This window comes from Harpegnathos saltator, unplaced genomic scaffold (genome assembly GCF_003227715.2).
Source record: "Harpegnathos saltator strain DR-91 unplaced genomic scaffold, Hsal_v8.6 scaffold237, whole genome shotgun sequence".
NCBI lineage: Eukaryota > Metazoa > Arthropoda > Insecta > Hymenoptera > Formicidae > Harpegnathos > Harpegnathos saltator.
This window is the reverse complement of record NW_020230025.1, coordinates 1-55,000: the sequence shown is the minus strand read 5'-3', so window position 1 is coordinate 55,000 and position 55,000 is coordinate 1. Positions and strand designations below refer to the sequence as shown.

Sequence of the window (55,000 nt, the reverse complement as noted above, 5' to 3'; positions counted from 1 at the left end):
GCGAAGCTCTCGAAAAGCACATCACATCTTGATCGCAATCGATTCAAATTATCCGTTCTTTTAATATCGCAAAACTCTCGTCTCGAACGTGTGAGATTCTGAATCGACACATGCGTTTGTCGCGCATGTGTAGTGTAATAATTTTTCCAATTATCTGCAGCGCTTTTGCACATTGTAATGAGTAATTAATTTTAATATCATTATAATGCATTGTAATATTCGCACGTTTGTCGTCAACGTTTAAGTTAATTCATAAATTTTGCGAATTTTATTGCACAAGTTTCTCTCCACCCCTCTTCCTCGTCCTCTTTATCTTTTACTCTTTCCCTCTCTCACATCCTCCCCCCTCTTCCCTCCTTCTCTCTCTCTCTCTCTCTCTCTCTCTTTGCGCGAGTAACCGCCCTGGATTTTAATTTACACTTTCCTGGTGGCTGTTCCGTATCTACCGGCGAGTGCGACTGCGCGAACGGTGCATTCACGTCGTCGCTCGCCAGGATCGGAGGAAAGTATTCATGAGAAAACAAATTGAAGGCATCGTGGACCTACACCCTGTATATGGGGTGTTTCCTGAAGTTTACGTCAAACTTGAGGAACGTACTCCCGGCGAATCCGCGCGATCAAGTTTTCCCTCGTGAAAACTCAAGGTAAGGCGATGTTACGGGGATTGCTTAACCTTGGCAGATTCAAACACGAGTTTTGTGTTATAGCGACGGATAATAATATATTATTCCATGAATTTCGTGCGAGTCTTTTTTTCTATTTCAACGGAAATAAAATTTCCAATGATATTTAACGTCACGAGCGCTCCCTAAATTGTGTGTGACGTATAATTAGATTTTTGTCGACGTTAGAAATTATTCGGGAGAAACGTTTCCAAATTGATTACAGAAAATTATTAAATGACATCACCAGAATCCTAAATCGCTAAAATGTTGAAATTTCGCGATTTATCACAGAATATGCGATTTCGATTTGCGATCTTCGATGTGTTCTTCAGATCAGATCTTCGATGAATATTTCTCTTGACGCGAATTTCTCTCGGATATGTGTCGAAGAGAGATGCGCGTTTACCGCTCATTTTCCGGCGTTACGTACTCTACTATTGATAAGACACACCCTAACGTGTGATTCGCGTAAAATGACCCGGTCGTCTATCTTACGTAGTATTACAAAGCGTCAGCCAGGATGAAGCAGGGGGGGAACGGACGAGAGCAGAGGAGCGGAGGGGAACACAAAAAGATAACGCGGCGGAAGCGTCTCCGGCTGGAAAAAATGACTGGCACGATCATCTAATGTGCCGGAAGCTAAAGTTCCTTTTTTCCCCGTATCCAATCCAACCTTGCGTAGTAGTAATAGTCTCCCCTTTGCTGAGCGAAGTCACGATGCGTTACAGGGGTAGGTGAGTGATAAACGCAGCAGGAGCGTACAATACCGATACCTGTTTGCGCCATTAGATGCTCGCGAATGAGAAAAATTGTGGAATAAATTTGGTTCACGATTTTCAAGGCGACCTGTATCCAATCGCGCATCGCGTATCGTCTTGAAAACCGGCGGCGCCAATTTTTTGCGCCATTACGCGATGCTCGTAAACGCGAAAATTCGCTTCTGCTTTTTCGAAGACGATGTAAATTGCGACTGGCAATGAGAACGACATTATCGCGTGGCAAATTGCGAGCCCGAAGTGCGACGCCCGATTGATCGATTTTAACGTGGTAATAATAGTAGCCGGCAATACGCTAGCGATAGAGACCGAGTAGTTTTCTACAAAATCAATTGGGTTAAAATGTTTCAAACCGTTTATCGTCGACGATCCGTCCGTTATCGAGTTACTCTCTATCGTGCATTATTCGACGACCGTTTGGAATTATAACGAGTAAACACTTTGTGTTAACTTCTCTCGACGCGTGTGAATAAGTTGAAAAAAGTAGTCGATTACGCGTCTTTTCTCATCCTCTCTCTCTCTCTCTTTCTCTCTCTTTCTGTTATTTTATTGCAAATAAATAAAATAACGAATTAATTTTCGTCATTAAGCATAAAACATAAATTCATCGAGAAAAGTTTTGTAATTTATTTATATCGTGTCAAACAATAATTATTTAGTTGCTATATTCGGTTGTCAAAAAAAAAAACATAATTGATTGCCTCATAATGTAACGAAATGATATTAACATGCAAACTTCTCTCTTTCTTTCTCTCCATATGCGACCTAAATTTCGCTTTAACCTCGAGATAAAATTCCTAACATGATACGGTTATGAAGGAAAGTCTTCTCACGGACCAAAATATGATTTACATATAGAAAAAAAGAATGCGCTCTATATGCAATTAATATTCCTACGCGTAAATAAAAATTAATGGATGTTGTAATAATCCTTGCATTCCTCTGGCGTCTCTGGCGAATCGATTTACATTATTGTGATCTGACGCGCATGTTGCAATTTGATATCAATAAAACATCGCAATTTAATATTAATAAACAATAGAAATCGTCCCTCTTTATTGTACCTAAATGATCTCAGATAGAAATTAATATGGCATGAATGGACGAACAAATGCGTTCCGGTTATTCTCAACGGGTTAAAGTCTGCGCGCTAATTGCACGAACGAATCGAAAAGTATTGAAGAGAGAAAGACGGAAGAAAAGGAGAAGAGAGAGAGGGGGGAGGGGTTGGGAATCATTTACGACATTTTAGAGGTAAGAAAGCGTGACGAGGGGTTGCGAGTTTCTTTGTGGAGCTACGTCGTGAGCAGACGACGATAAGGATGGCGAAGCAGGGATGGCTCAATATTCAGGCCGGCTCGTTCCGGGCCCTTCGAACTGTCAAATATAACGCTTATCCTATATCAATAATAACCTTATCTTATATAACATCGAAAGTGCTTCGAAAGTTATTTGAATACCGAGCTATATCCGACCATAGATGCAGAAAGGGACATGCCCTGTTTTTATCATACATTATAATGCTTTAGCGTGAGATTTTCTGATCGCATGATTATGCAGAAATTACACGCGAGGCTCTGCCCTTTTTTCGAGTTCGTTAAAATAATTATTACATGGGAAAAACGACTGTGCGAATTTCGAGATTTTTTCTTTTAAAAATTAAATATGCATAAATTGCGATAGTGCCTCGAATTGCGAAATGAAGTGAATCAATTACGAATATTTAATTACTATATATCTGTATTCAGAAACATTTCAACTTGTACGCAATTATTAATTCAATATGTCTAAACTTTAAGATAGGTCGGCAAAAGGAATTGCGTCTCTCTCTCTCTCTCTCTCTCTCTCTCTCTCTCTATCTATCTATCTCTCTCTCTCTCTCTCTCTCACATAATTGCATAAATTTACTGCATTGAATGCTGAATAAGCGAAAGTGCGTAGCGACGACACAATTATCGATATTCATAAATTTCGCTTATATATATATTTGTTTCCTATAAAACGTGTGCTACTGACAATATTAACTCGGTGACGTCCTGTGCGAACGTCGACAGTGGAGTTTACCGCAATGACAGTTGTCGACATCACACATCGAGCAATTCTATTATCATCATTATCATCATCGTCATCGTCGTGGTCGTCGCCGTCATCGTCGTCATCATCGTCATTATCATCATCATTATTATAATCATCATCGTCATTGTCATCTTTTTTATTTTTTTTTTCAGAAAGAAAAGGACTGTACGGGTGACAAAGTCGCTGGCGAATTGACTCGTTATCGGCACATTTCGACGAGCGTCCGAACGCATTCGCTGTGTACATACGCACATGTACGCACATCAATGCATGTGTCACCGAAAAGCAGCTACCGTGTCCGTGCGTGCGTGCGTGAATGCGCGCGCGACAGATTCGAAATGCGGCTCTCCCTCTCTCTCTCTCTCTCTCTCCCTTTCTCTTTCACTCTCTCTCTCTCTCTCTCTCTCTCTCTCTCTCTCTCTCTCTCTCTCTGCTTGCCTTTGGGCGTTTCCGCAGGGCGATCGTTAACGCCGCCGCCGCCACCGCTGCCACCCGCATTCTGAAGTGTCGAATGCAAGATCTGATCTTTTTTTCGGGAGATGTAAACTGACGAGATGAAAAGAAGGAGGAAAAGGGGGAGAAGAAAGAGGAAATCGGATTCGTCGCTATAAGAATAATTATCGCGGCGCGGACGAATTATGCAATTGACGTGGGAGTGCCGCGCTCGCACTTGTGTTCTCGCGCGCGTTTGTACAAATTAACGTTGTTAAGTGACGAGAAAGCTCCGTCGATCTATGTCGCGGGAAAAAGAGAGAGAGAAAGAGAGAGAGAGAGGGGGTGGGGAGAGAGAGAGAGAGAGAGAGAGAGAGAGAGAGAGAGAGAGAGAGAGAGAGAGAGAAACCGACGGCAGACCGACGTGCGGTTGCAAAAATATAACTAATTAAATCATCGTAATAATCGATGCTCTTCCACGCGCGTACGATATATAATAATGAGAATACACACAGTAGATCCAATGAGGCGGACCGGGTAGAGAGAGAAAGAGAAGGGGAGGGGGAGAAAGGGAGAGAAAGATAGAGAGAATAAAACACTTGGAGCTCAAACAAGATCCAATCGAAACGCACTGAACAAAACAAAGCTGAAATAACATTCGGGTGAAATAAAACGGCAACGGGAAGGGGGGAAGTGAAATCAAGCGGAATGAAACGGAATTGGAATGAAACAATACGGGGGAAAATGAGGGCCGGATTAAATAAATTCGTGTCAAATGACACGGAATGACGTGCGGTGCGGTGAATTAAAAGATAAAAATCGAATTCCGCGGAGAAAAAGGGAGGAGGAGCGATGATCGCGAGCGGTCGGCGCCGCAGCGGTCGATATTTCAACGGTCGCGCGATCGGTTCGCGAACGGCGTGCACATTCGCGCCGGTCGCGACGCGACTCTCTTCGTTGGCGAACGGGAACGCGCGCGGCCCTTGGCACGCTTCTTTTCGCAAAATTACGACCGATCGATCGACTACCTCTGCTACGTATAATGATGCGCATTGTGCTGATCTCTTTTTCATGCGGTAGCTTGCACGTCACTCGCGAACGAACGAACGAACGCGCACGCCCGGCGTTCCGACGGACGTAGTTGTGTAAATGTTTCACGAGGATATCCCGCTCGAAACGGTGAACGGACGATGTAATTGCAACCCGGGTCGCAATTTTGCGCCGCGGATATTCGCTCGATGGTAATCGAAGCGCCGCGCGCGCGACTCGGTCAACGTCATCGATCGAATTCATCGTATGTGCGCCGTCGCTGTCAAGATGAGCGCTACCGTAACGACGATGTCGTCGCGAAAATATTCATGCGCGACTTCGTGCACACCGGATATTTACGTGTAATTGAATACGAACATATAAGCTTGGTTCTCTCTCTCTCTCTCTCTCTCTCTCTCTCTCTCTCTCTCTCTCTGTCCCCCCCCTCTCTCTCTCTCTCTCTCTCAGTCGCTTACTCTCTATGCGGCAATTTAAACCGCAATTTCAGTCGCTGAAAACGCAAAGAGAAGGCGAGGCATGCTTAAAACGATGCTTCGAGCTGTTCACGCAAACACGCTGCACGGCGCATATTTGGAAACAATAATTGGATTATATATATACGCCTAATTATGGTGCAATTCTTCCGTCGCTGGTTTCCATTATTAATATCGACAGGACATTTCTTCGATACGCTGTTCATGTGCATTTCAAATGCCATAAAAGAAGGGGTTTAATTAAAATCGCGCACACACCGCCTCTCGTATCGGTGTAACACGAGTCTTGAATATAAATCAATCGAATATATCTAATTGGATCAATGTTCCATATCGATTTAACGAATACGGCAAACGTATGGTATTAAAACAAGTGTCGGTAACGCTAAACAATTAATCTTTAAGCAACTTCTCCGAAGCGCGAACACGAATGCGAACAGTTGCAACATTTAAACAACGAAGACAAATAGCTTGTCTCTTTCTTCGATTTTTTCTAAACAAGTACTATTATATATATTAATATCTTATAGCGAATGCGGAGACTAAAGATAATCTTTTCCGATATTTTAGTTGTTCACAGACATTTGGACTTACATCTCCAATGACTTCTATTAAATGTTGAGTACAATACTTTTTTCAAGATCCTTTACAAAAACTGGCAGAAAAGTAGTACATTGAAAAAGGAACTACGAGTGAGAGCCTGACCGCGGTTATCAGTGTGCGATAATTATACATTGCGTTAAACAACAGTTTTATAATAAGCAGACATCGACTTTTTCTTTAATCTCGTTCAACTCGACGATGCACCGCGTGCTAACAATATTACGAGAGAACGGTTGTTGGTAACTATCACAGGTTTGCCGTGACAGCCTGAGTTTCGGGACGTTACGCTTCGCGGATGACGGCGTGCGGAATTATGCAGAAGGATTTGAAGCCTGGATACTCGCCCGCTCTGCTTGTAATCGACCTTTGCGTGCTTCGAGTGCGCGGCCTTTACACTCGCCCCGTTATTTTTAGTGTTACCCTTCCCCATTCACCCTTTCCCCTCTCCGCCAGGTTGGAAACAGCATCGGTAGATATGGGTCGAGAATTTTTCAGTCGCGCACGTCGGCACCTCGGTCACCTCGTTACGCGTTTAAGCGTAATTAAAAATGCCCGTATCCTTCGCAGTGCGCTCGTTCACCTGTCGTTACGAATCTCGCACGCGATCGCAGAATTCATAAGGAAAAAAAAGAAAAGGAGAGGGAGGGAGGGAGGAGGAGAGAGAGAGAGAGAGAGAGAGAGAGAGAGAGAGAGAGAGAGAGAGAGAGAGAGAGAGAGAGAGAGAGAGGAGAAGAAATGTGCTCGCGTAATCCCGGCACTCATAAATTCAGTGACAGTGCGTTATGTGTCGTGTAATTATTTTTAATTGCGTACGAATTCTCGAGCAAATTTGGGGATGAATTTTCCTTTCCCCCTTTCTCTTTCGGGCGAAGAGAGTACCTCTGCAAATAGATCGGTTCAGAATCGAGCAAGATGTTCGTAAATAAAAAAAAAGAAATCTCAGAATATTCTGTGTTTATTATTAGTGCTTTTCTGCCCAACATGTCTTTCCCTCTGTCGCTTTTTCTGATGCACAGAGATATTTAAAAATGTTCTATAGTCAACGATGATCAACGGCACCAACGAGGGTTTATTATTTGAATAACGCTCGTATTTATTGGGTCAATATTTTTATAATTCCCTCAACGCGCGCGCGTGAGTTTTTACTAAATGGTCAATACTCGTATGTATTTCCGTTCAAAACTGACGTTTTATTATTTAAACTGGCCATATTACTGAGAAGAAAAAAATATCGGGTACAAAAATGAATACATTTTTTTGGATAGATTTTCTATGCCAAATATCGATTATTTATTTAATTTGCAGAGTGCATTTTAAAACGTGACATACTTATCTTTCGTTTATGTTTTACCTTCTGGTCGTTATTCGCGTGCCAGTAATGCAGAATTATATGTTCCCAGAATAGAGATATATCTCAAGTGTCGTGCATTGTCTGACGCAGGAATGGCGTAAATCCTTATTACACGATAGTGTAAAATTAGCGTACACATATTTATATGCGTGACAGACGCATGAAGCACGCATTTCTAAGCAAAGAATAAAATCTACCGTCCTCACGTTAATTTACCTTTTATGATCCCGCAGCCCATCTATATTTTCTTTCCTTCGGTCAATGGATTTAATTACGTTGACATTTACTTTTCGCGTTTTCATCAATTTGTGACGCGCTTATTGGGATTTTTATTTTCGTAACAAGAGTAACAAGCTACAATGTCCGTCTCTATGGAAATGTTAAAAGTATCTAAAAATGATAAAAAAGAGTTTTTTTCGCAATGTCCTAGTTCGAGAAAATGAAAGATTTGAAATTTAATTTACTAGGTGTGCAACTAAGTTTTCGGGTTTCACACATGGATGGCGCTAACGACACATGTAGTCGACATACATGTCTGAAGTTGTGTTTTTTTATAGTTTGGACATCTGTTAACAATAACTAGTCGTAATACCAACACATATCGCAACGCAAAAATATTTTTTCTAACAACGAAGATGTCGAGTTTTGTGCCAAATAAACAGCATTTGCGGGAAGCTTTGCTTTTCTGCTTTAACTTGAAAAAAAGAGCAGCTGAAGCACGTCGTTTGTTTGAAGAGACGAACATGCACCATCGAAAACTACCTGTGAAAATTGGTTTAAATGCTTCAAAAGTCGCGATTTCGACAGTGAGGACAAGGAGTGCTCCGGAAGACCAAAAACAATTGAGGACACCGATCTGCAAGCGTTATTGGATGAAGATGATACGCAAACACAAGATCAACTTGCGGAGGCATTAAACATGACTCGCCAAGCTATTTCCAAACGTTTACATGCCATGGGAAAAATTGAAAAGGAAGGAAAATGGGTGCCGCATGAGTTGACTGAGAGACAGATGGAAAATCGAAGAGCCACTTCCGAAATTTTGCTTTTGCGGCATGAAAGAAAGAGTTTTCTGCATCGAATTGTTACTGGCGATGAGAAGTGGATATATTTCGAGATTCCCAAACGCAAAATATCGTGGCTTTCACCTGGCGAAGCATCAACATCGACGGCACGGCCAAATCGCTTCGGAAAGAAGACAATGCTCTGCGTTTGGTGGGACCAGAAAGGAATCGTACTATGAGCTGTTGAAAAGAAGCCGGGCGAAACTGTCAATGGGCATCGCTACCGACAACAACTGATCAATTTGAACTATGCATTGCTCGAAAAACGGCCAGAATAGGATACGAGACACGAACGAGTGATATTGCAGCTCTGTGCCATCGCTCCGTGCCATCGCACTTCCATCGTCCAGGACACCATCGAAACACTGAAATGGGATCTGCTACCGCACTCGCCGTATTCGCCAGACCTGGCCTCTTCCGATTATCACTTGTTCCGGTCGATGGTGCATGGCTTGGCTGGGCAATGCTTGGCCAATTTCGAAGAAGTGCAAAATTGGTTGGATGAATGGTTTCGGTCCAAAGACGCGTGGTTTTATCGTCGCGGTATTCATGTATTGCCCGAGAGATGGCAAAAATGTGTAGCTAACGAAGGACGATACTTTGAATAAACCATTTTTTATATTCCTCTTGAAATTTTCCATTTTTCATTGATCAATAAAACCCGGAAACTTAGTTGCGCATCTAGTATTTTCTATCTAAGACTATCTAAAGAAACTTAATCGGGAAGAATAAAATATCTTGATACTTTTGTAGATAAGGTTATGATAGTCTGAAAGGAACTTTCCTACATTAATCCTGCAAACATCGTTGAATTTTAAGAATTAATGGACAGTCTGGAGACGTAACATTATATATTGTTCTACTTTAATAAACATCGGTTTTAAAGTACATTCTAAATTCCGGTCGGAGATATCTCTTTATTTTCGACATATTCGTGAGACATCCGTTAAAATTTGAAATATTCTTCGTAACGAATGATATGACACACCTGAAAATACATGATGTATCGTTGTACCCGTGCCGCAGCGTGCTGGCGTTCTCCAGTGTCCTTCTCGGCTTTTCGGTGTCTTGTTCTTCTGAGTACTTCTGGATACTCGATAGCATTGACACGCACTCACATAGGTACGATTATATCGGAGAAATGCGTATTAACTATTGCGATCTAACCTACGACAGCCCGATCGGATATTTGAAAATCACACCCCCGTGGCGGAAATCGTAACTAAAGCATCGGTACTCCGCAGGAGGGCGCATCGTCTGCCGATTCGTATCGTCGCTGATGTATCATGTTCACGAAAGAGTGCGCCACATACGAGGGCCTCAAAATAATGAATGCCTTCGAAAAAGGTGAAGTCACTTTACGCAATCGTGAATCTTTAATTGTTTCCTGCTCATCAATAACGCACACATTCATTGGGATTCGAGAGATCATGTTAATCAAGAAAATATTCCAGACTCTTGAAGCGTATCAAAGATAGAATATTGTAGCTTTCGACGATTGATTAACATGCAATTATTATAGTTAATTAGCGCTGCACTTCTAACTGATTTGTACTTTTAGTTTGTCGGGATAACTGAACATTAAATAATTCTTGAGCATATCCTCTTCTAAGTCTCATACGAAACGACGATCAGTAATCACTTTTAGCGTTAAGAGACTCTAAGCTCTAAAGCATTATACTTCGCGATTCTCCTATCAAGTTCGATAGAATTTTCAGTGTTAATATGTACTACCGACATTTCGAGTAGACGGAGGTTTATCGCAACTGTTAAATATTCATTTTTTAAATATTCGCTTGGGGTTGAACGAAATTCGAAGTTTCGTTATCTTCCCACATCTGCATTCGCGTGGTTTACATCAGATGAAATTATATCTTCGGTCGCACTAACAAGCTCCAAAAAATATTCACCTTGCGCATTTATTCGAGAAAGGATCATCCGTTGGAAGAAAAATAGACTGTAGCCGGGCTCTGTATATATCTATCTGTCTGGCTTATATTTTCTCAGAATAACAGAAGTCTGAGAATATTCAGAGCATACTGCAAAAACTAGGAAATAGGGATAGACAAGACGGCAAAAAAGAAGAAAAGAAAAAAAGAGATAAAAAAGACGCCGTTTCTGCTCGTCTCGACTTTGCAGTTAAGTCTTAAAATGAACACGGCTGCCGGAAAATAGACGTTGTGCGATTTGCGAAAACGTCCGGGGAATCTGATCGCGACACCTCGTTTTACGAGCATCGGCGAGTTCGACATTTTTTTCTTTTTATTTTTTTTTTATGTAACGTAACCAATGCGGATTTTGAATAAGCATTGAACGGTACAAAACGAAAAAAACAACACGATGCGTTGCACAGCGTCGCGTCGCGCACCGCTCGATCAAGCCGACTGTACTCCGTAATATTTCTGTTAATAATAGCATTATATTTGAAATAGTAATGTTTACAACATACAATTGCGACGTTACTACAGTTCCAAGTGTTCAATAATGTCTCGCAAAAACGTCACGCATCATCGGAATCGTTTCATCCTTAACTACGTATTCCATATTTCATTCGTCTCTCTCCCTCTCTCTCTCTCTCTCTCTTTCTCCCTCTCTCTCACTCTCTTCCTTTCTTTTTTTTTCTTATTCTCTTTTCTTTTTTCTTTTTCATCGAGTCTACTACCACTGTGCTTAGGGTTGTTCGCGAGTCGAGGGATGGAGCGGCAAATCTAATCGTAGACTAACAGCGTCGAAAAATAAACACTAGCGAATGTACAGTAACGGAAGTGTATGTGTTGTGTGTGTGTGTGTGTGTGTATTAGGTGTGACAGTAACTGAGGCGACTGGCGGCACGAAAATCAATCGACCTATCTCTCACGTGTATGTTGTGTGTATATATATATATATATATACATACACACATACACATATATACATCATTATCACGCATCTTCTTTTTTTGTGTATTTTGTAGATTGTAGAAAACTTCTATTCGGTTCCTCGCGCTATCCGTATCGAGTCACGTGTATAGTCAATGGAGAAAAGATTGCGACTATTTCTTTTTCGATGAATTTCGTAACGCATATGTATTCGATAAGAGAGAGTTTCTTCTCTTCAATAATTCTCAGAAGCTAAATATTTTTCTTAAATACCTCGAATGCGTCCTGTATTTTATCGAGATGAAAACAAGAACTTTGGGAAGTTATTTGTAACACCGTCACCGTTACAAGTTATTTTTGCCAGTCAGAACCTGATAACGGCGTTATTTCTTTTTTTTTCTTATTAATAACGTTAACGGTAACGCGATTATTCTTTTGGGTAAACGGTAACGAGGATAATCATTACTTGTATCATTACTTTGCACATGTAGAGCACTTGTACATGGAATGGGCGGCAGCGAATCACAAAGAGGCGAGTCTTGAAACCTTGGTGAAGGAAGCAAAAAAAATTACGTAACGAGACTCGCGCGTTACTCCTCGAGTAACGGATAACAGTAACAAGTTATTATTCAAAACGAATAACGGTAACGGCAACGAGTCACTCTTTAAAAGTAACTTTCCAAACCCCAAATAGAATCGTTGTCTGTAACCTTCCTGCCATTAACTGTATAATAATCCACGTAACTTCGTCTTACTGTGTCGTCCCGTCTCCTCCTCCTTTCTCTCGCTTCGATCGCTCGCATATTTTCTCTTCCTCTCTCACTCACTCCATGTGCAATCGTAATAATCGTAAAATTGGCCATATAATTAATCTTTCGCTCTCTCAGTCGTTTATTCACTCGTTCATTCGCGTTCTCACGCTCACGCTCACTTTCTCTCTCTCTCTCTCTCTCTCTCTCTTTCTCTCTCTCTCTTTCTCCCTCTCTTTTTCTCACAATCAGCCGCTGACACTATTTACCGATCTCTAATTATAATCGTGACCTATGGACTATGGCACTTGGTGCAGCTAAACTTGAGACTTACGGGTTTGGAATACGGCGTTAAACGGTGTCATCTTAGTCGTCTTAGGTACTTATCTCTTAGCGTTATCGATGCTGATCTTTTAGTAATTATAGAATGCGACACATGGGTAATTCGTGCGTGTTCTCATTATAATACAGGCGCGGCCGTGCCGCGCGATGGAGCCGGCGACGGCTCCGCTCGCTCGTAGATCAATAGATATATCGCTTTGTCGAGGATCGAGCCGTTAAGCTCTCAAGAGCTTTTCCACGGACCGGATAAGGCCGGCTGTTTGGACTCGAGCCCTTTTCTTTCCGTACACGCGTCACTAGACGCTCTCGAACAGACGCTGATTTAGCGATATCGGAATGAGGCTCTCCTCGCCGTAAGCCTCGTTTGTAATGCTCGGGACGTAACAAGAGGTACGAAAGAGGTACGAGAGAGGTGCGAAAGGGTCAAGGTTCTTTCGTAAACCTTAAAATCCCCTTTTTCCTCTTAACCCACATATACATATATATGCACACACATACTTAGTTCGCGACTTTCCGCCGCCTTGTAGATCGTAGTCTTACTAGAAGTATAACACAGGAGGGGAGATAGGTGATTCTATTAGCGGAGCTTAAAGCGACGTTGATGCAGCCGGCCGTTATGTCGGGCTACGGTTCATTAACTCCGGTTTAATGGTTCGCGTTGCGCCGAGGATCGTAATTTCGCCAATTTTTCGGGTAAAAAATTTTCCTTTTTTATCTTTTTTTTTCTCCACCCTTTCTCTCTCTCTCTCTCTCTGTCACACACACACACACACACACACATGCGCGCACACGCGATGCAACGGCGATCGAGAGTAATTATTCGCGGTTTTTTGGTAGCGCGGTTTTTCGGTAGCGCGATGAATGTACGGTAACGTGTAACAATCTCGGTGTAACGCGATACAATTGTACGAACACCGCGTCGAATACTTTATCGATTACAGAACGTGCGCGCGTGTCATCCGTGTCTAGAATTTTAAAATTATATAGAATCGTGTGTGAAAAATGCCGTCCTCTGTGCGAGACGTGAAACTTATTAATTTTCTCGTCATTCGTCAGTTGTTTATGAGACATTTCGTGCGCGCGCATTCGCGACAAAATCGATCGCCTATCTCTCAAATATTTACTCTTCGTGACAAATACACCGGATATATACTCGAGGTTCGGCTACTTTTAACAATAATTGTGCAAGATTCGATATATGACGCGAGGAAATATTGACATCCCGGCGCGGAGTTCGCTCGGAATTATCTACACCCACATATATCCATCCACACGTATATATGCACACATGCATACACACACATACACATGCGCACGCGTATATACACTCACACGTACACTGCAGTAGTCGCATCGTCGTCCCTTTAAAACGCTCGGCCCTTCAAACGCTCGAAAGGACGCGAAAGCGCGTCGTCTGTGTTGCGCGCTGCGACTCCTGCACTTTGTGCAGCGAATGAGAGGGAGAGAAAGAGAGAAGAAAGCGAGAGAGGGAGCGGGCGGTTGCATCGGGCCGGGTGAAACATTAATCGCGTTACTCCTTGCCTAGCCTTACAGGTACGCATTTGTATTGTACACTTCAACAGTACACGCCGGTTCCTCTCTCGTCGTGTGAATCGGCACGAGCGCGTACAGAGTCGCTCGCAATGCACTCGCTGTACTTCTGTCGCGAAGAGCTTCCATGACGACGACGACGACGATTACGACGCAGATTACGTATCGTCCTTGTCACCGTCGCCGCGGAAAGACCCGATTATCCTGCGTAATGTCGAGTTAGATGCGCTCTCGAGGGAGGGCGATCCTCGAAAACTCGAAAGCGGAATCCACTGCATCTTCGCCGGGAAGAAAGTCGCATCGCGGGAAAAAAAATGAAGGAAATAAGTGTCGTTATTAAATAGACTCGCTCGTGAGAGGCGAAGAAATCAATTGTCAATCTGTTCGTAGAAAAATACTCATTTCTGTAGATATTATCTCGGTTATTGCAGCGGACTGTTTCACATTCCGAGCTGATTCAAGTTCGCGAGGCAACTTCGTTAAGTTTAGCGGAAATGTCGCTCTGCGCTTATTCAACGGACGATGGAGAAATATTCTTGTTCGTTTTACAGAGAAGTAATTCAATGTAGCTGTAGTTTCAGTTGTGTGTGTGTGTGTGTGTGTGTGTCGGCGTTGTCCATTAGTGTATCTTCCCGTCATGATTGTTTTTATTACTGTAAACGCTGTTCTTCAGCCAACCCCTATCTCTGGAGCAACTGATTATTAACTGTAACGAAATCCGTTGATGTGTACCAAAGTTCCTCTGACACAGCAGCAAACGGATTAGTTATCTCGATGAATACGTTTGACGTCGAGTGTTCGAGAGTAAATTTTCCATTGGATCTAAATGGAGAATGGTCTTTTTCACATCGGCAAATCTCTACCGAGTACTGCAACATCAAACTTTATCAGGTACACTCGCTAATTCTACGCAACTCCGAGACTTAGTTACTGTAAAACGTGAAGAACTGGCTGTCCGTGTATTACGGTTATAGACCCGCTAAGCCCCGGGCCGAGGTTTCCCAGTTGCAACCGCAAGTCTTTTTTCCCCGTGGTATTTGTTCGCATCGTCGAGAGCCTTGCCTCTCCGCCGATCAGAGATCGAACCGAGCTGGCAAGTCCGATTATCGATGTTGCAAGCACGTGCGAGAGCGCGCCCCGCGATATTGCAACCTGAAGGACGTAAAATGGAAGGTTACGCTGTTCCGCGCATTCGTGCGGCATCGATCTCGAGATCGAAACTCTCCAGACGAAGTTCTCGTTTCGCTTTTTCGAGCCTCGACGTTGATTTTCGCGGGGCGTTTTCGTGCCACTGGAGCGTTGCAGCTTCCGGTCTGCCTAGCCTTCAGTCCTTCCTATCCGACGATCGCGAAGTTAGTCCCTTGCTCCTGGCGCTTTTCCCCCTTTGTAAGTCCGCGAATCGAGGGCGCATCGCACAGAGACCTTAGCATTTTCGTGCTACGCAGAAATTCGAGCGAATACTTTCTCGCGCCAGCCGATTTATTTATGGACGCGCGACGAATTGGCGTGTTGCGATCAATTTGCTACGCTCTCTGAATAATCGCGTTGGCTTGCTCCAAATCGAAATCATGTAGCCCTTCCGCGTTATGTCTCTCTCTCTCTCTTTTTCTCTCTCTCTCTCTCTCTTTCTCTCTCTCTCTCTCTCTCTCTCTCGCTTTCCAGAAAAGCCGCTTAGGATCGATCGTACCGGCGAATGGTTTCGGTTAATTAATTCATTAGATCGTGTTTACGGAGTTGATAGACAAAATACGGTATTTCCAAGCAAACGCGAATATCCTGTCAATGCCAACAACAGTAAGCCGCTCGAGAAAGATATCAATACAATGCTATGAAACATTTTAGGAATTTTACGTATTCCTGTAGAATGTATCGATAGCTTTCCTATTTTTGTTCCAGCAACGGATTTCTGGTTTTAAATTTTACTTGTTTAATAGTTGATCAATTCGCCTCGATACAACGGCTGCAGTGCAGAATCTCGATTTTCAATGAATTTCTAGGACATATGCGACGAGATGGACGTCGGATTTTTCAGTCCGTCGTCTTTCGCAGTTATTTTTTCCACATCCTGCCGTCCCTTCAGAAACTCGAAGAAAATTCATGAGAGTCGATTTGAAACTTCGCGCCCCTGTCTGTCGCAGACAATTAAGAATCGTGCGAGGTGAGGAAACTATGGAGTTAGTAGACCATGTTTCAATAATTGACCAACGTTGCGAGTAATCGTAAGGCCTTGTTCGTAGCCCTGATGAAGTTGTTTCGTGTCAAGCTGTCCCGGTTTACAGGTACATCACAGATCCATTCATAACATGAATTAATAAGAAAAACTTTGTTAATCACGTCTGACCGACTGACCGACTCAATGCGCGTTAGCGATTCACGTTCCGTCTCTAGACTTGGATTATAGTCGGTTGGCGATGACCAGCAACAAGAATAAAAAAGTGCGAGAAGATAACTTGCTGTTAACTATTTCAGTGTTTCCTCAGCGAGAGCTGAGTTGGTACAGTCAGCCGTAACGACTCGAACCGATAGGTGCACCGATCGTCATGATTCACCGATGTTAGTTGCAGATTTCTCGGAAAGAAGACAGTATAACCGCGTGTTGCTGTAACTCGGGGATTTATTTCTCATCTATAAACTCTCGCGCGACACACGACTCGCAAGGGAGATAATCGGTCCATCGATTGCGAGATAGGAAAATATCTAGCGAAACGAAAGAAAACGGCTGGGTAAATCCGAGGCAGCGCATAAAAGTGGAGCGAGTATTATTAATTGACGCGCACAGCGCGAAAAATAATTGATTTCAAGGGAGATAATTCGATTTTGCGATACCCGTATCATCAACCCGTATCGACGTAAGAATATCTGAACGAAGCATGAAAATGCGTACTAATTTAGGCAAGAAGAGTGCGTTAATTTACGACGAGGGAAAAGTACGATATTTCGAGTTATTCGGCTCTCAAGTATTTGTTTTGTTTGTGTGTGCATGCTAAATATTTGCTCATGAGAGCTACACCTCTTATTCTTTTCCGCGATCTTCATTTCGTTCCGTATAACTTTCCCTTATCGCTAATTAGATCTTCCTCTCGTAGAATACTTCGTCCAATTATTCTGATGTCGATGGTGCGACCTGAGCTGATTTTTCACTTAGCGATCTCGCCATCGTAGATCGCAGTTCTGGCCGTGTCTGTGCGAGTTATAAAAAATAAAAGGGAGAAGGACACTCAAGATTGGTCAATTAATCAAACTGGTCGGTGCGATTGTTTCTCGATTGGACGTTTCGTTCTGCATCTTGCACAGCGGTCGCGGATGAAAAGTCTGGATCAGGACGGGAAACAAAGGGAAGATTAGCGCGTGTATATGGATTACGTCGAACGTGGATTCGCAGGAAACTCGTATTACGGTAGATTACACCTCGTCTTAACTCCCTGATGCGCGCCAGTAAGTCAAAGTTCCGTCTAATGTAATTTGCATTAATAGAGAGCTTCCGCGCGATACCATCCCCAACTCGATCCCGGTAAACGCCAAAGTCCCGCATTGTCCGTGCGATTTCAGCGTCACCGCACTTCTGGAGCGCATTGTTGCAAAACATGTGCTCTTATAATTCAATATCTCCCGAAAGAGAAAAGGAATAAAAATCAAAGAAGACACACTGGATACACACGCACACACAGGATACATCCGAGACTTTTTCGCGCGGACTCTCTCCTTCGGTCTACTCGTCTCGGAGACGAGCTCGGAATCGATATTCTTTCCCTCGATGAAACTCGACCGGATACTTTCGCCGTGACGAGATGTCCAATTGAATTTTTACATTAAAAATCCGAACGGGCACGTGATAAATAATGAACGAACATTTATAATACAAAGAGATCGTGGGCGATGTAATACGGAGTCACATCCAACGTTGAAGGTGCATCGGAGAATCAAACGGATTGGCACACGGTGCTGAGCTCGATTAAATTGACGTCGATTTGTATCCGATTCCGACATTTCGCTCGCTCGCTCACTCGCATACAACGACGCGTTCCTTATAAATGTAACAAGTGCGAGAAAGGTGGTGACGGTAGTTCTCCTCTACTCTACTCTCTCTCTCTCTCTCTCTCTCTCTCTCTCTCTCTCTCTCTCCTTCTCTGTCTCCTTCTGTCTCTACTCCGGTTCGCTCGTACAAATCTCACCGAGATAAACGAGTCCTCAACTCTTAACCGAAAGCGTAAGTGCCGTGAGGCGCACGCGAAACACATGGAAAATCGGCTGTCCGTGCATTACATCCATAGATTCGTTAAGCCAACGAGACTTTTAGTTGTAACATTTTACTTTGTCCTTCTCCGTCAAGTGATTAGTTTTCATCTCGCGCTCACTCGGAGGTACACGCAAGTGAATGTACTTTCGATCAAGGCGAGTTGACGGTCTCGTCCACCTGAAGAATTATCCTTCAAGGAAGATAGAAAGGCACGCTGTACTGCCCGCGCGGTTCATCAGTCCCACATAAAGTCTACCTCCGCTCAATTATACGCTCGTATACGGTATTTACAGGTTCTCCGACTATTTTACATGATTCAGGGACCGAGCGCGGTCGATCTCGCGCGATCTCGACGCGAGCTCGGCTCTCTCCGTGCTATAAAAAAATAGAGCTCGATCGCGCGCCGGTTTCGTCGAAGGCGCGCGCTCGTACGATCAAAATTGGAGCACGCCGAGATCACGCTGGTCCTCCGACCCGATCCGCTGACACGTTTTCACGACCGACGGCTCGTGAAAAATAGAAACGTCTTCCTCGCTTAGAGAATAGATTTAGTTCTTTACACGTGTACACACATATACACATTATCCTTGAGCGCGTGCGCGCGCGCGTTTATGTGATTGTGCATGATCATACATGAGGAGTCTCGTTCGGATTAAGACACCGTTTTAAGATGCATTGATTAATCGCAAATCGAACAACGATTTCAGACTTTTCTCGCGCCGGGAGCACTGAATTACGCGATGACGAAACGACAGAAACTCGTCGCGTTTCCTCAAAGGAAGCCCTGAATAACTGGACAGCCGTGTCGCTCTTCTCACGCGTCATCTTCTCACCGAAGATAATTTTAACGTGCGGAGTATCGTGAAAGCACCCGGTTGGTCTTTTTGTAGCAGCCGCGATAAATCCGAAGAAAATCTTTTCTTTCTCGCCAGAGAGATTGGCACGAGTCAATTCGAAACAGTTTATTTATGCTCGCGAGTGAATAAAACATGCAAATCTCGCCGTTTAAACGTCCGTTCGACCGGATTTAATTGTTGATTTATAAGGCCGAAGCGACGCGCGCGAAACGTGAACGATTAAAAATCGGTCAAATTTAAAAATGCTACGGCACGGGGGATCGATTGAGCCAATATTGGCCGGCGTATTTCGGCGTGAACGCCGAAAGTGCGACGTGAATGCGAGCTTCGTGCGGACGACGAAAGATTTTTCGATCAGCCTCCCTCCCTTTCGCGAGCGATGTTGGATCGCGGGGACGTCACGCAATTGATTTGCGAAACACATGGGAAAAAATGAACGGCACGTCGCATCGCAATTCGCTTTATGACTTTGAAGAGCCATGCGGATTCGCGCCGTTGTCGCTGTCGTTCGCGTTCCAGTGTTCCCGTCGATCCCGACAGTATTACAGTATTTGTAACGGTTACAACTTTGTAACGGGGCGACGCTTCGTGTTTTGTGTACTTTTTACACAGACTTCAACTGTTTTAAGGCCATTTTACGGAGAGTCATACGGAATCATGCATGCAGAGCAATTGACAATTATTTTCTTTCGTCTCTCTCTCTTTCTCTCTCTTTTTCTTTCTTTCGCTTTTTTCCCTCTTTTTCCTTTTTCTCCTTTTCAACCCTCACCCGACTGAAATTTAATGCGATCGCGATCCCGTTCCATCATCATCGGAGATTGAAACCGATGTAATATCGAAGAAGCCAATTCTCGACGTTGTGTGCGAGGAGCAAAATGGATCTTATGGCGATCGTCATGTCTTCACAATCACGCGCTTAAAAAGAAAAATGTAAAAAAAAAATAGCACGAGAATCACTCGCTCTCGCGTATCCAATGTCGAGGATGTGAACTCGTAAAACTAGGGTCAGCTCCAATCTCCGATCGTCGTGAAACTGGAACGTTGAGACGTGATCGTTCGCTCTGTCGCGCAACAAGCAGATTTTACTCTGTAGAAAAAAAACCGACGATACAAGAAAACGATAATTATCATTATTATTATCATTAATGTTATTACCTAATTAGATTCTCTTTTCTCCCGTCGAATCGCTCGACTTATTGCTCGGAGTTTCGCGATAATGTCGAATCTCGAGTGTACGTTCATTAAAAGTTTTTATCTCTCGAGCAGGTTGAGGTTTAACGCTTCCGTAGCTGAGGGGTAATTTTTGTACACTTAATGTATATATCGTGTGAGATTTGTCTCTCCTCGTAGGCGGAGAATCGAAGAGATTTCTCTTCTTGCCGAAGAGACGATATTGTTCATCCCTAATGACTTCAACGCGCTTCGGATAATTTGCTTTTACGAAAAGCTACGCTGTACAGAAGGATATTAAGGACAAGAGATCGTAGTTGTTTTTTTTTTGCGATACAAAATCTACCCCATTTTATTATACAACGATGTTGTTTAATCGGACGCACAGGTAATGTGCAGAATACCTAAACGATCTTCTCTCCCTCTCTCTCTCTCTCTCTCTCCTTCGCTCTCTCTCTTTCTCTCTCGCGTATATGTGTAGTCTTAATAGGTAAATGATAATAGGCAACCGCTGCTGTGCTTTCATATTGTTGCTTCCACCTCTGTTTCTTTCTATATATATACATATATATATATATATAGAATATATATATATATATATATATATATATACACGACGTTACATGCAACAAGATAATTTAGATATTCCGCGAGTACACAAGCGTAACATCGCCTCAGCCGCGAAAGGGTTAAATACAGTCTTCTGTGATTAACGTGTGCTTTAAGCGTGTAATTATTACATGCAAAGATCGCGATCTTAGAACGAATAATCGTAACAGCGGTAGAGAGAGAGAACGCGATGTCGCTTTCTCTCTAATATTATATTTTTGCTTTTGTTTTCTTTTTTGCAATCGCGCCATTGTTGCCACGAATCGACGATAATGCGTGTAATGTCGATTGGATCTTGTTTGCGCTCTGCAGATCTAACTGGCCGAAATTCACGAGACAATTGTCTGGTAGCGTTATGTACTTTTGTCATCTTACAAGAAAGGATCGGTCTCTCTCTTTCCGTTCTTCGTTTCGTGTTCTCCTTGCTTTCTTTTCTATTTTTCTGCGTTAATTATTAATTAAAGACAAACACATTAAGTAGATTGTTTCGTTACGACGTTCCGACACAGAACGGAAAGTACATAAATTAACAATAAAGGATAGAAAAATAAAAATTATATATATATATATATAATCGACAATAATATATATTTTTATAATATAGTGAAATTAATACGTTGTGTATCTATATTTATATATATTTGTGTGTGTGTATATATATATATATATATAGATCTGTATATATATAATTATATATATATATAATCGTCAAGTTTTAATATTTACAATATACGTATTGGTATTCGGTATTTCGCGGACCCATGTATATGTGTGTGTCTGTGTTTTTCGCGCAATGTGTGCTGTGCCCTCTTAAACTATCTAACTTCTCTCTATCGCACCGGGCTATGGCAACTAACGTATTAATGGCAAGTACTTGCTGACGGAAAAATCGAGAGTCGATGCTTCGGGTGGAGACGGTACTTGTGGAACGGAGCGATCAAGGAATCGCGACGAAACACTTAATTGAAAAATGCAAAGGAAAAAGAAAGAACAGAAACACGACACGTATTTCCTCAATAATAATATTCAACAAAAATTGCTCGAATATGAAAGGAAAAAAAAAAAGAAAAAAAGAAAAACAGACGACAGATGAGGAAAAATCATTTTTCTTGTTCAAATTAATATTTTTACCTTTGTCGTTATTTTTTCTTTCTTTTCGTATTTTCTTCACTTTATATCGCTCTTACGAGACGTTCGAGTATATAGCATTTTGAGTGCTCCAGCACTTGCGTGTTGCGAGACTTCGACTAGCGAAGCGCACTAATTGCAGCTAATTTAATTAGCTCGACGATCGGGCACACGCGATTAACGTAATCGAGCTCATGTTGGCTCACACTCGTTGCTTTTGTTCCGCGGAACTCTTTTCGGTGTTGCGAGCATTGCTCGCAGCCACGGCCCCGGAATATTCCCGTTTTTTTTTCTTCGCTCTTTGTCGCAAGATCGTGTGATAAACAAGATATTCGCACTGCTCCTATCATTACCGAGGCTTCCCAAGAGCGAAAAACGCTGATAACTATCACCGCTATCACTATCATCATTTTTTCATCATCCTCATTGTTATCATCATTATTATCGCCACCACCACCACCATTATCACCGCCATTATAATTTCATACAATGGTTGACAAAGTTCTGTTTAACGTCAGCGGTGGTGTGAGAATGAGATGAAATAAACGAGACTGCTATTGCTGATCGAGCCTTATCGCTAATACATTCAACAACTAGAAACGTAAACGCGCGCCGGTGTCGTGCTTGAGCCGAACGTGAGTCTCGACTTGTCCTGTATGTATATGAGTTTTTATATGTGTGTCTCCTCTCCTTTGTGCAAACCTATTTTTAACTACCTTTTGCGTCTTTTCCTATATGTGCACATGTATACGTGTTTCCTTTTGCCTATCTCTCTTTTTTCTTTTTTTTTTTGCAATTTTAGGTCATGAAGGTGTAAGCCGTAAACGCGTATGCTCTCGAATAGGCGAAGTGTGGAAGCAATCGGAAGTTATTACGAGTCCACGATTTACTGCTTGTTTGCCGCTCGCTTGCTTACTTGCTTGCTTTGTCCTACACATATATATGTATATATATATATATATATATATATATATATATATATATATATATATATACACACACACATATACATATACACATACATACATACATATACAATTACTGCTGCAGAAACAATGTTCACGGTGTGAAGAGTTATTCGATATACTCAAAACTATATGGGGAAAAGGAATTTGCCGAAGCGACGAATTTTTCGCTGTCTGCGAATTTTGTCGACTACTATTTGAACAGCAAAAATACACACATTGAGAACAGTGATTCTGCACGTTGCAAATAACTTTGCTATAACATATTTTTTGTCCGTTAATAAAGTTATACGTTTTGCACGAATGTTTTTATGCCCAAAGTCATTCAGTAAAAAATCTTATTTTTTACCAGCTAGCTAAGTGTTGTTCTTTATCTTAATATTTTATATATATATATATAAGTAAAGAAATCGCGATTACATACGGTAACAAATTCCCTTTGTGTTTCTATTGCGCTAGCAGCGTTAGTTCTGCCGCGACAGCAAATTTCTTTTTCTCGGTACGCAATGGAGGAGATTGAAAATCGCAGAGAAATGCTGCCTTTCTTATATTCCTAGGAGGAAAACAGCTCGATGCAGATATAATGCTAAATTTATACTTCCGACAGTTTCCGATCGTTTTATTCTCGTTTCTAGAACAAGAGACGAAGGATAAACGCGCACAAGTCTCCTTCTTTCGCCCCAGTAAAATAAAGAAAAAAAAAAAAAAAAAAATAAAGAGAGAAAAGATATCCGTCTACGTGCATGTATATATATATATATATATACACACATACGTATATATACATACATACATATATATATATATAAATATATATAAATTAAAATAACTAGGTTCAAGGATATAACACAGAATGTCCAATGATCAAATTCGATCGATAATTTATACTATCCGAACAGGTCGACAAATAAATTTCGATAATTACAAATATATTGATAGAGAACGACGTAACTTTGATCGATAATTTCGATTTCACGCTCAACGTGAAAAAAAAGATACAAGAACGACAAGAAGCGCTTGAGAACGTAGTTTAGGAATAGGATTGAGTTCAACTTGTATTCATGTGCTTCGACTGATTCGATGAGAACCGGCTGTTGTTTCACTGAAATCGAATCAGCATTATTAAACATCGTGGACTCATTTCGTAAAGCACTTGCTACGATTAAAAATCGATCTGATATGGATGCGGTAATACCGAACTATACCGATACAAAATGTAACTGAAACTTCTCAAAGTACATTCGAGCCAATATTTTCTTTTACTTACAAACATAACAGCATCAACACGTGCATTATAGTAAGTAAAAATTTATATACATATACACATTCACTTGTAACAATACATGCATTGTTGTAGTTACGTTTGTAAGGTAAACACTACATGTACTTTTCATCTTCAGATACTTCCAAGTATTCATGAAAAATTCGAGAACATGCTACAGATAATATTGAAGATATTGATAATACTGAGTGTACTCGATCCTATCTCTAACGCAGTCGGTGTCGGTGTGTCGCAGCATGTGTATGCATATATGTGTATATGTGTGTCTTGTTACGCGTCGCACCGCTACATTCTTCCGCAATATTCTCCGCTTTGAATATACGACAAAAAAATATCCATGAAAGAACGTTAAACAAAACAACAGATCGTACCGTGTATCACTCGAGAATTCAGATATTCAATACCTTTTACATTTAGGTTTAACGTGAAGCGCATGAGAAGTGCCTTTGTCTCGATTTTAAACGTTTATCTTCTTGCACTCGGTTCGCACATTTGTCGGACATCATACGTGCAACAGCTCTGATTACGCTGTGTATAATACGACATCGTGACACGTAATACTACGTAATTCTCGCGGGTCGGTAAGCACAAAGGCAATTTTCATACGCGCCGTTTCGCCGGATGTGACATATAAAAGAACTACATAGTACGTACAATAACGAATTACGTCGTAAAATTATGTCTGTCGAACAAAATTCACAGTAATGAAGTCCGATGAACGACAGTTCGTTTCCTTTCTTTTTCTACTTATCTATTATATGCATAGAATCACTCGCGTAAATAAAGCGGATTCGGGTCTAAAATTATCGCTAATAGGCGCTTCCTTGTTTCGCACGGGGGCGCGCACGCCGCTCCCGGAAAAATTACAATTACGATAACTCGATTAGACTAAGATTTTAGCACATTTAACGTAATAATTAAAAAAATCGGATTATCTTGAAAAAGTCGAGATTACTTCTTTTTTTAAAAACTGTTCCTCGGACAGTACATCTCTATTTTCGAATAATTATTAATCTCCTTTGTTTCCCCTCCTCTTGTTGTTTTTATTTCACTGGTATACACTGTCGTACAGCGGAAGTGCACGCACTACTTTTCTTCCTCTCGTCCCCATCTTGGTTTGAATTATTTAACTTTGAACATTTATTCTCCCATCCTTATTACGCACTTCGCCCGTGAGGCAACTTAGGACCGTCACAATTCACCACGCGAATAATGGAACCGTTACGCGTTAACTATGAGGTACATTTACATAAAAAAAATTAGCAGAGCGTTATAGACGTTTATTCTCATTTTGATTATTCCACCTGTGAGTTTTATATTATCACATATTTTAGACATTTGTTTCGGTATGTCTTACAATAGATCTTCAAGTTAGTTTTCCCCGCTTCGTTTAACTCTTCCTCACCTCTCGTTTACCTCCTCGAGATTTGTACCGCACAGATTTGTGACAAGTTCATCATCGTCAAAGTCGCACTTGTTTTTCTTTCTTTCGTTTTAGCGTGTTAACGATCGTGACGTTCCGTGACGTGTTTTGGTTTATGGTCCTTTTCATTTGTTAATTTTTCATAATGGTTTAAACGTTTTTAAGTTTCACATTTCCGGACGAGCGTGACACTCAACACGCACTACTTGTATCTCTCTTTCTCTCTCTCTCTCTCTTTCTTTCTTTTTATACACTGGCATAATTATTAGTCTCCGCTTATTAACTGCTGAGTGCAAACTTTATTTATATACTTTACGCTTTTATGGTGTTGATGCTTCTGCTCGAATAAGTAGGTAATACAATCAACGAGATGCTTACCGCTGCTTGTTCGATATACACAATTTACATTCCAGACACACTGTTATTTATTCTTGAACTTATATTTGCTTTAACTATGTTTACCGCGGCTTTCGTTAGAGTTTTAAGCAGTTCATTAGAGCATCTCGATAACGAGATACGTTGAGTGTCCTTATTATGGCGTATACACATGTTTCTCCGTTCTTCTCGTTTTTACACAGTTCAGCACTGCACTTTTCTCGTAATACGCAGATTTTCGATTTTGAGACAGAACTTCGATAAAAAGAGCCACGTGAAAAGTTCGATTTACGATTAGTCTAGCGTTTGCGTCGTTTACACATTTAAATTAATTTGATATACCTAATATTATATCGTGTCATATAATTATACGAGGGCCTTCTTCGTTATTTTATTACTACCGTTTCTTGGCGTTTCGATTGCTGAGTTCTTTATTTATCTTGGCGCGCGTCAAAGAAACAATCTTCCTTTCTAATAATCTCTAACAAAAACTCATTGTAGAGCTAATAACATTTATAATAAAATTTATAACACACAAAAAGCATCAAGCCAATGGTTTCGTAATTTTAAATTATAGAAAAAAAAATATATATATATTCAATCTATTAATACACAAAATAAAGTTGTATATAAATTAGCCGATATAGCCAAATAATTTACTTATAAAAAGGATATTTGTTCATAGAGATAGCGCAAGAAAAAGTAAATAAATATATCAATTGACAATTTATTTTTGAACATAAATTATTTTTTACTGCTGTGATGAGAAAAGATCCTTTATAGGGGGAGGGAATTTCAAACACTCTTTCATAGAATTAAAGAATTAATTTAAGAAAAGATAGAAAAGAGTGGAGAAAAAACAAAAGTAAATTACTAATACGGTATTGCAAAACGTACTCACAAATAACAAATATACGACCGTGAATATGCATTTGTAAATATATTAAATTTATCAACAGGTTGTATATTTTCCTGTAACGTTTTTAAGTAATAAAACGAGAAATATATATTATATGTTATCTTATATAAATCAACGTAATTAAATGTATACTTCCATAGAAAGAACCGTAGTCTACAAGATAACTTTTTTTTAAATTGAGGTATTTAAAAAGGCATATAACACAATTGCAAAAATAAATAATAAATTATTAACCAACATGGGATCAAAAAACTAACCTTATACAGATTATTCGTTCAGCAATATTTTTTATCTTCCTTTGTGCACAAAATAATTTGTATAAACATTTTGTGTATAAAAGTATCGAAGTGAAATCACGGAAAAATGGACACGAGATATTTCCTGTATCCAGAATGTCATATCAGAATGTCAGAAAATAAAACAAAATATCCGGCAAAGGACCCATTTTTAAACAATATGTTACCCCAACACTTTTATAAGAAAGAAAAAAGCATCAGCAAAATAAATTGCTTATAATTTTTATCAACCCATAATTGAGTTTGGCCCATGTTGATTAAATATTTGAAATATCATATGCTTTTAAATTCCTCGACCGTCCTTCACTAGATTATCTTGTATTTCATTGTTATGTATACAAATTCGTCTACGAATGCATAATCGGAATCGTTATCCGTTATTCGCGGACGTCTTTTCGCTTAACACTAAACGATGATAAAGCTGATAGAAAGGGACAGATACGACAATCCCGATAAGTGGACATTAAATAATATCAACAATATTAACAAATTTTTTTCAAATAGTAACAATCGCGTTTGACGTGTATAAAGCAAATCGAAAATCGCAATAAAGAACTCGGCAATGGGTCACTGCGTGCTCGCGATATAATGGACTTACAGTTCTAACGCTGTTTGATTGTTTAAATTATATTAGGTTAGTTCCTAGTTGACCATAAGTGTGTGCGATTCCATGGGCGCTGCACTGTCGTATAATGTATCCGTGTCTTGAGTAGGCTCACCCTGTAGCTGACACTGATTGCTCAACGTTCCGGCGCCACAATCGCAAAAGAATCTACAAATATTAACATGTGGTTGTAATTATACAACAGTTTTACGTCAAAATCTACGTTTTACGTCAAAAACGTGTTAATGCAAATAAATAACATGTGAAAAGAGGCGGGAGTCTTTCTCTCTCACCGATCGTGTCTGATGAATTCTACGTCGTGGCCAGCATGACAAGTTCTTATACAATTAACACATATTGCATTGCGATCCGTCGTGTTGCACGTTTGACAGCGGTAAAAGTCGTGCATGGGAAACGACGTGTACGAGGAGATTTTATACAGACATTGGCCGTTCCCAACCGCCTTCTCCACTGCGTCTTGGTTGTCATATATTTTATTGTCTAAAAAAGTGAGAAATTTTCCGTATATGTTTTCGTTTTGCGCTTCTGTCTCTACGCTACCGATACGCACAGGATAAGGTAATAGCTCTGTGCGTCGTCAAAAAGGGAGACGGAATATTTACCTCTAGTCGTCGGTTGCACTCCGCTCGCCAAACACAAACCACCGAATCGATTATTGAATATTTGATTGCTTTCCAGCGTAGCGGTGGCGTTATTGGTTATTTCAACTCCAGCTGCCAATCCGTCGAAAATCCGGTTCCTCCTCAACACGGGATGAGATTGCGTCGAAATGAGCACACCTGCTTGTGCATTGCGAAATATGTCGTTCTCCTCCAGGATACCTATACCGAGATGCATGGAGGAACGTGATAAATGCGCCTCAAAAAACCACATACTAAATCCAAGATTTAATTTGTTGATACTAAATAATTGTTTTTCAACCGTGTCATTTGCGGTTGATTCGATTCTTTAATATAAATTGTGCCACAATGAACGCGAGAAAGCGTCTTGTCGTATGAAAAAGAGAAAAAAGAAATGGTTAATTGAGATGAATTATACATTATTCATCAAAAGATCTTATATACATTGGTTATGTAATACATATTATTGGTCGACCGTGAGGATCGCGTATCGTTACTCCATAAAGAGAATACCATACCTTTGCCACCGTTAAATATACAGATTCCGCCGTCTCGACCGTCAAATATCTTATTCCTCTTGAGAGTAGGGTTGCTGTCCGTCTTAATCCAGACGCCAGCCATCGCGTTATCAAAAATCTCATTTTGTTCGAGTAATCCTAAGCCACTATTATACACAAGAACACCGCCGTTCTGCCCACCCCATATCTTGTTTCCACGTATTACCGGGTTACTGCCAGTCCTAGATTAACAGGAAACGCGCGTGCGTATTCAGCGGTTCTTAGCGCTAGGTACGCGCTCACGCTGGGACCCGGCACCCGGGACTCGTTAACAGGACGGGTCTTTAAATTACCTTATTTGTACTCCTGAATATAAATGATTGAAAATATCATTGTCCTCCAACTTTCCGTGGCCGTTGTCGTAAAAATACACGCCGACCTGCTTGCCACTGTGGATGCGATTTCTCCTGAGCACCGGCGTCGAACCGGTCGTTATCCAGACTCCCGCCAAGGTGTTTGCGTAGACCTCGTTCTCCTCGATCAAACCCTGGCCTTTCTCGTGCACGTAAATACCGCCGTGCTGGCCGTGGTGTATCTTGTTGTGTCTGACGATGGGGTCCGAGTTCGTCCTGATCTGTATGCCGGCCAGGGCGTTGCCGTAGATGTTATTGTGCTCGATCAGGCCCCTACCCTCGCCGAATATGTACACACCGCCTTGATGGCCGTTGTAGATCTCGTTCCGTCGTATGGTGGGGTTCGAGTTCGAGGTGATCCACACACCAGCAAAATTATTGGAGTGGATTTTGTTATCGATAAATTGGCCCAGACCGTTCTCGTGGACATAAATGCCTCCCGTCTGGCCGTGATGTATCTCGCAATGCACGACGGTCGGGTTAGCGCCGGCCTTCACTTCGAACCCCGCTATCCGGTTGTTGTGTATGTCGTTCGCTTCGAAATAACCAAGACCATTGTCGAATGTGAATATGCCTACGTCGCGACCGTGGTGGATGTGATTCCGCCGCATTATTGGGTTCGCGTAGTTCTTCACCCAGATACCGGCCAACGCGTTCCGCGAGATTTCGTTGTCCTCGTAAGTGCCTTGAGCGTAATCAGTCACATATAGACCCACGTTCTCACAGTCCGATATGTCGCAGTTCTTCACCACCGGATTGGCTCCCACGCCCGAGACGCAGACCGCTGCACCGACTGAAAATTGAAAGCTTAGTCTCAGTAACGTTCATGAATTGCTTAATTCAAATGTGGCACTCACACGATGCTCTAACTGTTATTACTATATCTTGCAAATTTCGAGTGGTTACGTAGTTGTTGTGTCATAAATCTGGCTTTATAGTGTTATCGCGAATTCTACTAAGCTTCTACGATCTCTCTTTATCGCGAAGTTTATAGATCAAATTCGAAAACATAAAACACACACCGACGCTCGAGCTTCTGATGATGCAATGATCGACGGTGGGGCTGCAATTCTCGCCAACTTCCAAGCAATAGTGCTTATGATGCGGCACAGTACTGGTGACGTCGGGGGTGAATTTCAACGTGAGGTGACCAGCGTAGGCGCGTTTCGCGCCCTCCACAAACATGACGGTCGACTCGCTCTCACGCTCCAGTATGACAGACTCGGCGACGTTACCGGGCGCGGCGCCTATCAACGCCACATCATTGTCTATAACGAGGAATTCACCTCTGTATGTACCGGCATGCAAAAACACCAAATGCTGAGGCCCTTCTTCGATCGCCTGCGAATTGTTGTTGCTGCTGCCGCTGTTGCTGCTGCAACAACCTTGCCCGCCGGCGGTCGTATTGGTGCCGCCGGCCGTGGCGCCGCTGTTGTTCCTATACTCGTCGACATAGTCCAGCGCGCCCTGAATCGTGTTGAAGTGCGGAAGATTACGTCCCTTGAACTTCAAATCCTGGAAGCCGGGCCTCACGTGAACACCCCTGTACAGCTGCCTGAAGCTCTCCTTCCACGGGTTGGGGTAGTCGGACTCGTCCGGCGAGACGAACTCGAATTTGCACGGCGCGGGATTGAACAGAGGTAAGTCGTACTCGTAGACCTGCTGGTAGAGTGACTTCCAAAGCTCCGTGTCGTTCGCGATTGTTTGGAAACGCTTGCAGACCTGCGACACTCTGCACAGGTCTTGTTCCATAAGATAATTGAATATTGTGAGCAACACCTCGTCCGGTAGCTCGTACTGAAGGTAGTGCGCCGCTGTGTTTGTATTGATACCTGTCGCCAAAAGGAACTGAAGTTAGAACGAGAATAATCGCGAAATGAAGTCAAATATGTATCACTCGAGACGTAGAAAGCTCGTGTGCTTTATTCTATCACTCAAGGATGTAAGGACTTTTATGCACATTTTGTTCTGATACCGAAGGAGACCGACTTTCATTGAATTCTGATTAAATTAATCGACAATTAACTCTACTGGCATAATTGCTAGCGTCAAAAATAAAACACACACAAGAGAAAAGGCGTTTGTTATCGAAATAAGAAAACTCTCCTGATAACTTACACTGAAAATTGTTATTCCGATAACGTAGATACTAATTAGTTTTGTTCCGTTAACGTACACACAATTATTAATTTCCTGGTTACTGTTGAATAACAAATTACGCAGTTTGAAATCGCCGTTGGCAATTCCGCCAGTAGATTATCGATCGGTTTAATCGGAGTTCGGTGAAAGTTATCTTTCGATTTCTCAATAAAAGTGCCACTCGAATGAATTTACGATGACGACACGACGACGATGTCGACGATGCATTCGCCGTTGTATTAATCCTTCACCCTCCGAGTGAATTTTTGTCGACTTTTAACAATCACTCAAGATGCACCTTCTGTGGATAACGAGCACGTCCGTCTCGGTCGTTTTCTCGCAGGTAGGGACGAGCAACCGAGGGTTGCGACGATACTGCTACCACCCGATGGTGGTAGGGCAGAACTGGTGCCGGGCGCTGGGTCCGGATGAGGTGGGCTCTTGCGTCTCAAATCGTAAGGCGACGAGTGCGAATGAGACGGAGAGGGTGATGGTGCAGCCACACCGGATACACTAGGAGACGAGCCTCTTCCGCCATTTCCTCCGCCTCCTGCACCCCCGCCACTGCCAACTCCACCCCCAGGTAGCATCTGTGGGTTTGGCGATGGACACGGCAGGTCGCATGGTTCGGCTAGTGAAAAAAGAAAGAAACACAATAGTCGTGAAAAAATCAAGAAGAGGTAGCGACGATTCATTCTCTACCGTGAAAGACCTCGACCTATGACAGAGGAGGGAGAGGGGAGCCAATAGAGTGCACGTAGACGAAGAAACAAAATGAAAGCGGAATGAATGATGAACGATAAAAATCGAAGTTAAAGACGCTTATTTGATCAACTTTTGATCAACATAAGCAATGTGTTAAATAATCGTAGCCGATCATGTGCACACGTGGCCTCCTCGCTCGTCTATGTCGTGAAACATACGGTACGTCAAGGGGCGTTAGAAAAATTTGCAAATCGTGACCTATGTACATATGGTGCCGCACCATTTGCGTTATGTTCTACAAACGTTGAAGTAGACGGGTGTATAAGATGTGCGAAGCTTGTGACGTTGTTATCTACATGTCGAACGAGGAATCTGTTAACAACGTAACAACACGATGCGACCGTGTATCGTGATATAATTGTTGGCATTATGTAAACCTAATTACAGTTCAATATACGATCAAATTATGAATAATTACATAATAATAATAATAATAATAATAACAGCAATAAATGTCGATATCGATTTTGTACGCGTGTGTGCTGTGTGTATGTGTGTGTGCGCGCATGTTCTTTCCGTAACGACACGCTCTTCGGCGTAGCATCGTTGCGAGAGCAAGACTACACATCAGGGCGCGGTACATTTCATTTCACTCCATTAACCACCATCTCAGTCGGCAATTCGCAGCGATCGCGGAAAATTGAAATTTGCATCGTGTGCCAAAGTACAAGTTGTCAAAAGGAGATACACGCCGCATGGCCGACGCGTCTCTCTCTCTCTCTCTCTCTCTCTCTCTCCCTCTCTCCCACTCACTATCACGAAAATTATCGTGCGACGAACACAATGATACAAGCGGAATCGTCACGCGGCGCGTTCCGTGGCGTCGTAAACAGCGCGCCTTGACGTTTCACTTTCTAGCCGGTCAACACTGGCGCACGCTCGTGGGATCCATGGGATACGCGGATTCCGGGCCGCGAGGATCTCTCGATCACGTTTTCGGGTCACAGCAAGTCCTCTCGCGAAAGTGGAGCAGGCACTAATTCATCACCACACAAAACGCACTATTGGCGGATGGCGCCGATATATCGCGTAACAGACGTCAGCCTGCCTATCTCTCCTCTCCTTTCGCTGCCCCTGCAAGAAAGATCCTTTAAATATCCTACTTTTATGTGGAAATTTGCGTGTGTTATTTGAGTAATCGTGATTTGGAAATCTTTCTCACGAGCACTCGACGAAGAGTTGAAAGCACTATAGAGTTTTATCGCGTGATGTAATTTCTACTCTTATCTAATGTCGCTCTTAAGGACACCCATACTGGGAATACTCTTTGAACTCGCCGCGCGGACGAAAGTGTGCGGGTTTAATCGGCTCTTAATTGTTTGTACAAAGCATCGTATCACCCATTTCTCCGAAGAACCGCAAACACCAAACGCGAAAGAATCGCTCGGCGCGGACGAGAAGGCAACGAGAGTGAAATTTCCTCGAAGACGCGGCCACGAATGTCAATTTCGATCATCTGAAAGACGCTTTATTCTTCGCTCTCATCATCCTCTTGCTCTCTCATTTCCTCCTCTTTTTTATCGTCTTCTTTCTCCGCTTCTCCTTTCACCCCCTCCCGCTCCCCTCTCTCTTTCTCGCGGTGCGCTGGAAAATTCGGGCTCCAATCGACGTATACTTGGCAAGTTGTGCTGCGTTCCAGCTGGATCGCTGGTGATTCGGGATCGAGAAGGAAGGAGAGAGAAAGAGAGAGAAAGAGCGATGAGGGGAGGGGCGAGGAGAAAGAGAAAAAGGGAAAAGAAGACAGTGGCAGGAAGGCGGGGACGGGGTTCTTTGGAACCCACATTCCGAGGGATTGATCGCGAAGTTGAGATCGAGATCGATACAATCGACTCACGACGACGTATGGCATACAAGAGATACAAAAGCGAGCGTTCTCCGAACGGAGCGAGTCTTCGTCCTGTCGCGATATTGTATTACAATAAGGATCGTATTCCGTGAATAGTACTAACGCGAGGGTCGTTCAACCCTTATTACATTATAGCTCTTGAGCTACCGCCCGCAGTAGCAATGTACGATTATGACAAGCATCATTTTCTCTTCAGGGTCTCGTTAGATTAATGTTACCCTAACTTTTACCGATCGCTTTGTACTCTCGTGCGTCGCCTTATGGTTTTCGTCTAGTCCTGAATCTATGGTCGTTTGTACGTTCCGGAGCATCACGTGGACTCGTGTTATTGCCCCGAGGCTGTTTGAATGAATGTCGATATGCAAACAGCTACGATTAAACCGCTCTCTTTGTTTATCTGTACTACGAATAGCGCTACGATCTGCAAAAGCACAGTTAAGCAGAATTAGTAAAGCAAGAATTGCGATCATTGGCACGAAGAAGGTTCACAGTCGATGATGCAAAAATGTACAACCGTCGATGCGTGGACTAATTCGACTTTCTTTGTCGCTACGGCTACACGTATGGTTAGATCAGGTCTCCAAATTTTGCCACTGAAAGTTCGACAGCTTTGCCACTGAAAGTTCGATAGTGTGTACTACTAGGCGATTCACGTGGTACTAGGCGATTTAAATTGCAGTACTGAGGTAGTACCTGTCTGGCAAATGACAGCCAAGATTCATAAGTTCACAAGTCTCCTGTCAAAATGAGAACTAGTACCTCGTAAAGAACCAAGATTCTACAAATGTGCAGAACAGTCTCTCTTGCATCACATACAGTTGCAGTTGCCACTCTCTGAGAACGTTAGATTTCTTCACTACACTAAAATTCTACATAGAGTTGCATCTAACAACAGTTCTGTCCTCTATCAGTTACGAGTCAGATATCATCAGACTACCAACATCAAGTCCCAACTTCTTGATCTCTGATTGTACCTTTGCTTGTACATTTACCTTGTTACTTCAGCATGCATTCGACAAAATACACAAGGCTGTCCCGTTTAACAGCTCTCCTGTCTGAAGCGAGGCAAAAACGTGTGAAATCGCTTCGAAGAGGTAGAGAAAGAGAAAGAATCGCAAGAGAAGCATGGAAGGATGCAGTTCTAAAGAGCCTACAGCTGCGGACCTTACACTTATGCGCCTAGACAAGAACATTAACCTCGATTTCCTTGAGACGTACGGTCGCTCGATTACACACGCCTAAAACGTCAATCTCGCGGTCGATCGCCATGCACAACACCTCGCCTCCGCATTCAGCTCCGCCACGATCCCGGAGACGAGGAGAGAACGAAACTTCGGAAGGCTCGTGTGTGTGCCCCCGTGTGCATACCGCGTCATCGTTTCCGCGAACTGCGCTGGCACCTCCGGGAGAAATTCCTGCGCGATGGACGCCCCTTGATGAGGTGGCCCGCCGAAGACGAGTCGGGACGAAACGGAACGTACGATGCGGAATGTACGCCAAGAGGTTCGTGCGTGCACGTTATAAATCGCGCACGGAGACAAAGACCCGACGGAGATGGCGGAGTGTACGCTCTCCTCTGCGACGCTTTCGGCATGCTGTCGTACCGCTGTGTTCTCGACGAAGACATTGGTGATGTGATCTATGGGCGAGCTATGAACTCCTGGACATCGGATGTAGTTGATTCTGTCTCTCCTATTGTCTCTCTTTTCCTTACGCCCCCTCTCTATCTCTATCTCTATATCTCTCTCTCTCTCTCTCTCTCTCTCTCTCTCTCTCTCTCTCTCGCTCTATCTCACTTAGGCTCACATCCTCTCTCGCTCTCACTCGCTCGGTCTCTCTCTCTCTTTCTCTCTCTCTCCTTCTCACTCTATCCCTCTTCGTTCGTTCGTTCGTTCGTTCGTTCACTCACTCGCTCGCTCGTTCGCTCGTTCATTCGCTCGTTCGCACGCTTACCCGAAGTGGTTCTCGATGGCAGAGGAATCCTGTTTGCGCCTTTCCGCCGCGATCTCCGCACGTAGCTGCGCGACGACGTGAACGACGCGCTCGGCATCTTTCTGTCGGCGGCGCTCGGCGGACGTCCTCGTCTCCGTGTCTGTTGCCGTCGTCGTCCTCCGCCTCCTCTTCTTCTTCTTCTTCTTCGTCGTCCTCCTCCTCCTCCTCCTCCTCCACCTCCTCCTCCGCCGCCTGTTCCTCTCGCAGCTCCGCAGCACTCGATCGGCGACTTCGCGTACTCCCTCGACTGCGAGGGTGCGCGAGGACCGGCGGTACCCCCCCGCCCCGCGCGCGGCAGTAGGGCAGCCGCCGCAACGTAGGGCCGCGCACGCAGAAGCTGCCAAAAGCTTAAAACACACTACACAATAGCGACACTACCACCGTGCACGGCGGCCATCTTGCTGACGGTCGACGAGTAGGACTCTGCTTGCCGACTGGTGGCCCAGAGGGCAGCCGCCAATCGGACGAATATCTGCTCCGTGAGTGCGTGCTGTGCGTGAAAACCCCTCCCCGCCCCCCATTCGACTCGCACGACCCACCGTTCACTCGTCACCCCTCTATCGCCCGCTGCCGCTACACGGCGTTTCCCTCCCCAACCCCTTCCTTATCCTGCTCCTGCTCTCCTCCTCCACCTCTTCTGTCGCGGCAGCCGCCGCCGCCGTCGCCACCACCACCGCCACCACCGCCGCCGCCGCCGCTGCCGCCACGGGGCTTATTACCGAGCCCCCCTTCCGCAGTGGAGCGCGACACAAGCGACCGACATCGGTTATGGAGCTATGGAGGCCGCGGAGCGAAATACCGATTCGCCCTGCATCTCCGCCGTCCTCTCGTGCCTCGCGCTTTCGGTCGTGTACGTGGCGAGCCTCTATGTCTGGAGTTCACCGCACAACAGGTACGTGTGACGTCTGTCGCGATCGGCGACAGTGGTGCGGTGGTGACGACAACAACGGCGACGACAGCGGCGATCGACGCAACAACCACAAAGACGACGATGACGACGACGACGATAACAACGACGGTGTCTTTCGCGATTTCTCCGTTCCGTTCACTCGGTTCTTTTCCTGTCGCGCGACCGTTCTTTTGTCCCGATGAAACGTCAGTGTCACTCTCCTCTCGTAGGCGCGGCGCTCGCTCTTTCGGCGAGTTGTAACTGTGTGGTACTTTACACCGACCGGACGGATACAAGTAACTGTCCCACGCGCTCCGCGTCGCAGCATTCGCTGTCACAATCGCATCCTGGTCAGGTGGCGCCAGCAACGTCGCTCCTAGGGAAACGAGAACTCTAGTGATCGTGCGTGATTTGGTCTGTTCTTTTTAGCTGCACTACTGAACTGGTGCAATAAGTTAAAGTGAGAAAAAATATAGTTGTCTCATTCTAACTTATTGCACTAGTTCCACAGTGCAGCTGAAAAGAATAGACCAATAGACTGATTTGTCCATCCTTACTTGCACTTTTTACACTAGGGTCTGTTCTTTTTAGCTGCACTGCTGAACCGGTGCAATAGGTTGGAGTGAGAAAAAGAAATATAGTTGTCTCGCTCTAACTCATTGTACTAATTCAACAGTGCAGCTAAAAAGAGCATATAGATTTCTAGAGAGTAGCAGCATCTCAGAATGTTGATAATGTGAATCTTCTTTTTCTGACCGTAAATTTAAGGAGACCAAAGATTTTCCAACTTAAGAGCATTTGAAAACGTTTCGTTTGCATTTCTCACTTCAATTTTGTATTCGAAGGGAAGATTCATAATCGACCCTCTGTTCTAGTCGGCTACACTTCCAAGTAGTTTCTTGTAACTTCAGTCTTTCTCTTGCGAATCTTAGATTTGTAGCTGTTTTATTTTAAATATAGAGAATATATAAATATGAAAGTATGAAAAAGGGGAGAAAACCTGCGTAAAACGCGCATATAGCGCTAGAACTTGAAACCGAGACGGCAACATTTGACATGACAGCTGGATTTGAATGTGACATATGCGTGGCGGAATTTTCAAATCGAACGCAAATGTCATTTTGTCAGAGAATGAGTAAATTCGTCTGTGAACTCATCAATTGTTGTAAGAGTTAATAAGACAATCACGATCAAATTTAGTTGATAATATGAACGATTTCATCGGTTATTTTAAAATCATATAATTAATGAAATCATTAACACATTAACATAATTAACATAGTGAAGAGACAATTAGAATATAATGTTCTCTTCTCGATAGCAATATTGTTATGCAAATCATTGATATCGGGCTTTATTCTTGATCGTTTTTGTTTCAGGGAACATCCGTCGACGATAAAGAAGCGATTTTTTAGTGTGTTTATCATGACTCTCATTTCACCAGTTCCTTTGTACTTTGGAATGAACGAGAATGTATTCAGAAAGGTAGCTCTTCGTCAAATAGTTTCAGGACGCTCTGTGTGAATGATCAATAATCTCTACTCTTTCATATTGCATTTCAGACAACCATATGGGAATTGCTGGGTCTACGATGGTCCGGCTTGATACAGGCTACTGTGATACCATTGCTTCTAACGATGATCCTGTTCCTAGGCCCTCTGAGTCTGCAGGGATTCAATGGCTTGTGGCGATTGTACACTGGTCAGCATCCAAAATTGCATTTCAGAATCCGATACGCTCCTCTTGAAAGTGCACGATGAAGCGCATCTGGAATGAAGCAGGTGTCATGTTGTTGCAAATTTTTCTTCAGAGCCAATGTATCGGTTGGGAAGCGTGAGAACGCTGATTTGGTGGAGAAATATGGTGATCGCTCCGTTGTCCGAGGAGTGGACCTTCAGGGCTTGCATGTTGCCGTTGCTCTTGCAATGCTTCGCGCCGACTACTGCCATATTCGTGTGCCCCCTGTTCTTCGGGGCGGCTCATTTCCATCATGTGGTGGAGAGGATAAAGATGGGAAACGGGATCAAGCACGCGCTATTTATGTCCTGTAAGCGAAAATCCCTCGTTACTACTAATTCCGCGATTGGAACGGTGATAGAGAGACAAGGAGTTTCTCACGAAAGATCTGCGCTTCGATTTCAGGTTTCCAGTCCGCGTACACGACAATATTCGGAGCGTATGCAGCCTTTCTCTTTGCCAAAACGGGTGAGGTCATTTTAACGTGCTATTGGCTAATCATGAAAGACCTTTCCTTATGTTTGTATCTGTCCTCAGGTCATTTTGTCGCACCATTCGCCGTGCATTCCTTCTGCAATCACATGGGCTTTCCTGATCTCTCCGAAGTGGTGGCGTACAAGGACCCGCTGAAGAGAGCCGGACTGCTGTGTCTGTTTGTAGTCGGCTTAGTCGCTTGGTGTTTTCTGTTGACGCCATTGACTCATCCGTCACTGTTCCATAACGATTTGTTCTGGCATAAACATTTTACATGAGATATGTCCGACTTACAACAGATGAGTAGGTTTGCGGTTTTATTAACAACTGGATTAGGATTTAATGTTTTTACGCAGGAATTCTCTATCGCTCCATCGACTTAACATTTTACATTGCTGTGTGACATTAACGTCGAATCTTAACAGTACAATATTCATCTGTCAAGGTGTCTTCCGCGCATTATCGCGGGATCAACATGATTTCGTACTGATTAATCCTTTAAGCCGAAAAATATATCGATATAGATAGTCTAATTTAGACTGATCGTACAATTCGACGTTGTTATGAGATGTATCACCGTAGTGCCTGAGATTTAATTAGACTTTTATAGTGGTAATTGCGAGAGTGTGTCAATAACTATATTGGAACAAAACCAATTTGTTCTTAAAGCCAAAGTGCGCAGACTCGTATATATATTATCGTTTACGAATGGCTACATATATACGTATGTCGCGATGTCGCATTATTTCACGATTCGAGGCGTCGCCGTCGGTTAAGTGTTATCGATATTATTTTTTCAGGGAAATTTTTGTAAAACAACAACTGTAATATAGACTATCATAATATGATTAATATAATGTATTAAGAAAGTTTCTAAATCGATCTTTCTAATCATCTACTTTTATAATGATCTGTATGTGTACAGTGTACCTATAATGTCTATACATACATATTATACATATGTGAACAGCAGTGATGTGACATTTAAATGCAAGTGAAGCTGCTACATGTATACCAATGTTTTATTTGAATCACAAAAGTAACGGTTGTAACAATATTACCATACAATTTTTTATATATGTACATGTATCAATGAACATGTATGCATTATACATGCAATGAAATTGCAACAGAAGTACGTAAGTACTTTTATACGTACATATTTTGTACATATGAGATGTACAAAAGTCACGGTAGCCGAATACATATGCAAACACATGTTCAGGCGCAACTCGACTTTTAAATATCTTTCAATTGCATATGTATACTACGCATTTGTTACTCGACAGATATGATTATATCGTGCTGAAATCAACTTTTGAAATTATATATATTCAGGGATATGAAGTGTTAATAGTGATACAATGTTGACATATTATTAAGTGTTTTGCAGATGAGGTAAAAATGCAGATTGTATGCTATGCGAAAATTCATATAACGATGTTCGCAACGTCGACTTATACCGATAGCTTTCTCAAAAATTCGGTAGAACTTGTTAATTTTGTCTGAATACATAGCGAGAGAATGACACGTTTCTATGTACGATCATCTTCGTTTGTTTTATAACATTAATACAGAATATATAATTCTAAACAAAACATTTAACTCTCATATATTACCTATCAGTCAATGTTTTTACTGAATATCTATCCCTCTACCTAGACGAGTCTTGCACTATTTTATTAAGTGAGTTTACGTACGACAATGTATAAAAGTTTACATTGAAACAATGAATATCGTAGAATCGGGTTTTCTTAAGAGAATTTGATAATTGCTCTGATAAGAATAACAGTATAGATAATAAAGAAAGCATATCATATATGCTTAAAATTTTACGTTTTTTAAACGGTTTATACAAAATTTAATTACTCTGTGAGTTATTATGTTAATATTAATAACAATAATTAAATATGATTTGTTTGAGAATATACGTTACTCATATTATCAAACTCTCTTGAAATAAATTTCATAGACATTCATTTGCGTTTGCATAAAATCCACTTACGGTAAGCTAATATTATCAACACGTTAAAACTTACATGTGATCAGTTTAGAATAAAATAGCTATAAAACTTATTATAACGCAGTCATGTTCTTTCCCATGCTATCTTCGGATTGCACTGTTTAAATAGATAAATAACGAACTCCCTCTATATTTACAGGATAGAATAATCTTTTTTACGCGCGTGAATGCAATGATATCGATTTAGGAACTATAACTACGCAGACTTGTTTTCGACGGTTTATGGTGTGTTTGGTTTATCAATAAATAAACAAATAACTAGATAAATGCAGATTCTGTTTGTATGCTAACGCATATCTTCCTACATCTGATTGTGAACCAGAAAATATATTCAGTTTAACCACTTTATCAAGATATCTCGATTAAATACGTTCTTACGTTTGGCTGGGTCCCGGTATAGCGTCTGGATTCTGCGACTGATTAAGAAACAAGACGTTACTCGTCTTAATCCTAGGTCCGGCAGCGATCAACGAAGGAGAAGGACTGATACAAGGTGTCGAACAATGACTGTTGCTAAGGTCACATTGATCCAATAGCTTCCAAAGTTCTTCTGGTGTAGGTCCACCGGAGGAATCTGTTGCTAGGAAAAATTATGGATTTTTAAAAATAACATACAATGAGTCGCATCATGATATTTATGTGTACATTATCAAATGGATAATTTTAGTCGACTGAATGTGGAAGGGAACTTGACTTGTGGAGATTTGTGTTGGATCTTCAGACGAGTCACTTATACTATGCGAATTTCGTCACATCATTCCGCAGTGAGAGTAACACACCTTGATAGGCATTGAAAGACGGATCCAATGCCGTCGTGAGATCCCACATTTGTATAGTGCCGTTAGAATGACCGGTGAATATGAAACGTCTGGGCCTTGAGCCCATACCTTCGCACTCGTGTACGTAAAACGAGCTTATGATGCTGCCATCCACCGATTGTATTACGCAAACCCTTTTCCCGTTCGATGCTAATCGAACGAACAATTGGTCAGTTTCAGGCACAACTTTCTGCACGAACACTTGCTCGTCGTCTTGCTCACCAAACGGACCTGTGTATATTGTATTATGAATACTGAATTAATACGATCGTTTTAATCTAATAATCTTAAAAGAATATCGATAAATGAACTGTAAAGAAATTAATGCGATTTTTCGAATCTAATAGTAGGCCATAATAGTAGTAGTGGTGAAAGACACGTGTAACATTACGACGTACCGAAGTCGTTGCCGGCATTGTAACTGACGCAAGGGTCGATTGCTTCCAAGGAAACGATTTTGAAGCTTGCCTCAGGCATTGACCCTGGTTGAGTCGAAATCATTCCACGAAATCTAGTCACCGCCCAACTTCGTACGTGATTATACTCCGAACAGACTGATACTAGGTACTTTTCTGACAACGTCACCTGGAACAAGTTTCATGCGTGTAACTAAAGCAAACGCAAAAACGTTCATAAGTCGAATTTAAACTATTATAGTTGGGACAAAAGATCCGTTGTTTTCTATTCAACTCTGGCTTGTAAAAAGTTAATGATTCGAGAGTGAAACTATAAACTTGTTTGTTTCATTCAGAAAAATTATCAACACCTCAAAACTGAATAATTTCGCTTTTGACTTTACTTCATGGATACGATAAACCTTCCGCACCGATCTGATATGGATTCAGACATTTCAAGAATTGACATACCTTAGTTACGCTGCTTTGATGTACTGTGAACGTTTGAAATAACTGCGGACCATGACCCACAGTTTCTGGATGCTGCACGATTACCCTGACACTACCAGATTTCGTGCCGTATGCAATTTCTATCCAGTTTCCACAGAGACCTGTGTTGGAGGTGGAAAAATTTCAGAACTTTTTCTTTCATATCGCATTAACCACCTGATGCACTTTGCGAATCGGAATAAACCTAAATATTGTCTGTAATTCTTTTATCGCGTACTTTAGCGATATTGACTCACTAAAATCTTTATCTCGTCGAAACAGATTTGTGTGGTAATATGTAGATTAACTTCGTAATGCATTACGTGTAGACATAAAAAAAATTGAATAGTGTATCAGAGGATTAATTCTCAACATTACAATAATTACAATAACAATAGGTGAAAGACTTTAAAAATATAGGCATGGCGTGAAATAATGTGAATAAATGACACAAATGTGTTCGAATGTGTTTGTTAATACAAGGTAATAGTTGGTATGTAAATTAAAATGTAAAGCCCACGATATTACATGCAGCGAATATTAATTTGTAAAACGAAACATAATAACAATCACAAGTAATAATAGTCATGTCTCAAATAACTATACGTAAAGATCTTAACATTTAACGCAAATAAAATCAATTTGAAATATAATTTATCCAGAGAGAAAAAGAGCATTATCTGAAGTTTTATCTATGGACTACCAACAAAAAAAGTAATGTGCAAGCAAATATGTGTATTTCCTATTACCTTCCCTCCCCCTTTCAGATGCTAGCATGGAATATATTAGATTGAAGAGGAAAAGTGAGAAAACGACTTTAGCAACTAATTCAGATCAATTGAATCAACTGCACGAAATGCATGAAAAATTAAAAAAAAAAAAGAGAAAAAAAACATTGCATTAGTACAACTGGACGTATGAGGATAGCAAGGTTGTGTGTGAGTCGTGCAATCATTGTCCGTGTCTTATGTGAATTTCCTATGTACAGGTACAGTTGTATAGTGTACGGTCTGCATTTGTATTTTATTATGAAGAAATGTGCTCTGTATGTGGTAAACACAACTGCGTATACGAATATCTGCGTTACTAGCATGAAGGGGAGACACATTGTGATCAGGTGCATCGATCTAGTAGAACTTAACGATTTTCGGAGAGGAAGGGAGTGCTCTGTGATGAATTACGTGATTCGCGACATTTGATACAATTAATACGTAAGATGGATAGAGATTGACGCTTTGAATAATAAATTGAACGTGAGAAGGCAAAACGTCTGCGTATATCGACCCATACTTGCCTTGTGCTATCGATCCAGTTGTACGAAATCATGAAGCAAAGAATGTAATAATAAATTTTCATTAATATCTTTAAGAATCATTTTTCACTCTCTTAAGCTTCACAACATAATGTTTTAATAAATAAAATGTTAATATTATTTGCAATAATGATTATATTTAAACTTTGTCTTAATTGCTTTAATGTATATTTTTATATCAGCGTGCGATTAAAGTAGCTATTTTGTGTGAGATTATAAAGTTCATGGACGACTTTCATTCTGAAATTTTACTTCTGCTAAATGGCATTCCTGCAATAAGAATCCTCAAAAGCGATTCAAATGCGCAAATTCGTCGGAATTGTTTTTGGCGAATAATAGCGACTATTTCTAATTGAGAGTGTTTTACCTCGGGTTTCCGTACGTTGTCATTTTATCGAGATTCTTACATTAAGACGAGAATGAGAATAAGAAAGGGCTTACTTGTTTTCGGCGTCAAATACACAGATATTGCAGTTATGGGATCGCAACTTGGATCTCGATATAATTCAGTCACGAGCAGATCGTTATCTTTCATCCGCAAAGGAAACTTTTGCATATCTGCAATACATATTGAATATCAAATTCAGTAGATATTCTTTTAATCACAAATGCAGACTCTCTGAATGATATTACAGTTCTATTTAGATTCTTATTCAGCGATATATTTTTATTTTTTCTTACCGATATAATAAATAGATCCATTGTTGCAACCTAATAACAGAAAGGATCCGGCCGTGTCGAAAGACAAAATAGGTACTACATCTTGTATCTGCCAGTGATGAGTCATTGCGTGCCACACACCGATTTTCCCGGTCGGTGACAATGCAACCAACTGACTGCCAATAAAGAACAGATATTCCACGCGTACGTTCAAGTTGAATGTGCCTACTTTAGATAGTCTAGTAATCCCTTCCTCGTATATGCCCCAGAGTCTTACTTGGCTACCATAGGAAATAGCAACCATTTTACTATCCGCTATGGCACAGGCCATCTTCGCGTTTATAGCTACACGCTCTATTATGCACTCGATGTGCGGACTGGTGAACACATGTTGCCATCCGGATGAGTCTTTCAATCGGTAGCATGTTATGAAGTGCGCGTAAGCGATTACTATCCAGTTGTGATGTGCTTTTATAATTTGCACTCTTAGCGGATCTACCCATGATGAAACTGCACACCAAGTAGTTTCATTAAAAATTAAGAGAATAAAAAAAATATGTATGTGGTTTGATAATTAGAAAATCTGAAGTTTTATACCTTATTACCTATCGTATGTTTCGTTAATACTTACCTTGCTGTTGCCCAAATACTAAGCTGATGTCGTTTCTATATAACTTATTCAGATCCGCCGAATTGTTTCTAACATGTCTCAGATCTAAAGATGGTGTGCGAGAATGTGGCAGACCACGTTGTGGCAATCGATAATCTAAAGAGGAATTCCTCATGTGGGTCCCTAGATTTGTTTTGTGATTCTGTTGGCCTAGAACAATTTAAAAGTTTCTTTCTTTCGATTATCAATCATTAAACTTTTTTTTATATAAGATGGTTTAGACATATGCTCTTTCACTGATAGTTCAATTATTATTTAATATTTCTAATTACCAGTAGTAGCATTTTGATTCATGGAACTGGCAGCAGTTGTAGATTGTGATGTAGATGGTCCATCAACTCTGGAGTTGGTATTAGACACAACTCTAATATGAACAGATACATCACTGACATTTGATGTTACTGCCATAGGTTCTTGAAGAGGAATATCTTTTAAATAATATAGATTATTATAGCTTCTGTCAGCTTATACAGTGATTTTTCTCTGATAACAATAATGTAATAATATACAATAGATTTTTATTACAAGTTCTTTCTTTTTCTTCAATATATATTTATATTTTAATTTCTAGTTTATACTTCTACGAGCACAGCATAAAGTTTATAGTTCCAAAACTAAATTTGTAATAGGATTTTATTATAATCAGTGACATTCATAACTTTTCTTACTTGGAGGTGGTAAATAGCCATAAAATAATACACTGCCACAGGATGACTGAGTCAAATCTTCACAGAGCATCAAACGCTTAACTAAAGGTGTAATACCATAATATTCAGCCTCGTGCCTTAAACTACGGATATCTATGCTTCTCAGATCAATGTCTTTTGTGCGAAGATAATTCAATATAATAGAGAATAGCTTTGGGTCTCTGTCTATAAAAAGAGCACCAGTTTCATCTTTATGACTGTCAATTCTGTTACTTAACAGTGCTGTAAAAAATGAATCCTGGATCCACGTCAGTGTTTGGCGAGACGTGGAAAATCTGAAAGAGGACAACTTTTACTCTTTGTCGATAGTCCTTAGTAATGATTGCTCTAACGAGCAACACATAAATTGCTCTAATATTACTGGAAATCAAATAATGGACCAATAATAGCGTCCAGTGCATACACGCACAGACGTACATGTAATATTCGCGTCACATTGGATTCGCGCATAAAAATGAAGAATAAAGGGAACAGCAAGTAACAATCGTTGGGTAATGATCATACCTAGTACCACCAACGTTCAAGTGAACAATGTCACTCACGCCTAAATAAGGCGCAGCCATTTTTGCTATTATCGTGTATTTTTATAATAACAACTCATATCTCACGAGATCCTTAATTACAATGAGTATTACGGCAATCAAAACAATCCCTCTGTCAGGTTATGTAGAAGGTGATAATCGACCAGTATATCGATATTCGATTCTCGTCATTAGGATATCGATTATCTTCTCGAAGTTTTCAAATTCGATAAATCTTTAAATGTCGATATATTATAATTTATTCGAATTGTTTTCGAATCACCTTTTCAAAAATTTGTATAGAAGATTAAAATATATAAGATAGTCAAGATTTGAACCACGATTTATTGGCCTCCGTAAAATCTAGCCGAGATTTAGAATATTAGAAAAATCTTGTTGAGCGTTAAATACCATAATATAATATATAAACCAGAGAGGAACGTGAGAGCGGCCAACACGGCGTTTTCGACGACACCGACTTTCCGCACTAGAGTCCCTATAGTAAGAGTCTGGCCAATGTGATCCAATTTTTGATTGGCTGGATACGAAATGGCTGGATACCAATTAGTGATAGCAAAGTATGCGGGATATTTGAATAGCAATAACAGGAAAAGGAAAATTAAAATACATATTTGCAATTTTTTTATTATTAAATTTTGATATTACATAAAGTTAAAAAAATATTACATATGTAATAACATGATTATTAAATTTTATCTAATAACGGAATGCATAGCCATGGTTTTACTATTAAAAACAGGTTTTTCTAATTTTCCAGTGTGACAACTTTTCCTTATTTTAAAATTAATGAAACGAATTTTAATTTTGTGGGATAAATTGTGACATGTTTTTAATGCAGTACATTCAATATCTTTCATTTTTTTAATAAGGGAATTAACAATATTATAATTGCTTTACTTAATATAAGGCAAATAATGTACAATTACATAATTCATTTCTAAGAAATAATTAAACGTCGTATCATTAACAAAAAATAATGTTTTTACGCGATAACATTTTAATAATAATATTTATTAATAATAATTTAATTATTTTCATCGTTGTTTTTATTATATTTTAACTTCTTTATTTTTCCATCGAAAGATTCCAACATTACTTTTGTATGAGGAAAACTTATTGGCACTGCTTGTGCTTTTAATTTTTTGGAACCATCCTGTCACGGTTTTTCCCACATTTCTTTAGTAAAATGAACCTACAAATACAATTAGATGAGAAACATGTTTTGTTTATTATTTGATATAATTACATGCTTACCTCACAAATTGCTGAATATTGTTTCAGTTTCCAGTTTTCTCTTCCAATTTGTTTCAACCATATAATTTTTTGTTTTTTATTTATTGGAAAACGTTTCATATAGAAGCCATTTTCGCTTCTATTTCTGCATCCCGGTATGCAACAATTAGTCATTTTTAAAATATTTTTATAAATATTTTTATATATAGTCCTTTTATTGTGTTAGAAGTTTTCTCCAAGATGAAATGATGTTATGTTATCACTTGCATGTGCACGCGTAAAAACCGAGATTACAGTAAGTGCAGTACAGGTGTAGTAGCCATTTTGTATCCAACTAGAACATTGGCCAGCAGAGAGGAAGCTGAGAGCGGCCAACACGGCGTTTTCGGCGACACCGATTTTTCGCACTGGGAATGGGCGCTATCTGCATCCATTTTGAGAGGAGAACTACGATGCTACATCCACTTTTAGGTCTCGACCGTAAAACCTGCATCTGGTGGCTGTCCGTGCTACATCCACTTTCAGGCGGTTTATGTCCGTGCTACAACCATAATAGCGTACTTGACAAGCACGGTCTCGCGCATTGTTATGCATTTGTAACATGAATTAACATGTTAACATGCACAAAAAAAATAAGAATTGAGATTGTATATGATTAATATCATGAAGATTATATACGATTTATATCGATATATAAATATATGATAATAAGATAATATTTTGTGTGTACTTAAAATTATTTTTCCAAAATATTTCAGCGTTACGTTAGTATTTATTTATACTCCGGCAGGCGTTTTTTAGCGCAATTGTGTCCGTGTGCATGTGTTGCATTGAAAGTGTGCGTGACGTACGTGTGCATATACGCACTCACACACTCACACACACACACACACACGTGTCATACGCACAGATAGAATCTCAGGGTATATGCTTAAACATTTTCAATTGCCGTACGTTTCTATGTAAGAATGAAGTCGGCACACACACTCAGAGAAACTGCTCCCGTCTATCCGTCTGAAGTCCCGCCCTCCGCTCGGCTTGTTTTGACGAGCCAAGCGAAAGAGAGAGAGAGAGGGAATGTGTTCTCTCCATTTCGCTCTAATTCGCAACGTTGCCGAGATTGTGCTTCCCGACACACGGCCGAGACTGACGTTTCATTCTCGGCGTGAATCCAACGAGATGATCAATAGCAATCGATTTCGACTAAACTCGTTGTGTCGATAGATTTGCATGACAAATTAACATTGCACTTAAAGATACGGCGTAGCATTGAAGCGTTTGCAAGAAAGTCGCGATTGAAAATCGCGAGTGCTGCATGACCCAAATGAAGGAGCGAGCTTCTCAAAGAGCGTGTGGCTTGGTGGAAGTACGCTGGACTCGCGGGGTTGAGGTCGGTGGTTCGCATCTCCTTGGCGGTCGGCGTTGTCCTTTTTCGCCAATCATTTTTTTTTTCGTTTTTTAGGAAAATGCACGTGTTGCATACAACATACGTGTATCACAATAAATTTTTTTCATTTTTTAAGAAAATGCACGTATTGCATACAACACACGGGCATCGCAAGCATTGCACGTTTCGTCGATGACACTTCCTCTGAGACCCCTCCCTGCGCTCGACTTGTTTCGACGAGCCAAGCAAAAGAGAGACAGAGAATGTGTTCGCTCCATCACCTCTGTGAAGATGGCCCTTCATTCTTCAAATTTGAAAAAAATTATTAGAGTTCTGAATGCCCCTCGCAGAGTTTTAGATCTCGCAGAGTTCGCAATCCTTTATAGAAAGAGTTCCGTCATTTAAAGTAGAGAAAATATCATTTTAAAAATCGGAGGGCCAACTTCACGACGCCCCTCATTATGTAAAAAATGGCAATTTTTTAGAGTTCTAGATAGATTTTTAAGTTCTATAGTTCTAGATTAGTTTTAAAAATAGTTCTGTTTAAAACAATAAGAAAATTTATAAATAAAATTCCCGAATTAGAAAACGAAAAATGGCAAGAACTCTACCAATTTTGGTTTTAGCGCGTCGCGTGTTAATAATAATCTTTAGAACTCGTGAGGGGCTAACCAAAACTCTGAACAAAACATCGGATTTTCAAAAAAATTGATTGTTTATTAAACACATAAAATTTTTTTTCGGAAATTCGATGTTTCATTCAGAGTTCTGGTTAGCCCCTCACGAGTTCTGAAGATTATTATTAACACTCGGAACGCTAAAACCAAAATTGAAAGGGATGTCGCCGATTTTTGTCCCTCGAGTTTAATATTTCCATGTCCCTCGGATCGAAAGATTTTTTCAGAAATCCGACGTTCCATTCAGAGTTCTGGTCAGCTCCTCATGAACTCTGAAGATTATTATTAACACTCGGAACGCTAAAACCAAAATTGAAAGTTCTCGCCGATTTTCGTTCCACGAGTCGAATATTTCCATGTCCCTCAGCTCGAAAATCGGCGAGAACTCTTTCAATTTTGGTTTTAGCGCTCCGAGTGTTAATAATAATTTTTAGAACTCGTGGGGGGCTAACCAGAACTCTGAATGAAACGTCGGATTTCTGAAAATAAATTTCCTGAGTGAGATGGGAATCGCAATTTATGAAAAATGTAGCATTTTTACAGTGAAATCCGGTGATCGAGATGGAAAACCGATTGACCCACATTTACCCATTCACGGCAATTTACGGCTAAATGTAGGGCTTTGAGAGGACTTTAATTTGGTACCAGAAACAGGCCTGTATCTCTAACCGTTTAGGAGATATCGAAGGTTAAAGGTTTCCAGCCTTTCTCCGTCGATATCTCCGCTTCTACTGGGAGTAGAGAGTCGTCCATGTAGTGCAAAATGTAGGGTTTTGAAAGGGCTTTAATTTGGTACCTGTCCGAAGCCTGTATCTCTAACCGTTTAGGAGATATCGAAGGTTAAAGTTTTCCAACCTTTCTCCGTCGATATCCATCCTTCATCCGTCTATATCTCCGCTTCTACTGGGAGTAGAGGGTCGTCCATGTAGTTCAAAATGTAGGGTTCTGAAAGGGCTTTAATTTGGTACCTTTCCGAAGCCTGTATCTCTAACCGTTTAGGAGATATCGAAGGTTAAAGTTTTCCAACCTTTCTCCGTCGATATCTCCGCTTCTACTGGGAGTAGAGAGTCGTCCATGTAGTGCAAAATGTAGGGTTTTGAAAGGGCTTTAATTTGGTACCTGTCCGAAGCCTGTATCTCTAACCGTTTAGGAGATATCGAAGGTTAAAGTTTTCCAACCTTTCTCCGTCGATATCCATCCTTCATCCGTCGATATCTCCGCTTCTACTGGGAGTAGAGAGTCGTCCATGTAGTGCAAAATGTAGGGTTTTGAAAGGGCTTTAATTTGGTACCTGTCCGAAGCCTGTATCTCTAACCGTTTAGGAGATATCGAAGGTTAAAGTTTTCCAACCTTTCTCCGTCGATATCCAGTCTTCATCCGTCGATATCTCCGCTTCTACTGGGAGTAGAGAGTCGTACATGTAGTCCAAAATGTAGGGTTTTGAAAGGGCTTTAATTTGGTACCTGTCCGAAGCCTGTATCTCTAACCGTTTAGGAGATATCGAAGGTTAAAGTTTTCCAACATTTCTCCGTCGATATCTCCGCTTCTACTGGGAGTAGAGAGTCGTCCATGTAGTGCAAAATGTAGGGTTTTGAAAGGGCTTTAATTTGGTACCTGTCCGAAGCCTGTATCTCTAACCGTTTAGGAGATATCGAAGGTTAAAGTTTTCCAACCTTTCTCCGTCGATATCCATCCTTCATTCGTCGATATCTCCGCTTCTACTGGGAGTAGAGAGTCGTCCATGTAGTCCAAAATGTAGGGTTTTGAAAGGGCTTTAATTTGGTACCTGTCCGAAGCCTGTATCTCTAACCGTTTAGGAGATATCGAAGGTTAAAGTTTTCCAACCTTTCTCCGTCGATATCTCCGCTTCTACTGGGAGTAGAGAGTCGTACATGTAGTGCAAAATGTAGGGTTTTGAAAGGGCTTTAATTTGGTACCTGTCCGAAGCCTGTATCTCTAACCGTTTAGGAGATATCGAAGGTTAAAGTTTTCCAACCTTTCTCCGTCGATATCTCCGCTTCTACTGGGAGTAGAGAGTCGTCCATGTAGTGCAAAATGTAGGGTTTTGAAAGGGCTTTAATTTGGTACCTGTCCGAAGCCTGTATCTCTAACCGTTTAGGAGATATCGAAGGTTAAAGTTTTCCAACCTTTCTCCGTCGATATCCATCCTTCATCCGTCGATATCTCCGCTTCTACTGGGAGTAGACAGTCGTCCATGTAGTGCAAAATGTAGGGTTTTGAAAGGGCTTTAATTTGGTACCTGTCCGAAGCCTGTATCTCTAACCGTTTAGGAGATATCGAAGGTTAAAGTTTTCCAACCTTTCTCCGTCGATATCCATCCTTCATCCGTCGATATCTCCGCTTCTACTGGGAGTAGAGAGTCGTCCATGTAGTCCAAAATGTAGGGTTTTGAAAGGGCTTTAATTTGGTACCTGTCCGAAGCCTGTATCTCTAACCGTTTAGGAGATATCGAAGGTTAAAGTTTTCCAACCTTTCTCCGTCGATATCTCCGCTTCTACTGGGAGTAGAGAGTCGTCCATGTAGTGCAAAATGTAGGGTTTTGAAAGGGCTTTAATTTGGTACCTGTCCGAAGCCTGTATCTCTAACCGTTTAGGAGATATCGAAGGTTAAAGTTTTCCAACCTTTCTCCGTCGATATCCAGTCTTCATCCGTCGATATCTCCGCTTCTACTGGGAGTAGAGAGTCGTCCATGTAGTCCAAAATGTAGGGTTTTGAAAGGGCTTTAATTTGGTACCTGTCCGAAGCCTGTATCTCTAACCGTTTAGGAGATATCGAAGGTTAAAGTTTTCCAACCTTTCTCCGTCGATATCTCCGCTTCTACTGGGAGTAGAGAGTCGTCCATGTAGTGCAAAATGTAGGGTTTTGAAAGGGCTTTAAATTGGTACCTGTCCGAAGCCTGTATCTCTAACCGTTTAGGAGATATCGAAGGTTAAAGTTTTCCAACCTTTCTCCGTCGATATCCATCCTTCATCAGTCGATATCTCCACTCCTACTGGGAGTAGAGGGTCGTCCATGTAGTCCAAAATGTAGGGTTTTGAAAGGGCTTTAATTTGGTACCTGTCCGAAGCCTGTATCTCTAACCGTTTAGGAGATATCGAAGGATAAAGTTTTCCAACCTTTCTCCGTCGATATCTCCGCTTCTACTGGGAGTAGAGAGTCGTCCATGTAGTGCAAAATGTAGGGTTTTGAAAGGGCTTTAATTTGGTACCTGTCCGAAGCCTGTATCTCTAACCGTTTAGGAGATATCGAAGGTTAAAGTTTTCCAACCTTTCTCCGTCGATATCTCCGCTTCTACTGGGAGTAGAGAGTCGTCCATGTAGTCCAAAATGTAGGGTTTTGAAAGGGCTTTAATTTGGTACCTGTCCGAAGCCTGTATCTCTAACCGTTTAGGAGATATCGAAGGTTAAAGTTTTCTAACCTTTCTCCGTCGATATCCAGCCTTCATTCGTCGATATCTCCGCTTCTATTGGGAGTAGAGGGTCGTCCATGTAGTCCAAAATGTAGGGTTTTGAAAGGGCTTTAATTTGGTACCTGTCCGAAGCCTGTATCTCTAACCGTTTAGGAGATATCGAAGGTTAAAGTTTTCTAACCTTTCTCCGTCGATATCCAGCCTTCATTCGTCGATATCTCCGCTTCTATTGGGAGTAGAGGGTCGTCCATGTAGTCCAAAATGTAGGGTTTTGAAAGGGCTTTAATTTGGTACCTGTCCGAAGCCTGTATCTCTAACCGTTTAGGAGATATCGAAGGTTAAAGTTTTCTAACCTTTCTCCGTCGATATCCAGCCTTCATCCGTCGATATCTCCGCTTCTATTGGGAGTAGAGGGTCGTCATTGTAGTCCAAAATGTAGGGTTTTGAAAGGGCTTTAATTTGGTACCTGTCCGAAGCCTGTATCTCTAACCGTTTAGGAGATATCGAAGGTTAAAGTTTTCTAACCTTTCTCCGTCGATATCCAGCCTTCATCCGTCGATATCTCCGCTTCTATTGGGAGTAGAGGGTCGCCATTGTAGTCCAAAATGTAGGGTTTTGAAAGGGCTTTAATTTGGTACCTGTCCGAAGCCTGTATCTCTAACCGTTTAGGAGATATCGAAGGTTAAAGTTTTCTAACCTTTCTCCGTCGATATCCAGCCTTCATCCGTCGATATCTCCGCTTCTATTGGGAGTAGAGGGTCGTCATTGTAGTCCAAAATGTAGGGTTTTGAAAGGGCTTTAATTTGGTACCTGTCCGAAGCCTGTATCTCTAACCGTTTAGGAGATATCGAAGGTTAAAGTTTCTAACCTTTCTCCGTCGATATCCAGCCTTCATTCGTCGATATCTCCGCTTCTATTGGGAGTAGAGGGTCGCCATTGTAGTCCAAATGTAGGGTTTGAAAGGGCTTTAATTGGTACCTGTCCGAAGCCTGTATCTCTAACCGTTTAGGAGATATCGAAGGTTAAGTTTTCTAACCTTTCTCCGTCGATATCCAGCCTTCATCCGTCGATATCTCCGCTTCTATTGGGAGTAGAGGGTCGTCATTGTAGTCCAAATGTAGGGTTTGAAAGGGCTTTAATTTGGTACCTGTCCGAAGCCTGTATCTCTAACCGTTTAGGAGATATCGAAGGTTAAAGTTTTCTAACCTTTCCCCGTCGATAATCCAGCTTCATCCCCGTCGATATTCCGCTTCTATTTGAGTAGAAGGCTCGTCATTGTAGTCAAACTGTAGGTTTTGCAAAGGGCTTTAAATTTGGTACTGTGAACCTGTATCTCTAAACGCGTTTTAGGAGATTCGAGGTTTAAGTTTTCGGAACTTTCTCCGGTCGATATCCAGCTTCATGCTCGA

The 55,000-nt window shown here is 41.5% G+C and overlaps 4 protein-coding genes across 9 annotated transcripts; 1 reads left to right on the top strand and 3 right to left on the bottom strand.

Moving 5' to 3' along the window:
• Positions 1-23,812: 23,812 nt before the first annotated feature.
• FBXO11 (F-box protein 11) lies at positions 23,813-36,675 on the bottom strand. Its single transcript, XM_011143646.3, has 8 exons — positions 36,110-36,675; positions 31,844-32,176; positions 30,429-31,238; positions 29,347-30,199; positions 29,015-29,235; positions 28,479-28,697; positions 28,149-28,356; positions 23,813-28,023 (listed from the first exon to the last, which is right to left on the bottom strand). The coding sequence occupies exons 1-8, from the start codon at positions 36,204-36,206 to the stop codon at positions 27,894-27,896; spliced, it is 2,871 nt and encodes a 956-aa protein (XP_011141948.1). The 5' UTR covers positions 36,207-36,675; the 3' UTR covers positions 23,813-27,893.
• Positions 36,676-36,808: 133 nt separating this feature from the next.
• On the top strand, positions 36,809-38,797 carry Sras (Ras converting CAAX endopeptidase Sras). The gene is made up of 3 exons (XM_011143640.3): positions 36,809-37,040; positions 38,417-38,522; positions 38,600-38,797. Exons 1-3 carry the CDS (start codon positions 36,925-36,927, stop codon positions 38,795-38,797), a joined length of 420 nt encoding a protein of 139 aa, XP_011141942.1. The 5' UTR covers positions 36,809-36,924.
• Positions 38,798-39,180: 383 nt separating this feature from the next.
• On the bottom strand, positions 39,181-46,992 carry LOC105184704 (BTB/POZ domain-containing protein KCTD3). Of its 6 annotated transcripts, none has more exons than XM_019842128.2 (12): positions 46,827-46,992; positions 46,284-46,597; positions 45,888-46,043; positions 45,577-45,765; positions 44,967-45,455; positions 44,727-44,843; positions 44,268-44,273; positions 42,956-43,095; positions 42,488-42,674; positions 42,051-42,320; positions 41,650-41,851; positions 39,181-39,504 (listed from the first exon to the last, which is right to left on the bottom strand). In XM_019842128.2, the coding sequence occupies exons 1-12, from the start codon at positions 46,883-46,885 to the stop codon at positions 39,273-39,275; spliced, it is 2,361 nt and encodes a 786-aa protein (XP_019697687.1). In that variant the 5' UTR covers positions 46,886-46,992; the 3' UTR covers positions 39,181-39,272. The 6 variants fall into 6 exon arrangements, with proteins under 6 accessions (XP_019697687.1, XP_019697688.1, XP_011141944.1 ...); XM_019842129.2 differs by having other exon boundaries at positions 41,650-41,845; XM_011143642.3 differs by lacking the exon at positions 44,268-44,273.
• A 981-nt stretch (positions 46,993-47,973) lies between these two features.
• On the bottom strand, positions 47,974-48,481 carry LOC112588528 (THAP domain-containing protein 4-like). Its single transcript, XM_025298775.1, has 2 exons — positions 48,119-48,481; positions 47,974-48,056 (listed from the first exon to the last, which is right to left on the bottom strand). The coding sequence occupies exons 1-2, from the start codon at positions 48,269-48,271 to the stop codon at positions 48,021-48,023; spliced, it is 189 nt and encodes a 62-aa protein (XP_025154560.1). The 5' UTR covers positions 48,272-48,481; the 3' UTR covers positions 47,974-48,020.
• Positions 48,482-55,000: the final 6,519 nt, after the last annotated feature.

Bases quoted from the DNA above. Each gene is read 5' to 3' on its own strand.
- FBXO11 (XM_011143646.3), bottom strand. From the start codon at position 36,206: ATGCCGAGCGCGTCGTTCACGTCGTCGCGCAGCTACGTGCGGAGATCG. The intron at 32,177-36,109 runs GTAAGCGTGCGA...TTTTTTCACTAG, and splicing joins GCCATCGAGAACCACTTCGG to CCGAACCATGCGACCTGCCG. The intron at 28,024-28,148 runs GTGAGAGAGAAA...TAATATTTGTAG, and splicing joins GAATTCATCAGACACGATCG to ATTCTTTTGCGATTGTGGCG.
- Sras (XM_011143640.3), top strand. From the start codon at position 36,925: ATGGAGGCCGCGGAGCGAAATACCGATTCGCCCTGCATCTCCGCCGTC. The intron at 37,041-38,416 runs GTACGTGTGACG...TTTTTGTTTCAG, and splicing joins TGGAGTTCACCGCACAACAG to GGAACATCCGTCGACGATAA. The intron at 38,523-38,599 runs GTAGCTCTTCGT...ATTGCATTTCAG, and splicing joins ACGAGAATGTATTCAGAAAG to ACAACCATATGGGAATTGCT.
- LOC105184704 (XM_019842128.2), bottom strand. From the start codon at position 46,885: ATGGCTGCGCCTTATTTAGGCGTGAGTGACATTGTTCACTTGAACGTT. The intron at 42,321-42,487 runs GTACGTCGTAAT...CAATATACACAG, and splicing joins CAATGCCGGCAACGACTTCG to GTCCGTTTGGTGAGCAAGAC. The intron at 39,505-41,649 runs GTAAGAACGTAT...TGTTTATGCCAG, and splicing joins ATACCGGGACCCAGCCAAAC to AACAAATCGTTATGGAACAG.
- LOC112588528 (XM_025298775.1), bottom strand. From the start codon at position 48,271: ATGACTAATTGTTGCATACCGGGATGCAGAAATAGAAGCGAAAATGGC. The intron at 48,057-48,118 runs GTAAGCATGTAA...TTGTATTTGTAG, and splicing joins AATATTCAGCAATTTGTGAG to GTTCATTTTACTAAAGAAAT.